Below are 60,948 nucleotides of genomic sequence, written 5' to 3' on the forward strand. Positions count from 1 at the left end.
AAGGTCAGGTAAAGGCACGGTGCTGCTTCATAATCACGTAAAGGTCAGGAAAAGGCACTGTGCTGCTTTATAACCACGTAAAGGTCAGGTAAAGGCACTGTGCTGCTTCATAACCACGTAAAGGTCAGGTAAAGGCACTGTGCTGCTTCATAATCACGTAAAGGTCAGGAAAAGGCACTGTGCTGCTTCCTAACCACGTAAAGGTCAGGTAAAGGCACTGTGCTGCTTCCTAACCACGTAAAGGTCAGGTAAAGGCACTGTACTGCTTCATAACCACGTAAAGGTCAGGTAAAGGCACTGTGCTGCTTCATAACCACGTAAAGGTCAGGTAAAGGCACTGTGCTGCTTCATAACCACGTAAAGGTCAGGAAAAGGCACTGTGCTGCTATATTATGGAGTAAGGGTACTATGCTGTTCTGTGTAATTATACACGACATTTTACATCGCCGTCTTGTGTAGCTGGATTTTATCATCAGTCGTTATTGTAGCTGGACTGTATCATCAGTCTTTATTGTAGCTGTACTGTATAATCAGTCTTTATTGTAGATGGATTGTATCATCATTCTTTATTGTAGCTGGACTGTCTCATCAGTCTTTTTTGTAGCTGGATTGTATCATCAGTCTTTATTGTAGCTGGATTGTATCATCAGTCTTGATTGTAGCTGGACTGTATCGTCAGGTTTCATTGTAGCTGGACTGTATTATCAGTCTTTATTGTAACTAGACTGTATCATCAGTCTTTATTGCAGCTGGATTGTATCATCAGTCTTGATTGTAGCTGGACTGTATCAGCAGTTTTCATTGTAGCTGGATTGTATCATCAGTCTTTATTGTAGCTAGACTGTATCATCCGTCTTTTTTGTAGCTGGCTTGTATCATCAGTTTTTATTGCAGCTGGAATGTATCATCAGTCTTTATTGCAACTGGACTGTATCATCAGTCTTTATAGTAGCTAGATTGTATCATCAGTCTTTTTTGTAACTAGGCTGTATCATCATTCTTTATTGTAGCTGGACTGTATCATCAGTCTTTTTTGTCGCTGGATTTTATCATCAGTCTTTATTATAGCTGTATTGTATCGTCAGTCTTTTTTGTAGCTGGGCTGTATCATCAGTCTTTTTTGTAGCTGGATTGTAACATCATTCTTTATTGTAGCTAGATTGTATCATCAGTCTTTATTGTAGCTGGACTGTATCATCAATCTTTATTGTAGCTGGACTGTATCATCAATTTTTATTGTAACTTGACTGTATCATCAGTCTTTATTATCTTTGTCAGCTATCATCGGGTTTCAGTTTTATCATATTCACAGTCGTCTCGTTGAAGTGTCAATCCTCCATACATGTAAGGCCGTACTCCTATCCCGTTATCTTGGTTTACCTGTACGACCTACAAATATCTCGGACGATTTTGTTCGGAGATTTAAACACATACCCATGTCTGCGTCAATATGGCCCACTTTATCATTGAGACATCCTAGGTACAGTTTTTCAACAACAGATGTAGTGAAAGAGGCAAATAAAGAACATAATATTTTTCGGATAATTCTTTAAAGGACACCCTATTACCAAGTTGTTGAGATTCGACGGACGATATAAAATATGAACGAATCTATTCTGGAAACGGATATGAATCTGGGTGAATTACTCGTAACTCGAATGAAGCAGTATGGAGACTCCATAGCCCTGGTATGTAGTATAAAGTGTGTGTGTGTGTGTGTGCACGTGCACGTGTGTACGTGCGTGCGTGCGTGTGGGAGAGAGTGAACAAAATGGATCAAAGGTTGTGTGCTATTCATTGAAACTTTAAACTATGTTGGTTGTTTGGTTGGTTTTTAACGGCACTTTCAGCCCTTTATATTGGCTTTATCTGACCGATAAATATGGAGCTATGTGCCTTTTTCCAAAGACACACCGAGGCGGTCGACCAGGATATCCTGGGCTGGTATCGAGCTACCGCGTCTCGAAACATGCCTATGTAAAATAAAAGTAAATGTATCTGTCCATTCAAAAGCAACCGTCTCCGCCCATTTCCATTCTCGTCATAATATAGTGTAGTTATTATCGACATTTCATTTGCTTCTAGACTGGAACAGTGTCTATTTGATATGTATGCAAACTGATCATCCAAAGTCAACTGAACCATATTTTAAATATACCACCGCTCCACTCCTTATTTCTAGGTTCTGATGTAAAATATATTTTTCCAAGTCTTTCTATGTTTGTAGCTGGTTTATATCATTTACATGAAACTAAGTGACTGAGTAGGTTCTGACCCAGTGGTGGTGGATAGAGTGAAGTAAACTTCTATATTTTAAAACATTGCGTCTGTGGCATTCCCTATCCCCACTACGAGATATGGATAAATTGCCTATTCCCACTGAGTAACATGGATAAATTTCTTATCCCCTCTGAGAAACATGGAAAACTTTCCTATCCCCACCACGGGAGATGGATAAATGTGCTGAAATGATTTTGTACAAGAAATGACTCTGATAATAAAGTAAAATTAAAGCAGACGTCAGATAAATGGAAGTCGGAGACTAGTCTATACTTTACAAAGTGATGAAAATATGTATCCACGCTTGGACAGATAGGATCCCATGTTTGGATTCCTTATTTGAACAAACACGCAGAGAACAATCCTTTGGGGGGATGTAATATTGTCTTTTTTGGTCGATTTATAAACACACACTATGAATAGCATAAATGCAACTTGTTCAAATAAAATGACGATCATGCAACGTGGATAAAACTTTTACAAACATTATCATATAACGTTCTATTCTACACCAGATCGAGGCAGAGACAGGCCGACGATATACGTACAAGGACATCATTGACCGTGCACAGAAGCTGGCGCATGGTTTGCGGGAATTAGGGATTCGGAAGGGAGATGTCGTGTGCACATGGCTTCCAAATCATATTGACTATGGAGTTATCTACATTGCGTGTTCCTTCTTGGGGTCACCAGTACAGACTATGAGTCCCCTAGAAACAGACGGTAACACTTCGCAAACTGTGTGAGACGTATTAAACATTCAAGGAAATGTATCCCCTATCCTTAGACGGTCAATATTGATGGTGTTAGTATGACCACTATACCCATTATACCCATGTAGTACTAGGATTCAGAAGATTGCTAGGTATAGCCTGTAAAGGGCATTATGACCCTTCAAAAACCGTAGACTACAACGCCACAGCAACGGAGGCTGGAAAAGTAGCATCTGTATCTTTCCGTTTGCTTCAGCAGGAGAGACAAAAATGAAAACGACCAGACCTAATTGTATATACCGTGTGATATATATATAGTTGTCGAGCACTTTAGTTACCCATAGAAGGCAAGGTCATTAATATCGAAAGCAAGGTCATGAATACCAATGTCAGGCCACATATGTACTACTCATCCTCATTCAAGCAAACTTTTTGTCTCAAAGAGCTTATCGACAAAAACGTAAAATATAATGATTTATATTTGGTTACATTTGTGGATGAACATTACGTTCCAGCGATAATTTGTTTTTGCTAGCTGTTGACATAGGCAGATAAATGATTCTCTGTCATTTTATTTGCGTGATTATTTTCTAACTGACATATTTGTCGGACAGCTAATTATTTAAGTTAAGCGGGAATTACTAGAAATGTATTGTTTGGGTTTTTTTTTTGTCGAATTGAGAGACAATGGCCGTTGCTGAGAAGCTAAAATAGAATATAGTAAGCCTCGTATTCTAATTGCAGACGAGATCTTCAGACGGTTCCGAGAATGCGGGACAAAGTATGTATTCACAGTGCCGACTCAGCTGCCACAGCTGTGGAGAATTAGACTGAAGCTAACTACACGTATAGTGAGTGTTTTGTTCTGTCATACTTAGGGCTATTTCTCAAATATACTTGTCACATAAAATACTATTAGAGTATAATCAGAAAAGTGAAATTTACATAAAAAATTTCTAAAACCAGATAGTTTGCACGTGATCGGAAATATATTTTTAAAAGATCTTTTACGTAGTTCGAATACAGTCTCAACACATTCCAAAACCTAGACATACATACAGAACGAATCAAACGCATGCAAAACATTAAAGAGATGAGACGATGTGGATTCTTGTGTTGATGCAAACATCAACAATTATTTAGATAATAATAACATATCATCAGTGAATCTCTCTCCCTCTCTCTCTCTCTCTCTCTCTCTCTCTCTCTCTCTCTCTCTCTCTCTCTCTTCTGCCGTTAAAGTCTCCTTCGACTCCAAGACCGAGACCCAAGCCTAATTCTTAGATTCACAAAAGAGGTACAAATTTTAATATCATCCTTCCTGGCAATAGGCTGACTTTCGTTGTAAGAAGCTGAGTCAAGACTGGAACTTCAGTCACGAATCCAACAATATATTTGTATGGAATGTTTGTCAGACTTGAGTTTGGTCAATTAGAATGTCTCCATTCTAGTTTCGAAGATTTGTTATTAGTCCAGATGATGCATGCTCTTTTTTCTTTAACTCTACAAAGCCAATTTACACCTTTACTTTCACTGTATATGATGGGTGTTGTATAATAATTTAACGATGAAATAGTGAAAATCTTGACTATCATAACTTTTGTTGTAGAAATTCATTGTTTACGGACAAGCCGACAATTTACGTAAACCTAGCTTTCATTGAAGAAACTTTATGTTTTCGGACAAGCTGACAATCTACACGAACCTACATTTATTGTAGAAACTTTTTGTTTTCAGGCAAGATGACAATCTACATAAACCTACATTCGTTGTAGAAAGTTACTGTTTTCGGACAAGCTGACAATCTTCATAAAATTACTTTCCTTGTAGAATATTATTGTATTCGGACAAGATGGCAATCTACATAAACCTACTTTCATTGTAGAAATTCATTGTTTACGGACAAACTGAAATACACATAATCCTACCTTTCATGGTCGGAAGTCATTGTTTTCAGACAAGATGACATACATAATCCTACCTTTCATTGTAGAAAGTCATTGTTTTCAAACAAGCTGACATTATACATAATCCTACCTTTCATTGTAGAAAGTCATTGTTTTCGGACAAGCTGACAATTGTGAGTCATATGAGAAGCTCTTACAAAATAAAGGGGAGCGAGTAACGTCTGGTGCTGACCTGGATCCAGAGAAAACTCCCGCCATTTTGCTATCCTCCAGTGGGACAACCGGACTGTCCAAGACTGTTCAGCTATCTCATTCAAATGTTGTGGTCAATATTCAACAAATAGCGTAAGCGCTTATAATTTAAGTCAAACAAGTTCCGTCAAGAGCACTTCAACAAAACAGAAAAATATTTGTAATTAACTAAATTTAAAAATAAATTCCTGCAATCTATATTCAAAATGCTAACGAACTTTCATTTTACAACTTAAAACGGGAGGAAGGGCGGGAAGGGGGAGCACAAATGTTGAAAAATAGTAGAGGTTGCACAGGAGGTTTTTGATCCTTACACTGTTCCAGACAAGTTTGACACCCCTATTTACAGATACATGCTTTGGTTTTTGAATACCTTTTGTCAATAATTTGTGAACTAAGCCGACAAGAACACCTAACAATAATAATAGAAAATGGTTGTTGTTACCATACTTGGGTTTTTCCTTTTATCTCATCTTTCATTTCCGACTTCAGTTTACGTGTGTACCTTTTGAAGAAAATAAATCCATCCTGCTGTTAATTTTTAGCCCCTGCCAGATACTGGAAAAGGAATCCCTATCAAAATTGTATGTTGCCAAGTGAAATATAACCCCTTTTAAGAAGGATCTTGAACCGAAAATACCAACTTGTCATACTACCATTCATATGGTGGGTTATACGAACACGTTTCAAAGGTTATATCTGGATGTAAGATGCATACAAATGCATCGATTTCTAGAATGTATGAAGATGCACTTCAAAAAGCTTCGAATAGGTTTCTAGTAAATGTTCTGGGACCAACTCAACGTTTCTTAATTATTAGATGAACAATATTTCATTTAATGTGTGTAGATTTGGAACCATGAACTTGATACGGTACTGTAAATATCACTCTACAATATGGAAGTTAATGGTTGACACATTTTTCTCTTGCAGACGAAAATTTATCACCACATGATGATTGTTAGGGTCACTTTTATCTACGTTAGTTTTATGTGTTTTCGTTATTTCAAAGTGATTTTGTTTTTCAACAGGAGCATTTACTGCCATAAGCCGGAGATGCGTTGTGTAGCTTTTTTACCCATGTACCACCACTACGGCGGTGTATGTGTTCTACTAACTGGACTTTATAATGGGTTACAAATAATAGTTATGTCTGAATTCAGATTCCAAACCTATCTCCAGCTATTACAGGACCACAAGGTAAAATTACCACTTCAAATACTTGTCAGTTCCCCCAATCATAAAATAGTTATTTCCCCTTATTTACTATTAGCGTAAATCATCTTTCACAATAAACATATTTGTCTTACTCATTTAAAAAAAAAAATCAGTAAACTGATTCTGTTTATTTTGTTTCAACTGCAATTTACCACTCTTAATTTAACTTTGTACACAAAGGAAACCTTTAATTTTCAAGTGCATGTAATTAGCCTTTTGTTTTCTTTATCGGAAATGACGTAATGCTGGCAAACATGTAAAGGGAGAAAACTCTTTAGTGGAGGATTTATCGTAAGGGTCGCATTGGTAATCTTTGTATGTCAATATATTATTCGAATTACTCGGCGTGGAGTATCCCTGTGATTCACGTCAGGTTTGTAACGATTATATGATGAACTCATTTTGTCTTAATTTTGTATTTATATTTACATTTAAGGGTTTCTTTGGAGGTTTTTTTACGTTTTAATATTTTAATTAAAAAAATGGTAAATAATGCATCCGATTCTTATCTTACCATACGGCAAACTACTAGTTTGCTCATGTCAAACCTTTCTTGGATAATAAAATAAGTCTTAAGTAATATACACTAGGAACAACACAATACATCATATGAATATAAATTGTTTTATGTTGTCCAGTAATAAGATTAGTGTCGACAACATCATACTTCTTGTTACAATTTCAAAGTAAGACACTGCTGATACCATTTACATTATATGATAATTTAACAATACTGAGATGGGTGTCATAATTATCACTCAATATCACCTTCACCACTTCTTCCATTATCATTATAGAGATAATAATGATCATAGTCATCATCATCATCGTCGCCGTCCTTTTCTTCTCGTTTATTTTTCTTCTTGCATTACGTTGTCGCCATGCAGTAGTCGACATCATCATCATCGTCATCGTTGTCATCATCACCATCGTCATCATCATCATCATCATCATCATCATCATCATCATAATCATCATCATCAACAACAACAATAACGACAGCTGAAACATTATTTTTCGTTATCTTCGACCGCGCCGCTCTCTCCGCCGTTGTCATCACCATTGTTATAATGCTTGTAAAACTTTACATATTTACCTTTTTCTAAGTGTGAAATCCTTCACGTGGTCACTCCCGTGGCCAACCTGCTGGTCAAGCAGGACATAGTAGACAGGTTTGACCTCACAAGTGTAAAAATCATCCACTGTGCAGCCGCGCCGCTTAGCCAGGAGGTAGAGAAAATTCTGATGAACAAATTTAGACATCGATTTATATCTCAGAGTAAGTGCAATTTTCTCATCGAGTGGTATAAACTTCAGTAGAATATAGGATTATTTTTTATTGCAAAGTACAATTTTCACATCGAGTTGTATAAACTTCAGTAGAATATAGGATTCATTTGTATTTCGAAGTAAGTAAAATGTTCTCATCTTTCTGCATAAAAACCAATAGAATATAGGATATATTTGTTGAGTATATAAATTAGGTGTATAATAGCTGGCATGCAGTTTGAAATAATTTTGTCTTTCCAACGTGATTATTATTTTTAACTTCGATTAGAAGATGAATGACCGAGAAAATAACAAAATATGAAACAGCCAACCTTTATCTCGTTAAATTAGTGATGATATTAAAATAGACAGAAATGTATTATTGACATTGGTAAAATCTCTAACATGAACGTAATGAGATTACATAGAGACCTTGAGTAAGACCGCCCGGGGGTGGAGGTGCGTCGGAATGGGTCAATTGACACTACCATAAGACAAAAGTAGGTGCACGAGTCTCGGTAAAGACCCCAATTTGCATTGCTGCTCACTATTATTTCAATATTGCCTATACAAGAAGACCCCAAATTTTCAACTTGGACCATTCCTTAAATGGGTTGCTGACTGGCAAGCATCAATTGACTTCGGGTTTTTAATTTTTAGTATAGATTTGGAAGTTTCGAGGAAAATTCATTACTGGAAATGTTGATTACATTGTATGACCAGGGGAGGTAAGCGCTGGTCGATTGCAGTTTCGTAAGGTTGCAATAGTGGGGCTTGCTCCGTGCCGACAGACATGGTCTTTATAACTGGTCAAGTCCATACGATACTTTGTTTCTAATACCGCCCACATAGTGCATAGTTATCCCACCCCTTCAGTACGACACTCCTAATGTCTTTCTTAAGTATTCACATTTCATGCCACTAATGCCAGTGATGAATGTATACTGTTCATGTGTTTATTATTAGTCTACATGATGCTTTTTGTTTACTCTTTCAGCATACGGGCTGTCAGAGACAGGAGTTGTTGCCGGAACATCCGACAACAAACACAAGTTTGGCTCCGCTGGCTGGATACCGGCAAGAACAGAAGTCAAGGTACGACAATTTTATCTCTATGTATCTTTACAAATATTTAAAAAGAGAAGTTCTTGTTTTTGGATTTAGCAAACACACACACACACACACACACACACACACACACACACACACATATATATATATATATATATATATATATATATATATATATATATATATATATATATATATATATATATATATATATATATATATATATATATATATATATATATATATATATATATATAGATAGATAGATAGATAGATAGATAGATAGATAGATAGATATAATCTATTAAGGCATTTCAATGTATATAGTAATCATCTATTACGGCATTCCAAGATTCAGAGCAGTCATTTTTAAAAGCATTTCACTGTATATATAATCATCTATTAATTCATTTCAATGTATATAGTAATCATCTATTAAGGCATTTCAATGTATATAGTAATCATCTATTAGGGCATTTCAATGTATATAGTAATCATCTATTAGGGCATTTCAATGTATATAGTAATCATATATTAAGGCATTTCAATGTTTATAGTAATAATTTATTAAGGCATTTCATTGTAAATAGTAATCATCTATTAAGGCATTTCTTTATATATAGTAATCATCTATTAGGGCATTTCATTGCATATAGTAATCATCTGCTATGGCATTTCAATGTATATAGTAATCATCTATTAAAGCATTTCAAGATTCAGAGTAATCATTTTTGAAGGCATTCAGAGATTTATACGTGTAATAATTAATTCGATTCCGAGAGTAACAGTAATCATATATTACGGCATCCCAAGACATACAGTAATAGTCTTTTACCACTTTAAATAGTTTTATAATTTCTAAAGAAATTCCAATATTTAGAGTAAGTCGTTAAAAGAATGATAATAATCATCTTTTTAAGGTATTCTGATATTTATAATAGTCATCTTTACAGACACTGTAAGATCTGCAGTAATTATCATTTGGGGCATTCCAGATTTACCGTAATAATTTCTTGAAATGCAGTCGAAAATTACGAGTACTCATGCTTTAAAGCATGTCAAGATTAGAGTAGTCATCTCTTAAGCTTTATAAGTAATCAGTATTTAAGACATTTCAGCATTTACAGGCGGTCTGCTCTTATAAAGCTGTAGCAGCCTGCAATGTCTAGAAATAAGAAACAAGACACTCATGTCTAATAATTTCAGTCTACCCCCAGAGATCACATATTTGCTTTAACCTTCATTTTAGACTTGCCTCGACTGCAAGAAACATTTTTTTTTGTATTTACTATAAAGAAATATCAAATAAATAAAACATTATGCGAACTGCACGTTCATACCCTTGCACACAAAAAGCCATGTAATTTGATCAGATTTGGAGGTTTGTTTCTTTTCAGATTTTGGACCCAGAGACGGGGAACGAGATGGATCCAGGCAAGAACGGCGAAGTTTGTGTTAGGGGACCGCAAGTTATGATGGGTTACATCAACAGGCAGGAAGAAAACACAAACGCTTTTACAAGTGACAGATATTTCAAAACAGGTAAAGAATTCTAAGATTTTGGTATTACAATTATATAGTTAAGAAGCGGCTCGTCTACTGGGTACTTTAAATTAAGAAGCGTCTCGTTTACTGGGGACTTTGAATAAAGAAGCGGCTTGTCTGCTGGGGTCTTTAAATAAAGAAACGTCTTGTCTACTGGGGACTTTGAGTTGAGAAGCGGCTTGTCTACCGTGGACTTTAAATTCGCAAGTGGCTTGTCTACTAGTGTTTTTTATGTTTGCAGTTACAATAGACAGATCAAAAAGTTCCGGAGCTAGTAAAAAAATATTACCATTTTACATTAAAAAATATAATGCTGTAATGAAGTAAGCCATTTCATTGAGAGAACTCGGACGAGGATGTCCTAACAAATAACAAGTGCATGTGTATATTCCATAGGAAATTTAATCTTGACGATCCAATGACGAGAGAGAGAGAGAGAGAGAGAGAGAGAGAGAGAGAGAGAGAGACAGAGAGAGAGAGAGAGAGAGAGAGAGAGAGAGAGAGAGAGAGAGAGATGGGGGGGGGGAGTAACTGTTAATTTCCGCTTTAATAGTTATTATTATTTGCAGCTAAAAGTGTTCCTTCTTCCAGTGAATACATTTTTCAAACTAGCAAAGCGTGCATAATTTTCTTTATTTATTTTTTTTAGGTGACGTTGGTTACATTGATTCAGAGGGATTCCTATTTATTGTTGATCGCATCAAGGATATAATTAAATGTAAAGGACATCAGGTAATAAACTTAGTTTTGAAATAAACTGTTCAGACAAATTAGCTTTGTCGTATGTAGCTGACACGACGATATACTCTAGGATGCATACCGGAAAAACTCTAACTAACATGTGTATAGAGGTGGTCTTGACACAAAAGTAACATATGCCATTGTTGTGATATATATATATATATATATATATATATATATATATATATATATATATATATATATATATATATACCTTTTGTGTAATTCGATTTGGTCTTTCTAACCTAGGATTTGTGCAGATACGTATAGATGTGACTTCCATATATAAGTGAGCGACAAATGAATTCCCAGATCCAAAATTCTATCCCAAAAATGTTTCGTAATACAAATAATAGTGCTGCTATGTTTAAGTCATTCCTTTATAAATGAAATGACACGAGATTACCATTTGAAGGGGATTTTGTAAAAAATGTGCTACTTTGCCAGATGGTGCTTTCATGGGAGATGCTTATAAAAGCGTGTTAGATAGGGTAGTCAAGTGAACTAAGGTAGACAAGTGAACATATCTGCATTTTTACTGCTAATTTGTAGCTTCAACAAGAAATCTGTAGGGGCCGATGTGTGAGAGTCTTATAGACAGATAAAGAAAATAAACGTCTATATGAAAATGGTTCCATTTGTAAGTCTATATCTGGAAGGTGCCCATCATGCAAAATATTGGCCGACGAAAGTTTGGCCGTGTTGCTCAGAAAGACAATGAAACCCGCTTATAACAAACATTTTTTGAATTCCATGATATATACAGGTACTGATTAAGATCAAACAGTATTTAGTTATTCAGGTATTTATTAGTAATTTGTATGCATTTCTGCCCATGGTTACATTTCCTACATTGAAAATGACTGCAAGTTAGAAATCGAATCTTCGATTTATCGAATCTTCGATTTATTTAAGTATTCACTTAAGTGGCTTTGTTCTTTTGGGAATAAATTCCTTAGAGTTGACTGTTCACTTATGTACAAAATTTGTGACAAGGTTTCTCCAGCACGTCTGGAAGATGTCCTATTGAAGCACCATGACGTGGAAGATGCTGCTGTGATTGGCATGGCAGATGCAGACAGTGGTGAAGTACCTCAAGCATTTGTTGTTCGACGACTGGGGTCTACAGTGACTAGTGAGATGCTCAACAAACATGTTGCTGGTAGGTTCTCATATATGGGACTCTTTGTTCCGTCAAGAACAGTTCAACGGTCAGTGGGTGCTTCTGTCGTGTACATTCAGTTTTATACAGAGTTTTCACTTTGAAGGGATGACAGATAAAACTCAGTTCATCTGAATTCCAAATTCTTTGCATTAAGTTCCGCAAATGTTAATATATAAAATTAGAAATCTAAATTTACAACATTGTAAACTTTGTCTATAATAAATATTAAATATAAAAAATGAACTTATTCATTTGATCCCTTTTGCAAACAAGTTATGCAGTAATGAAATGTTTGCGTTTAATTTGTTGTAAATTACAGTTTTCCCCATTAGCACATTTAAAAAAAAAACAATAAAAACAAACTATCGCATCAATTGCAATTTGAAATTAAGATGACAATGACAATTGTGCTATTTCACAATTAACATAAACGGAAAATAAGACGTGTGAGCGAGAAAATCGAAAGGCGGTAGAAATAATGACTGAATGGCAAATCATTAATGTAAATTTTAAAATTAAACAAATCATCTTAAAAATAAGCTAAACGTTAATTTTTATATCTCATTTTCTTAAAAAAATTATCTTTGTGCAATGGAGGGCTCTTATATCGGATATTTTAGAAACTACTACAACCTCACCCCATATGTCTCTACGTTTTCTATCGATGTTTCAGTCACAGAGTTTATGTGTCAATGAAGTCAATGTTGTTTTTAATTTCAGAAAATGTTCCGTCTTACATGAAGCTTCGAGGTGACGTTTTGTTTATCGACAGAATACCGCGAACCCCTTCTGGAAAAATTATGAGAAGGTCTTTGAAGCAGCCGAGCTCAAAATCCAAGTTGTGAGACAACTCTGGCGGGAATACACACACACACACACACACACACACACACACACATATATATATATATATATATATATATATATATATATATATATATATATATATATATATATATATATATATATATATATATATTACGATTGCAAAGGAAACATTGAAAAAATGTTAAGTAAATAAAAGTTAAACGTGTAGTTACTAGAATTTACTTGATGTTTGTATATAAGCTATCACTATTTAGACGTGTCATTGACGATCCATCAAACGCGACGGCGAGCAAAGATACAGTGAGATACATGTGGCAAACTGAGTATCTACTTCATATTGGTTGTCTGTCAAAGCTCTAGCAAAGGAAACCCTGACAATCATCGGAAGGCAATATTGTGTGTATTTGTCATTACAAGGAATGGGGATATTAAGCAAGATGTATACAAAAGAACCAATTCTTGGAGTATTTTATTTTCTTGTATGATTACAATGTATGCATTGAGAATCCAACATATCCTAAATACGCTTTATATCTTAAACTAAAACTGAATGAAACGAACAAGTAGTGACATTGATTTTTGTTTAGATTGTAAAGAATGTTTACACTTTTCTTCAATCTTGAGTACAAAAGCCACACCATTGTTTGTAAGAAGAAATCATTGATTTAATTTTGCGTTTAAACCAAATAAAAGACTTACATATTTTTGCATGTGTTGTCTTGAAATACGACATAGTTACGTTTCATTTCAACTCAGATGTTTATATTATTGGGATGAAAATCAACGTCTCAGAAAATTACACGTGTTGAAATCTGAGTCTCCGGACAACTCTTGGTTAGCACAAATCAAAGAAAAGGGCGATAAACCATTTAGCAAATATATCACACATACACATAATATAGCCTTAATGAACTTAGAGAAAATAAAAACATGCATAACGAGTGACGATTGCACATATGTACAAATAACGCATAAATTATATCTTTCATAAACGTAGACAAAATAAATGGAATGCAAGTGTGTGAATATATTTAGTCTTCACTGATAAAATAAACAAATACTACGAGTTTTCCATTTTTCTCTGGATGAGATTTGTTCGGCATTCTCTAACGAAGAATATATACATTCATGTTATATCCATAAATGATCAAATGTTCACTATATTTTCACGTGACAAGGTTTATTTGATGCATATCAAAAGGTTCCAACAAATTGCACGTGTTCGAAGCTTCTCATCCTTTTACACACATAATTAGATGTGTATTTGACGGTTTACAATGTCCTATTGCATATTAAACAATTCATTGATTTAATACAAAAACCTACAATTTATATTAATGTTCTGGTGCGCACTGTTAGGTCAGTTGAGTTTTATTCCTCCAGTGGGCGCATGAAAACCGCTTACAACTGAATAGCCTTCCTTTTGGGAATAATACGATCAAATTTGTTATTAACAGCACAAGAACACTGAAGGCATTTCCGTAATCTGAAATTTGCAGCCATGTATTTTTTTTTTTCCAAACAGTATCAGGAAAAATCCACGAGAGAGTCCCATTCACATCACAAAAGAGATCGTTGGCTTTTTAGTGTGTTGCTTAAACTATGGTTTAGAAGCAATCCTGTCTTCATGCCCCCAATTTGAGTACCTATAATAATAATAATAATAATAATAATAATAATGGAAAAGAAGCAGAAAAAGACGAAGAAGAAAAATTACACGAATGAACTGACATTCTGCTAGGTAAACATAATTCCCAGGAAACCACGATCAGTTGTTATCGTTCGTTTATTCTTATCATATGTGATATTTTTCAGAATCTCCAAATTGCCAAATTTACCAACAAACATATTTACCTACATGCTTGAGTTAAAGTGTCAATACAATACCTGTAAGTGTACTACACATTTCTTCGTTACGACTTTTAGCCTTGGACCGATTCTTATATAATGCCTAGATATAACTACATAATAACCTTTGTGAAATGTATCATTGATAGTGGTCTTGACAATAACAAGCAAAGAATTAAACTGGCAGCCTCGAATATATTTTTCAGATATATCCACATAATGGATTGGATAAGATTTATTCCATACCATTCTCGCGGTACAATACTAACAGCCCATTACAGTTTTAAGCGCGTGTTTACTTTTTTACCTTAAAATCAATGCCAAAACACATATTATCAACTCGTTTATTTGAATGCAGCTAAATGTAAAGTCTGGATTCAATTCATTTGTATACGTACAACCACTGTGTTCATAAGCTCCAGAAAGTAACAAAAATGCAAGCAAAGATATTTGACTTGACACAAGGATAATAGCCTGATTTTCAAACTCCTTCTCAAAAACAGTCTGTATCATAGTGACATATCGTAAGTTATGTTTTAGTGAAAACCCAAGTTAATGCCTCCATTCATGTAAGAATAGTGGTTATACCAAGCGTTTCAAAATGACCTTTATACTACCTTGCTGGAGGTCAAATAAAAGCACCATTTCATTCAGCAAACAGTGCTGTAATATTTTAGTAAACATGCTATGTTAGTTCAACTATCCATTCATTATAAATATCCATATAGCAGTTTTCAGAATAACCGTTGAAGCAATCACATCGAACGTCAAAACATCATCTTGTTATCTAGTACCAACAAGGCATTATAAGAAGTTGTTTAGTGAAATCTCCACGCCGAAACAAGCATCTATCCAAGAGGAGAAGCCACAGTAAGATTCCAATATGGCCGTTGTGTTCGTTGTCAGATGGACGCCATTTTACTTTAGGACCAACTAGACATGATACGAAATATTTTAGGGAAAACTCCATTTCGACACCACCATCAGTTTAGAGAGAAATTAGTACAGTAACATTTTGGAGATGATCGCCATGGCAGCCATACTTACTGTTCGAGGGGCACTATATTCATTTAGGATCAACTAAACATTGGGATATGTGTGTGTGTGAAGTTTTATGGTGGTCGTTATAGTAGTTCTGGAGGAGTAGCGATAACGACCATGTATTAACGGATGAACGAACGGATGCCAGACGAAGGATGACAAGCCATCGCATGAGTTTTTCTGGCCAGTAACTAGTCGAGCTAAATAATAATAATAATAATAATAATAATAATAATAATAATAACAATAATAATAATAATAAACTACTACTACTACTAAAATATAATAATAATGATAATAATAATAATAATAATATTGATAATAATAATAATAATAATAATAACATTATTTGTGAAGAGTTGATGATTGCAGTGATGCTACTGATTAGAAACTAATCATGACGATTAATAAATGTATAATAACTCCTTTAACAAAATAAATGTGACACGATTTTGTATTTGACTTCTCTGCCTGTTTTGCAGCCTCGTGATGTATCGATTCGTTCACCCAATCCATTATTAATTTGTTTGTTTTCTCGATCGATCGATCGATAAACATAAAATATTGCATACAAACCATGTAGGCGATAACTGTGCAATGCATTTTGGGCATAGTGAACTCCTGTGGTATTACTGTATTCACGAGTATTATAAACTCCCTGTACTATTGTATGTATGGGCATTGTGCACTTTTAGTACTGATATTATTGACACTATAAATGTGATGATGCACTGTGTGTATGGACATTACAAACTCCTGATAGTACTGCATTTATTGGTATTATTAACTCCTGGTAGTACTGTATTTATGGGCATTATATTGGTATTTATCGGGATTATTATCTCCTGGTAGTAATTTTATGTATTGGCATTATAAACTTGCTGTACTGTGGTACTGTATTTATGGGCATTATAAACTCCCTGTACTATTCCACTGTATTTATGGGCATTATATTTTCCCTGTACTATCGTACTATATTTTGGGGGTATTATAAGCTCATTGTACTGTAGTAGTGTATTTATGGGTATTATAAACTCCCTGAAGTACCGTATTTATGGACATTATAAACCCCCTGTACTGTACTACTGTATTTATGGGTACTAGAAACTCACTGCACGGTTGTGCCGTATTTATGGGGATTATTACCTCCCTGTACTGTAGTACTGTATTTATGGGCATTAGAAACTCACTGTACGGTCGTACTGTATTTATGCGCATTATAAATTCCCTGTACTGTGGTACTGTATTTATGGGTATTATAACCCTGTTCTTTGGTACTGTATTTATGGGCATTATAAACTCCTTGTACTGTGGTACTGTATTTATGGTATTATAAACTCCCTGTACTGTGGTACTGTATTTATGGGCATTATAATCTCCCTGTACTGTGGTACTGTATTTAGTGGCATTATAAACTCCCTATATTGTAGTACTGTATTTATTGGTATTATAAACTCACTGGACTGTAGTACTGTATTTAGGGGCATTATAAGCTCCCTGCACTGTAGTAATGTATTTATTGTCTATATAAAATCGATGTTTTACCGTATTTATGGACATTATAAACTCCCCGTAGTTCCGTATGTATGGGTATTATAAACTCCATGGAGCTCTGTATTTATGGCATTATAAACTCCATGTAGCACTGTATTTATGGGTATTATAAACTCCATGTAGCACTGTTTTTTTGTATGGGTATTATAGACTCCATGTAGTACTGTATTTATGGCATTATAAACTCCATGTAGCACTGTATTTATGGCATTATAAACTCCATGTAGTACTGTATTTATGGGTATTATAAACTCCATGAAGTACTGTATTTATGGCATTATACACTACATGTAGCACTGTTTGTATGGATATTATAAATTCCATGTAGCACTGTATTTATGGCATTATAAACTCCATGTAGCACTGTATTTATGGCATTATAAACTCCATGTAGCACTGTATTTATGGGTATTATAAACTCCATGTAGCACTGTTTTTTTGTATGGTATTTTAAACTCCATGTAGTACTATATTTATGGCATTATGAACTCCATGTAGCACTGTATTTATGGCATTATAAACTCCATTTAGTACTGTATTTATGGGTATTATAAACTCCATGTAGTACTGTTTTTATGGGTATTATAACCTCCATGAAATACCGTAATTTATGGGCATTATAAACTCGAGGTGGCACTGTATTTGTAGGTATTATAAGTTCTACGTATTACTGTATGTATTGGAATTATAGACTTCATTTAGTACTGTATTTATGGGCATTATAAACTCCATGTATGGGCATTATAAACTCCTTGTAGCACTGTATTTATGGGTATTATAAGCTCCATGTATCACTGTATTTATGACATTATAAACTCCATGTAGCACTGTATATATTGCCATTCTAAACTCAATGTAGCACTGTATGTATTGCCATTCTAAACTCAATGTAGCACTGTATGTATTGCCATTCTAAACTCAGTGTAGCACTGTATGTATTGCCATTCTAAACTCAATGTAGCACTGTATGTATTGCCATTCTAAACTCAGTGTAGCACGGTATGTATTGCCATTCTAAACTCAATGTAGCATGTATGTATTGACATTATGAACTCCATGTAGTACTGTATTTATGAGCATGATAAACTACATGTATCACGGTACTTAGACCATTATAAAGGCTATGTAGCAACCTATCTGAGGGTATTATAATTTCACTGTAGCACCATATCTAAAAGGCGTTATAAAGTCTCTGTACATGCCTGAGGCAAAATAAACTCCATGGTACTGTATTTATTGGCATGATAAACTCCATGTAGCACAGTACTTAAAGGCATTATAAAGCCTCTGTACTAGCCTATATGAGGGCATTATAAACTCAATGTAGCAACATACCTATAGGCGTTATAAAGCCTCTGTATAGGCCTAACTGAGGCATAATAAACTCCTTGTAGTTCGGTATTTAAGGCATTATATACGTGTAATAATGTATTTATTGGCTTCATAAGGCTTCGTGTTCTGCCGTATTTACGGACATTATAGTCACCTTGTAGAATTGTATTTACGGACAGTATAAACTCCCTTTAGTACTGTACTTAATATCCTCATACTCTCTTTGTAATACTGTGTTTGTGGGTACTTACGAGTTTCTCCAAAGGAGAGGATCCCGTCCTTGACGTAAGGCATCGCTACACCGAAAGGATAATAAAAATTAATTGTTTAGGGAATACATTTGACATTGTGTGAAAATCAATATATATATATTGCACAAAATTAGAAATATCTAATTTAATATCGATTGTAAAGAAACTGAGTGCAATATGTTTCTTAATCCTAAGCAAGGACATTGTGACGCAAATAAAATATAATAAATCAACACTAAATCTGCATGATTAACGATAGTTAACTTCAGCATTTTTCTTTGGTAGGGTCGAGGCAAACAAGGACTAGACATGTCCTTATATTCATGAATTCATTTTTTTTATGTTCGCAGCTTTTACTGTGTAACTTATTTTAGGCTGTTTACTTTTTATTGAAAATTAGTTGACCATTTGCTACAAAGTTCTATTGTTATACGCACGTGAATGAGAGGAACTTATTGGCAAGTTTTCAGCACATAGCTATGTGCAGGGAAACCTGCCTTAGTTAACAGCTCAACACAAACACCTTCATAACTGTACTTACTAATTATGCAGGACTATTGTAAATCATTGTTTAAACAAAACTGACTTTTCTACTATAAGGACAAACTTTGCCAGTCTTAATCTAATTTCAAATATCAGATATCTTTTTTTTTATATATATTATAGAATTACAGTGAAAAATGCTTTCTTTGTAAACGACGGCCTGCCATAGAATACGTCTATCTACGAAGGACAACATTTGGTGGTCTTATGAGTGATTTGTATGGATGGGTTTCACTGTTTCAAATATGCCTTCAGGTTAAATGAGGAGATGATCACGTGGGATATTAAACGGCATAATAACATCTATGTGAAGGATAAAATATAGAGAGGATAATGTTCACGTGGGATGATACACTGCATAATAACATCGATGTCAAGGATAAAATATAGAGAGAGGATGATCACGTGGGATGATAAACTGCATAAAAACATCTATGTGAAGGATAAAATATAGAGAGATGATCACGTGTTATGATAAACGGCATAATAACATCTATATCACAGAGGAAATATAGCGAGGAGATGATCACGTGGGACGATAAATTGCATAATAACGTCTATGTCACAGATGAAATATAGAGAGATGATTATCACGTGGGATGATAAACTGCATACTAACATCTATGTCAAGGATAAAATATGGAGATGAGATGATCACGTGGGATGATAAACTGCATAATAACATCTATGTCACAGATGAAATATAGAGAGGAGATGATCATATACCGATAAAGAAACGATGTGGTATGACATTAGCATGAACTTTAAGTATTTAAAATATACGGACCTATTAAATTCGTCAAGGTCAAGGTCGCCAGAAGTACTCCGACTCACCCACTCGCCAACATACCTATAACAGAAATGACGTTTAAATATTTGAATTCATACTAGCTACATTAAAATAAAGATGGGGACATTAAACGATCTTCAATGTTGACATAACTGAAGCATCCAAAATATAGTAATCGACAATAGAATTGGCTGCAATAGTCGATTTTGCTTTGAAATACCGTATTTAACAGCGTAAAACATCACGACGCTGCGACAAGATTAGAACAATGTCAGGTGATCACAACATTCGTCAACCTGGGTTTGAGTATGAGATTTTTTCTTGAGAACTCAAGAAGAACTTTATTTTTGAAACACTGTTTTTTACTTTCTGATTGAGAAACTGAAACCCGGTCTAAAAAATTTAATGATTTAAAGGCCAGGACTATCGTTACATGATGCACCGGAAACTAAATGAAGTATTAGTCGAGGAAAATATAAATGATGTTCAATTTATATTTTCGGAACGCACACCCAGGTCAGTACTATTTGTGTTTTCACTGACGTCTGCGTGTCCGTATTGTTCAAAGTATCTAATCAAGCTTTTCACAATTCCCGTTCGCTTTGAACTCCAGTGACACTGAATAACCAGACATATGGTGGAAAGCGTAATGGTTATGTAAGTGTTGCAAACCTCATTCGTGTTTTCTTCTCAGTCACGGGAAAGAACTCGTTTGGTACGGTGTATGAATACGCATCACCCTAACGGCTTCTACATATCCCCGCGCCAAATCTAAGTATGTTGTATTATAGACCCATTTATTTACATGAGTCATACAAATTTATTAGGTATTTTGTCATACAAATATCTGATGACTCCCTTTTTAATAACATGAGCAAGTCCAAGTATTAAACAGATGAAGGCAAACAAAACGCAAAAAAATAAAATTTCACTCATTCATAAATTACAATGTTGTATTATGAGCACTCTGCAGAAACTTACTTGATCTGTTTACTGTATAGACCTGCAACTAAGAAGTGCTGTGTAGTTCGACGCAAGCACATATGTCGGGTTAACAATATTATTTCCAGAACTGTCCATATTTTGTTTGCAACAATATTGACATTTGTGCATTACCCGTCTACATGCAGTACTATTTCTTTACACGTTATTATTAATAAAGATGTTGCGCATCCGCACTTAGATGTGTCCAAGGAGGGGGTGGAGATGGCAAGATATGGTACAGTTAGTCACCTTGGCATCAGAGACAGCAACGTGGAACTGTTTTATGTCAGTTTCAGGACACATATATCAGTATACAATCTGAAGACCCCGTTGATCAGCACTTGAACCAATCCACCTTATTATCCTGTATGTCATAATACAATTTGAATACTGGATGATTAACACTTGGACTAATCGATGTTTTTAAAAAGTGTGTCATCCTGCAGTCGAAATACTCTGTAGATCAGCACTTGGGTCAGTTCACCTTATCAACCTGTGTGTTATTATGCAATCAGAATATTTGTACGATTAGCACTTAGACCAACCATGTTATTAAAATGTGTCATCACTTACAGCTCATTACAGAGGAAAATGCTTCAGAATTAATCTATTTGATCGACAGAGAAAATCCAATAAATTGGATAAATATGATCTTTATAAATCTGATCGTTATGATCTTTATAAATATGCTCTTATAAATATGATGTTTATAATCTTTATAAATATGATCTTTATGACTTTATGATCTCTATAAATATAATCTTTATGATCTTTATAAAAATGATCATTATAAATATGATCGTTTTTTATATATGATCTTTATAAATATGGTCGTTATAAATATGATGTTATAAATATGATCTTTATAAATATGCTCTTGATGGTCTTTATAAAAATGATCGTTATAATACGATCTTGATAAATATGATCGTTATAAATATGATCTTTATAAATCTGATGTTTATGATCGTTATAAATATGATCTTTATAAATCTGATGTTTATGATCGCTATAAATATGATCTTTATGATCTTTATAAATATGATCTGTATGATCGTCATAAATATGATTATTTATGATCTGCATAAATATGATCAGGGGCCCCGAGTGACCGAGTGGTCTAAAGCGTTCGCCGTTACGGATCACTGCCATCTCACCTCTGTCTGCGCCGGTTCGAGTCTCAGATTCAGCCAATGTAGATATGTGAGAAAGCATGCCAGTAGCTTCTCGTGGGTCGGTGGTTCTTTCCGGGGTTTTCCCGGGTTCTTCCTCCACCATTAATACTGGCCGCCATATATAGCCTATCGTGTACTGAAAAATGGCGTTAAACCCCATAACAACAAATAACAATATAAATATGATCTGTATGATCTTTATAAATATGATTATTTATGATCTTTATAAATATGATCTGTATGATCTTTATAAATATGATCTGTATGATCTTTATAAATATGATGTTTATGATCTTTACAAATATGATCTTTACAAATATAATCTTTATAAATATGCGCTTTATATATATGATCTTTAAGATCTTTATAAATATGATCTTTATAAATCTGATCTTTATAAATATGATGGTTATAAAGGCTCATTGAGAGCATTATACGTTACAGTTCAACCTAATTCTTTCCAAAAAAAATCACTTCACTCACTTTTTACATCTTGTGTAGTTTTGAAAACTTGTTGAAACTTTGTCAGCTGTAGCGCCACTGATTCGGGCACAAAGTTAATGTAAGAAACATAGTTTTATGTCAGGACCTTTTATCTGTTTTAATCTCAGGATCCGGCATTTGTCTTAATGTCAGGATCCGGCATTTGTTTTTATATCAGGACCCGGCATTTGTCTTTATATCAGGACCCAGCATTTGTTTTTATATCAGGACCCGGCATTTGTCTTTATGTCAGGATCCGGCATTTGTCTTTATGTCAGGATCCGGCATTTGTTTTTATATCAGGACCCGGCATTTGTCTTTATGTCAGGATCCGGCATGTGTTTTTATATCAGGACCCGGCATTTGTCTTTATGTCAAGACCCGGCATTTGTTTTTATATCAGGACCCGGCATTTGTTTTTATATCAGGACCAGGCATTTGTCTTTATGTCAGAATCCGGCATTTGTCTTTATGTCAGGATCCGACATTTGTTTTTATATCAGGACCCGGCATTTGTCTTTATGTCAGGATCCGGAATTTGTCTCTATGTCAGGATCCGGCATTTGTTTTTATATCAGGACCCGGCATTTGTCTTTATGTCAGGATCTGGCATTTGTCTTTATGTCAGGACCCGGCATTTGTTTTTATATCAGGACCCGGCATTTGTCTTTATGGCAGGATCCGGCAGTTGCCTTTATAGCAGGACCCGGCATTTGTCTTTATGTCAAGACCCGGCATTTGGTTTTAGATTTGGTACCAACTGATTCTGACATTAGCGATTTTTGTCAAAACAAGGATGCAACATGATGCTAGTATAGATTATTTTGGATAAAATGATCGCACATGATATACATTATATTAAATAATCACGCATGTATAATATACGATTTATAGCATTATAATATACGATTTAGAGCATTATAATATACGATTTATAGCATAAATTAAATTGCAGTAGATATATTTCATAACACTAAACAGTGAGACAAATAATGGAAGCAGATGTAAATAAATATTTTGATTACATGCATGCTATTTGCATCATGTCATCTATACATTGCAATGATTTTGTGCTTTGTGTTTTAGAGACCTTCTCAGGTATAGGGGTTAGTTCAGTTTTGGGAGAAAATTGTGAATTTGAAATTAGCTTTATGTTTGGTCAACAAACAACTTACGGCTTTTTGGTAACACGACCTCCTGGTTCTGACAAGTACGGAATGTCATATATATCACGTGATCTAATAGGAACCATTCTTTCACTCGTGTGACTATAATCGCCGTAATCATTGGCTGGTATAGTCCTGAATTCTCTCGTCTTGTAAGCGACGGGGGTCTGGCTGTGTTCAAAGTAGTCCGGGTAGCGGTATCGATAGGGTGGTGGCTGGAATCGTGTAACGCTTGTAGTGTAGTCCTTGTGTATGTCACTCTCTACCCTGAAGAAAGACCAGCAACCGATGATGGGTAATGCAACATACTTTATTTGATGCCGATTTTACAGAAATCTTTTGTTAATTACATCGAGTTCATTGGAAGTAAGGGTAGTGCCTTAGACTGGAAGAAACTGTATAATCAAGCGGAAAGAACTAAACCGATTGCTTACCTTCATAAGTATTATTTTCTAGGATCAAACCCGTGTCCAAGGAGGTACAAAGCAATTTACTGACCACTGCATTATTCGGTTGGTGACATACGTTATTAATCCCAAACGGCGTTTGTACTTGCGAATCCTATTGGTTATGTTTCTAATCATAATTAACGTTGGTGTTTACGAAACTATAACAAAATAAAAATTTTGATGATTTAGCATCTTGCAATTAAGTACTTTCAAACAGATATATAAATGCACTAGTCTTATTTATTCAAAACCGAAAGTGATAGCTAGTCTTATTTAGCCAAAATCGAAAGTGATATCTAGTCATTAGTCACACTCAAACGTGATAGCTAGTCTTAATTTTTCACGCATGAAAGTGATAGCTAGTCAGTCACACTCAAAAGTTATAGCTAGTCATATATAGTCACACACGAAAGTGATAGTCGTTAGTCACACTCAAAAGTGATAGCAAGTCGTTACTAAGTCACATTCGAAAGTGATATCTCGAACTTACTTAAAGTCTTGATGCAATATAAATGCAGCTACTGACAATGGCTAATAAAAAGAAGAACAATACAGCTTTATGAATGAGTCTTGAGCCTGTAGCTCTTTGCAAAGAAAAATGAAATCTCAGATTCGCATATGTATGTTCTGTATCAAACTGCATTGGATAGGCCGCATTTCATTTTCTTGAATGACTGTAGCAGCAGAGGGGCTGTACAGACCGAAACTTTTTGCACAATAAACCCCTCCAGGAAACTATTCCTCGATAGAGGGCTTATTTCGACGAAATAAACCCTTCTATTCAGAATACAGGACAAAAAAAAATGTCCCCCGAAAACTCGAAGAGTTTCCAGGGACAAACTCGTTGAGTTTGCACTGACAACTTGGGTTACTTCAATAAATCTGAAACAGTTTCCGTGGCGGGGTCGTTATTGAAAAATCCATGGGTCGGGTCCATCCCCTCTGCTGCTCTGGGAAATGAGTTTCCAAGGAAAAACATTTTTATGTTAGCGGAATTAAATCATTGACAAATAAATAATGGCAAATATTGGAGAAGCACATACGACTAGATTAGCTCGAGAACGTCTCGAAGCAATTCAGAAATTTCTTCCTGTCCGTGATAGTGTCAGACAAAAATTACAACTAAGACAGCAAGCACGGGAAGGCTTTGCAGAGACTACGGAGGAATTATTTAAACCCGTGACCAAAGCTACTGAAAAATCCGCAGCTGTTACCAAAGAGGCTTTAATAGAGCAAAGGAAAATTTTACAGGATATTTCAGCTGGACTTAAACCCCCGCCTCCACCCGATGAAGTTGTTGTGTCAGTACCTGCTGGTAAGCGAGTAACAGGGAGAATTACTGACCCCGCCAAAAGATTTACGCCGGATTATATTGAACTTCTTAAAAATGTACCAGAAGAGAAATTACCTGAGACAATACTGTTAGGATTGATTAGAAGAGATGTGTCTTTAAACCCAGAACACGGTTCTATGACAGATGATAATTTTATCAAATATTCGTATCGTATACGTGAAAATAAAAAACAAATCAGCAGGGACGATACAAAATACGATAGACTTGTAGATGCTATACGTAAACTTGAAATTCCACCATCGCAACCTCAAGAAGAAAAATCACCGTTGCAACACACAGAACGACAACAATATCCTTCACGGCGAAGAGCAATAGATCCTGACCTAACTCCGTTAAGTGAATACGAGGCTGCATCTGAAGGAAGTCCGCGGGGCCAAAAATTCAAACAAACTAGGTCGCCGATAATTAGCTTAACAACATCTTCTGAAAGTTTGCCTCAAGACATTTTATCCCCAAGAATTGTACCATCAACAGGGGAGGGTTTAGGATCCGGTTTTATTGCCTGCCCTAATAATATCATCGATGATGTATCACGGTTGGAAGTTCTCATCGGAGGAAGACGTGCCGGAAACAATTCTCCGGAAATTATAAATGAAGCCGCAGATATCTGTCAGAGACTATTTCAGCGTGGCATCATGGATATCAGCATCTACCGGGGGCTCATTGATGAACTCGCAGACGGTTACCACAGCGACTAATAATTAAATTTGCTAGCAAATTCAGTTAGATAAACAATAATTAAATAAAATGATACTACACGATTCTTTTCGCAGACCAAGAAGTGTCAGAGTAGTAAACTCACGATTACCAGTATACGAGGTTGTTTACGGAGATGGAGTCGGTGATGTTGTTAGGGATTTAGTCACAAGAATCGCTCCGAAAGCTGGACCGTTAGCAAAACAATTCGCGATGAAAGCCGCTGATGTTGTCAAGGATAAAGCCATTGGCACTGTTGGTAGTCTTGCCGGGAAAGCATTTCAATCAATCAAGGATCGACTAGCACAGCTGATACGAAAAAAAAACCCAGTCGAGAGGTTGGTGCCAGTAAAACTACCATCCACTGAAGCTATGCCGGCAAATGTTAGTAGCGTAGTAAATAAGGCCGTAAATCAGAAATTAGCTGAGATCGCAACAGCAGGAATTACCTCCAAAGCGTTGCAAGATAGTGTAACTGCTAATTTGATAGCTGGTAGTGGTTTCCGGTGACGATAACATTTTAATTAGATCATCACAAATAATAATAATGTTTGCACGAAAATCCAATGACGCGTTTGATATGTCCAAACCAGTACTTAAAGATGATTCTGTACGTGATTTTCAATATTATTCTTATGAAGCACGTGATCCTAACCAACGCGGAAGAATTGAACTACAGGTCCAGGATACAAGTAGATACTTCTTGCCCGCTGAGGCCTTCATCGAAGTTGAAGGTAGGCTTTTAAAGAATGATAACACTAACTACGGAATCGGCGACCGAGTTGGATTTGTTAACAACGGCATCATGGCGTTATTTAAATCCGCTATTTACATGATAGATGGAAAAGAAATTGAAACAATTCATGATAACGTCGACGTTGCCACAACAATTCTCGGGTTGGCGAGATACTCGGATGATTACACCAGATCAGCCGGACCATCAATGATGTTTGCAAAGGATATAACCGACAGCCCCGAGAACAGGAATGTAACAATGAATAATGCCGGTGACGCAGTTGCATCGATGAACGAAAATTTTAATTTGGGTTTTGCAACACGTAGATCGATGTTAAGTGGAGATGAAGAGTTCTCAGGTGTGATTCCATTGTCTCACATCTTTGGATTCTGCAGAGATGTCCACAAGGTCATATTCGGTGCCAAACACACAGTTGTACTTGTGCGAAAACCTGATGATAATGACGCTATCTGGCGAGATGCTGCTGTTGCCCCTGGTCAGGTAATACTAACTAAACTGTGGTTGTGGATGCCAGTGTTGTCTCCGTCAATCACCGAAGAACAACGACTGTTGTCTTTCATGGACACGGGCGGTAAATCACTGCTATCCTGGAAAACAACAACCACAGACGTTATTCAGGGTGATAATGGTGGGTTGTTTACATGGCATATATCATCGCAACAAGGAGTATCAGCACCACGACATATTTTCATTGCATTTCAATACCGTGCTAGAACAGATAGCCAGGAAAGAAATCCAATGGTATTTGATACACTTGGAGTTTCTGAAGTTTCGTTGAGAATAAATGGGCATCAGGAGCCATCTGAGGATATATTAATAGATTTCGAACATCATCGTGTCGCACGCGCGTATCATCGTCTGATGTCATTTATGGGGCGCGACCTTAATGTAGACACTGGCCTGCAAATATCACAGCGAGACTTTATGAGTTTATATCCGATTTATTACTTTTCGCTGGAACATCTTGATCTGGTTAAACAATCTGTTGTCGACCTACATTTCCGAGCTCGTGTAGGTGTTCCTGCTGGTGGTTACAGAGCGATTGCTGTCATACTCTCCGATAAAGCAATGCTGCTTGAAGGTGTTGGCGGACGAATGAGGGTCATCGACGCTCCAATCGAGAATATGTAACGCAATTAAAATCAAACTTAGGATATAATGTCATACAGTCATGTTAATGTCACCTTGACTTCCGGTCAAACGAAGAAATTGCAATCAAAGAACGCAAGCACGTGCGGGACATCAATAACACTAAAACGAGATCAGATTACTGGTGGTCCAAACAAATTGTCGTTGACTAATACTCAGCTTAAACATTTTAATAAGGCACTAACAGCAAAAACCGGTGTCCGACTTGATTTCTCTGCTGCAGCTATCAAGGACATGACTAAAACCGGTGGAATATTTCCTCTTCTCGCAGCAATACCGGCGTTGATTGCCGCGGCAGCACCAGCCGTAGCAAAAGCCGCAGCACTCGGTGCAGTTGGAACTGCAGCTGGAATGGCACTAAAAAAGGCAACGGGAAAAGGATACAAGAAAAAAAAGGGACGCGGTCTAAGACTACCAGGAACTCCACCATCATGGTATCCAAAAAAATTCTAACGCCGTTGAGCAATTTTGATTTACTCGATGCTGTTAAAAAATTGCGTGTAAAACATTTCAGAGGCGTATTTATGCGAGATCAATTACCGCAACGACCGAATAATCCAGAAACTGGCATTATCAATCTCGACAACAAAGATGGTCCGGGAACTCACTGGGTTGCTTACGCGATCGATCCACGTGGAATTATCTATTTTGATTCGTACGGTTTAGCACCGCCAGTTGAGTTTCTCAAGTATGTCAGCAGATTTTCTAATGTTCCAGTGTGGCAGTCGACGTTACCAACACAAACATTAATTGATCCGCCCATTTGTGGGAGGGAGGTTTTAAATGTTCTTGATGCAATCTCAAGAAATCCAGCAACTCCTCCTCATAAAGTAGTGTATGAATATACCGCATCGAGAAATGCTAGCATTTGAAAAACAGCAATAAGAATAATGGTGGATATTTACGGAAGACCTTTCACACGAGGAGGTAAACCAAGCACAGCTGCTGATCTCTCAAAATATGCGACCAAAGATGAAGTCGATAATCTTTTGAATATAGCTGGAGTTGACCCAGATGAAGTTGCTATTTTCCAAGACAGGCAAGGAAAACTAAGAACGAGCAACATTAAGTGGAATGATATAATTCGCAGAGTTCTTGGAGCTACCAAGGATAACTTCGTTGCATTTAGTGATGGCGGCCGGATCAAGGACTCGAATATATCAATCGCAAGCATCAAAGACAGTATTGATAAAGGTGTTGATAAATGTGTGAAAAAAGCCGGTGACACGATGACAGGCGAACTCAGCATGAGCGGCAACAAAATAACCGCGTTAGCGAATCCCGAATCCGACCAGGATGCGTCAAACAAACAATACGTGGACATCGTCAACGGTAAACTAAATACGCTGCGTGCAGAGCATGATGTTCACGTGGGCGCGTTTACAAGATTTCGAAGAAACTTCGTAAAAACTGATGAGGTCGTGGATAAGTTCTTTGGGACTCCTCCAGTCGTCGATGTAAAACTCGCTGATGTAAAGACCGACATTAACACGATCAAACAAACACAGCAGGATATCGTATCGGGTATTCCTGATATCGTTAACAAAACCAGTTTGATTAAAGTTCCCACTGGAGTTACTCCGGGGCATATCACCAACATCGTATTCACGGTATCATCGGGATTCGCAACATGGTCACGACAAAATAACACTATCAAATATACAGCAACAGCCACCGGTGTTTACAGGTTGTCTGTGTTTTCAGCCGCTAAATTTGAAATCTTCACAACATATCCTTGGAGACATTCCACCGATAAGTATTCCGGGGTTTGCACTGTAATACTAAACAGCGGAACCGAGGAAACATTTATGCTTGAAGCCGAGGACGATAGTTTAACAGCAACATCTTACTGGTTTTGTTTGGAATTCGTCGCTGCAACGCCTCAATTGGTTACCGCGTAATTGAATAATGTCAACGACGCCAGATGCTCAACAATATCGATACAATCAAGTCCGTGAGTGGCAATCTGAGTTAAAAACTGTCATCGAAGTAACTAGTCAAAAAGTAAAAAAATACAAGCGCCGCATAACAGTGCTGGATATTATGGTTTATTCAGTATCTGCCGTTGTTGCATCTGCCGGAGCAATACTATCAGCGGTCACTCCGGTAACTGCAGCAGTCGCCGCCACGATCTGTGTTTCCGCGGCCACAACAACAGCTGGAGTTTTCGGCATCATAGCAAAAAAAATATCATCATGTGCTAACACAAAATTACACGATTACACGACAAAATTAAATACAGCCACGACCGCATATCAGAAATTATCATCGCTGATATCATCATCGTTAGACGTGCAAAGTAGCGACGCTACGATATCAGATTCTGAATTCAAACTAATGTCAGATGCGTACAATGACTATTTGAAAACTAAACAAATAAATAATGTCAATAGAACTGCTTCAACAAATAGTCACAAACACAACACCGGTAAGGACCACAATGATCTCAGTGTCCTCGACGACACCAGAATTCGGTATTAATTTTCGAACTCCAATTCCAGTGAGTGAAATCGCGTTAGCAAAGCTCAGTGTGTATCACAGCTGGCCCAATGTTAGGTCGGCATCATTTGGTGGTCTGCAGCCAAATAATTCATTCGTGTTCGGGAAAAGCAAAGCCGACTCCGGCGAACAGGGTGAACTTGACTGGAATACAATTACACTTCCCACTGGGAGTTATCAGATCGAAGAAATCAATAATGAGATACAACGCCAAATAAAACGAATCACCGGCAAGGAAGCCAAAATATCTATAACAGCTCATGAACCAACGCTGTCTGCGGTCATTGAAATCTCAACGCCAGGATACGCCGTGGATATTTATAACAGCTCAATCCGAACATTATTAGGATGGCCAAAGGCCCCCGAGGTTAAACCTCGTCCACCAAAACCTGAAAAATCGGATTTTATGACCTATAAAGAAGCACTACACGACCTCGAGTACAATTATTATTTACTCCTTGCAGATCAATTACTAGCAAGAAAAAGTACTTTAATGCCCGATACTTGGAGTATAGAAGCTCCACGTGTTAAGGGGGGGGGGGGGCAGGAGCTCCGTGTTTACCGTCTAGATGATATAGAATCTGAATTATTTATTCCGATCAATCTAGTACATAAACAACAGCTACAACTCCTGCGAGTATATTTCCAAGATTATATTTCTGATTTAACATGTCCGCGTGATAATATTATCACAACCATAGAAAAACTAAACAAACTCGCATCGGCCATGGAAACTATAAATCTAAGAATAATTCAGGCTTTACTGGATCTTAAAGACTATATCGATGATAATTATAGACAGATAGCCAGAGCAGATTTTGCAATTAAATATGGTATTCAAGTGAATGATATTTCAGATTTTAAATTTCCTGGATATAACGTGCCCGAGCTGAGAAAATCAGTCTCTGATCTCATCGATCAATCTTTCGAAGATATTCTTGCCGCGTACGAACGAATAAAACCACAACCTGTTATTCTCAAGCACGACAACAGTACAGCATCCGATGGCAGACACATCTCACCCGGGATCGTAAATATCACAGATGTTATTGCGGTCAATCTTGTATGTGACGTCATCGATGGCAGTTACAGCGCATCAGATACTACGACGGCACAACAGGGGTTTATCCTGTATACGTTCACACCAAGAGACCCCCCTGGTTTTCTGATTGTGTAAGAACCAATCAATCCGGTCTATCTACGGTGTCATAACCCGTGGTTGTCAACGATAAATTTCAAACTCACCGACCAGAGGGGGAATTTGTTGGACCTGCGTGACGAGACTGTTAGTATAAACTTACTGGTGAAGTCCTAAGTCAAGGGATCCATAATATTTATAATAGTTTTTTTTTCTGCACTGATCCATTTTCGTCATTTTATCGTGCAAATACCCTATCAAAACCAGCATAAGTTATCGTTGAAAGTGCTAGCACGCATTTAAAAAAAAACGGTTGTGTATAATGTATCAACCCGAGTACATTCATGCACGAGTTCATATTCATGATAAGCAAATTCTTTACGAGGCAATAAAAACCGCATTTCAAATACAGACATTCCCAGAACAGTATTTCCCCGTTAAAATAGTTATTGACGTGTATGGTGACGAAGACTTCTTGTTAACTCCGTCACAATTAACAGAGCTACAGCAAAATCATATGATCATAGTTTGGTGTCAACGAGAACAGATTATGAACTATTCTCATTCCTGTATTGATGTTGAAACGCTTAAGCAAATCCTGAAAATCTGAAAGCGCCCTTCACTTGAGAAACTCTTTGAGTTTCCAAGGGCAAAAAAAATAATACACTTTTTTTTTTACCCGTGGAAATGTGCTTTACACTCCAAGCGGGGGGGGGGGGGGGCGCTAGCGTTCTCAGGTTCTACTTTCACTTTGTGCTGTGAGTCACACGCTATGCGGTTTATACTTCCTTGTCGGCCTCGTAGTCAGAAACACTAGTATTTTTGTCAGAAATGCAAGGCATTTCCGTGTCTAGATTCTTTATATAACCTTTTAACCGTCTCACCCTGGTGCTAATTAATTTTCGAGTCTCATACTCTTGTGACAATCCAAGACGAATCTTCTCAACTGCACGGCACAGTGGAATAAATTCAGATACCTGATTTTCAGTTATCCCGGCAAGTGATCTGTAAACACGATCTTGCAAACCCTTAATGAACCTATAACGAGCAGGGAGATTGTTCTTCCCCAAGCGTGATAGCTCATTCAAGGATTCAAAATCTGACATAATTGTTTCAGTGTCTAGTAAAATATTAAAACCGCGCTGTTGTAATTCTTTAATTTCAACAAGTATGGTATTTATATTTTCGTGATTCATATTATTATATATTTTTATATTTTTAATAGAAACACTTTGCATGAGAAACGCTAGCTTTCCAAAACAAAACGAGACAGTCGGAAACATTTATCCCCTGCAAGGGCCTAGATCGTCAAATAACGTTCTAGAACCCCACGAGGACTGCTTCCGACATGACAATACAACATGTAACACGAAACACTTTATCCCCTGCAAGAGCCTCTAGATCGTCAAATAACGTTCTATAGGCTCAAGAGGACGTGTTTAGTGAATTGACAAGGACAAACATATAACACGTAACTTATCCTAAGGACGGACCCCTCTGACTGCCAAGTGACTCAGAGGCACATTTATTTACAAGACGAGACAGCCCTGGCTTCTAGGATCGAGTTCTCTAGCAGGCCCGGCAAACATTTATTTGACAACACAAACAACCTTTACCTCTGATTCGAGTATCACAGCAAGCAAAGGTACAATGAACATGTAATCTTATCCTAAGAGACGGTACAGAACAGACAACCTTTACCTCTGATTCGAGTATCACAGCAAGCAAAGGTACAATGAACATGTAATCTTATCCTAAGAGACGGTACAGAACAGACAACCTTTAACCTCTGATTCGAGTATGACAGCAAGTAAAGGCACAATGAACATGTAATCTTATCCTAACTTATCCTAAGACCTTATCCTATGACGACACAAACATACACAGGTGGGTCATTTTCTACGGTCAGCAGCAGAGCAAAACCATCCATTGAATCGACCATTGGATGGTGCACAAAAGACACCCGCCATTGGCGGATTAAATTTATGGTTTTGCTTGCGCGTGCTGACTTTCGATCGACCCAAAGGTCTTAGGGAGCGATTTCGTATATAACCCAACTGTTACTTGCGAGTTGGAAATTCGCTCTAGCAGTGGGCGGGACTTGTTTAAAATATTTTAATTGTATGTTTTCTTAAGCGCGGTCATATAACAAGCACAGAAGAGCAAAACAGTCGGATATATTCAGTAAAACGAGGATATTGTTTGTAAAAAAATATATATTCTACGGTAAATAAATGATTACATGTTATGAACTCGATAAAATATTTTATCAAGGTGGCTTTCTTAGGGGGAGCAAATCCTCTGACCAGCAACGACAACTCTGCAAAGCGTTACACACTCTCGGAGGAGTTATCGTCGTTTGTGTCAACGATAAGAGTTATATAACAGAATGAAATCTTCTGTTTGAGCTTCTTTGAAAATGCTGTTTTGTAGATCCCATCTGCGACATGCTGTACAGAAGGTGGACAAATACCGAAATACCTACCGGCTGCGCTCATTGATTGAAATATTATTTCTTCACGAGTCTCAACATTCACAGATTTCACTGCTCTTCTTATAGCTGTTTTACATTTAACTCTTCCTCGTATGGTATTCTTGCTCTGAGTGATCGCTTGAAGGTTTTCAATACTGTTATCAAGTCTGTTCCCGTTAATATGATCAATGACAAGGCCTTTAGGGATCTCTCCGTTAAAAACCTCATAGACGAAACGATGACATAAATACCTCCCTTTCCTAACAGTAAATCTTAAATAATCAGCATTATCAACTGTACCAACTTGTTTCCTCAGCCTGTAGTTTCTCACTATGCCATCTCGGTTTGCCTCATAATTTGGAATAGTTGGATGTCGGACGAATTCTTGATTCATTATACTATAAGCAAATCATTGTCTAATTCATAATTTGTCTGAAAACTTATTTATGTAATCACGCTCGCATTTGAGAGCGTTATCACAGTCTGGATTTTTTTTATCATAATACCGTTTTAGTTCTCGATAGCGTTTTCCACCACACGCTGAACATAATTGCGTTTTTCCTCGTACTCCAATGCCGCATCTGATACACGGTATCGGTCCTAGACTCCCACCGCGGACCTGTTGAGCATGTTGTCCACAGTATTCGCCTCTGCAGGGTTTGCTACACGGCGCTGATGAATTTAGTTTGATCCACTTGCATTGGTTCATCATATAATATATTTGTCTATTTAAATATTTGTCTTAATTATAATAATGGGTTTTGAAAGACTATCCAGAATAAAACCCATATCAGGTTCTAGATTCGATCTTGACCGGTTAACCGCTGATCCACGACGAAGAGAGTTAGCAGAGGTAATTGGTGTTATCAAGAATGCCAAAGAAGAGTTTCGTCGTGATGGTGCCGCACACACGTGGTCTTCGTATAAAATTATCCTCGGAAACGCGAGCGTTTCTCGGGAAATGCAAAGCATTTCTCGTGACCGTATCATTGATGCTACCATGAACGATACAATCGCGCGTAACATAATTGGGTATCTCGACGATAGAAGATATTTCGTACAGATAAAATTTATTGTTGGAGTCGGCGAGGGAACGTGGATTATCAGAGACAAACTAGACCCTGTTCTTGATGCCAGAGGCGTTCGTGGAAAAACCGTTCTGTTAAGTAAAGACTCAAAACCGGGAGTACTTGTTGGGATTGATATACCATATTATGCCAGAGCGTATCCTGTGACCGCAGTTGTTTATGGAATTTATCCGATGAAGAAACCACGCGTTGATAAACTCAAACCGATGAAGGTGTCGGTGTTGAATTGTGTAGCTGAGCGAGTAATGGAACATTTTAAAAATGCAATGCGAGGAAACGGCCTAACACCGCTAAGACAAACTAAAATAACAGCGTGGGCGACACGAGTAGCGGATAAAGGAGCGTCAATAAATGATGTTGCTGAGCTAGAGCGATTACTAAAATTTCCTATAACGGTTTCATCGTTAACCGGTGAGGTATTGTATGAGTGTAAATACAATTCCCGTGGAACACCAATAACTATTATCGATCATAACAGTCACGCCTGGACTGACTCGGTTAGGATATTTCCGCAAGACCGTGTTGTGAAGTATTATCCGGAATTGCAAAGCAATTCTGGGAGCATGTTTGATTTTATTTATCAGATAAGTAAAACCGATCCAGTGTCTGTGTGGTTATTCAGAAGTAGCGAAGATGGAGAATATGATCAGTTTGTGAGACCCAACGGGGAAATATACAGAACAATGGCGTTACAGCAGGAAATGAAAAAACTCGCAGAAAAATATCATGCTGGCAACACTGATACGTTACTGACACACTGTTTTACTGTCCCGGGTGTTGTCGCGCATGTAGCCCGGGAACGAAATTCATGGAGACCAACTCCGAAAAGTTTTCTTGCTGATATCCAGCAGAGCTGTGTCGAATACGGACACGGCGGTTTGTGGAATACTCAGTATGATCACCGCGGTATGATATCCGTGGACATGACGGCGTGTTATCCAGGAAGTTTCCTTGGGCGTGGAGAATGCAGCGAATATTTTAAACGGTTTGGCCACGCTGGCAATACCATGACAAGAGTAGCTGTCAACGGTGTTTTACCCGATTTTGACTTGACCGGATTTGCTTGTGTGTCGTCGTTTAAATTCGCTAAGGATTTACATCCTGTGTGTTATGTTTGGTTTGGCAGACATTTCGTTGAGAAGCGATGGGCACCGATAGTGTTATTGCGATACATGCTTGACAGTCGAATACTGTTGTCGCTGACGGTCAGCGAAGCGATTATATGTTATTGTCGTCAAACCGAAGTTTGGTTGCCAACTCCAACGCCGGTTACGTTAGAAGAAGTCATCGAAGATTGGTCACGAGAATATCCAGAAACTTCTATCGACGCTATCATCAAGAAAGCTCCTGAAGTACTTAAAAGCAAACTCAGAAATGATGAAAGCACAGCAAAAGATCTAGAACGAAGAATAATAGGGAAATTCACTCAAGGTGGAGCGTATGATCATAAACAACATCACAGTCGATTAATCATGGACAAGACTGAATTGGATCTTATTGTCGCTGATGCAGCCACGAACAACATGTTCTGTAACCGCAAAGATGTGTTTCTGTCAAACGGGGAAAAACTAGGGACTGTTTTTAGTTATATTGACGGAGAATCATCTCAGTACATACATTTGAGATCTTCGATGCTGGCTTATGTATCCATAAATTTGTTGTCGATGATCAATAGATTCCCTGTTGCCGCAGTGAGAGTTGCAACGGATTCATTTTATATTGATAAAAAACACTCAGCGCTGTTGGATAATGTTATATCGGATGATCCATCGTGGGGCTCGTGGAGAATAAAGAATGAAATGTTACACGGATATTGTAAATCGGCTGATGTTGAAATCGAGGATGAGTATCGCAGCGCAGAAATATCTTCGATGGTTTCGTCGGGGGCAACTTCGTTGTTGCCGCCGGTGCACGATCCTGTTACAAGACACAAAACAGTTTATCTGAACGGTCCTGGTGGTTCTGGTAAAACAACTCGAGCGATTGAATTATTTAGAAACTCTGACATGATTGTGCTAACACCCACACACAGACTTGCCAGGGAGATGAGACAACGGGATGTTAACGCGTGCACGTATCACAGTTTTTTCAAATATAGCGGCGGCACGTGGACACCTGAACGAATGGGAACGAAATATATTCCCGAGAAAATCATCTGGGATGAGATAGACACTGTGCCGTTGGATACATTAAAACAGTTTCTGGATTGGCTGCTAAAGAAAAATACCGCAGTGGTGATGTGCGGCGATCATGGTCAACCACCCCCATTTACAGGTGAATCTCCACACGAGTGGCTGAAAACTTTTGTAGATTATTATGAGGAAATAACTAACGATGTTAGAGCACTCGATGAAACGCTGAAAGAGTTTAAGGCACTGATCAGGCTACAAACCAATAAAGTCCAGTGTGAGATAATGCGTGAAATAATTCCAGAGACTTCGCTGAGCGACTTTTGGGAAACGTGGAAACCAGGTGATTTAATTGTGGCAAGTAGAAAGATAGTCAGGGACACACTTCAGCAGCGGTTATTTCAGTTACATCAGAAGAAATTTCCCATGTTGCCAGTGCCGTTGTGTTATAGACCAGCTGATACGCGATTGCAGAATATTGATGTTGATATTCCAGGGCGCCTGACTGCGTCGGGTCCGGAGAAACAGAATTTAGTATTAAATGATATTGTCACAGTTGATGTTGATGCTGTTGAACAGGCACTGAAAATGAGCAAATCCCCGTGGACGCTAGGATACGCTATGACCATCCACAGTTCGCAGGGACTAACTATTTCAGATACAACAGTTTGGATTGTTGATGATCGCATCGAGTGGTCAAATTTAGTTTATTTAGCCGTGTCAAGAGTAAGAAGGATAGGTCAGTTACGAAGAATTGTATTAGATGATGTTGTCAACGACAGCTCAATCGCTGATGACACAATAAGAAAGAAATTAGCCGGTTACAAACAGAGCGACAAAAAAAATGGTAGAGAGTTTGATCCCAAACAAAGTTTGGATGTTGAATTTGTAATACAATTACAACAACAGCAGAATAATCACTGTGCGAGTTGTAATTGTTTATTGCTGTGGCAGTATTCGAAAAACGACCCAAGGCAATTCACCGTAGATAGAATAGATAGCAGTCGCGGTCATACACGTGAAAATGTGATGTTGACCTGTCTTGAGTGTAACCGACGCAGAGGTGTTGCTGCAGTTATTTAAATGATTGAATCACTTCAGTGCGGATCACTTTAGTGATCGGGGTGGTAATTGTGTATCCTCGGGAATCACCTGAAGTTGCTCGCGTTTAAATCCGCGTTGAGGAGCAGTCGAATCTAATCTGTAGATTGCGTTTCTCCCAGTTGATCTGGTTATGCTGGATATCTTATGTGTAGTAACACTCCATGTGGGATCGGTTGCTCTTTTTTTTCCTCCTTCTAGTTCGCCTGGTTCGTATAAATACCTAACGGTGACATTACCCAGCAGTGGGGACGCTAGCGTCCCTGGCTGCGTTGAAACATTTTGTTGCTGTTGTCCGCGTTCACTGACGCGGGGTATATATTTTTTTGTGATTGCATTTACAGGTCTCATGTTTGTTGTTCTGGTAATTTCATTATTCAGTGCGGCTATCACGTTTGGCAGTCTTGCAACCCATTCACGAGATCTCGTATCGTAAATGAATTCCCTCGCGTACTGGTATCCGAATAATCTCTCAGCGAGTGTTCTATTAAATCGCTCAACAATTGCCTGATCCCGATGAATTTCAGTATGTCCTCGTCGTATGGTAACGTTATGCTGCTTTGTCAGTGATGACACCGCGCCCTGAAATTCCTTGCCAGGATCAACTTGTAATAATCGTGGCCAGTTTAGAGGTCCTCGTTGATAAATTCGTTTAAACGCAGAGGCGACTTCGGACGCTGTTTTAGTCGCTAACGGTTCTGCTTCTTTGTATCTACTGGCAACATCAACTACTGTTAGCGCGTATTTGTATATTTTTCTACGGACAGTATCATGAGGCAGGAATAGTATGTCAGCCTGATGAACTTCATTGGGCACACTAACATCAAAATGTGCAAAGTTGATTTGTCGAGGTGGTGGTAAGTAGATTTGCCATATTGCTTGTTTTGATAGCCAATTTTTGGCAACCTCGCGTGTTACTGATGCCGCGTTGGCGAGTTTATTAATTGCTGAGTTACCTCTCCAGTATCCGATTGGGGAATAATAAATCGCTTGCATTTTTATTTAATTATCCAGCGCCTAATACTAATTTAGATTTCATCGCTGATCTTACTAACCAATTAGCGAGTGACTCCTTAAATGATTTATTTTTTATGGCGCTTAGTGCATGAATTAATTTCACATCCGCGATATGCCTGTCTTGTAGATCTTTACTTCGATAAGCAACATCATGTATGTGACACGCTGCGTCGATAGCGTTTATCGGATACTCTCCCGGTTTTGGTTTAGATTGTTCATCAAGTCTGATATCTAGTCGGGTCCCTGGACCGCAGTAATTGTATCCTGGGAGATGTTTTTCTCCGGGATACTTTGCCCAGGGAGTTCCGGGGAGCTTTCCAAGTTTGGCTGCAATGTCACCTCCGCTAAATTCTCGCTTTTTTTTTGAAATCTAAATTTTTTTGTGCCACATCGCGTACACTTACCAGAAAGTGCTTGTCTGTTATTTTTTGTTGTAATGGTTGTTAGATCATTCGTAGGGGTTCGTGCCTTACACTTCACACAATATAGATCCATAATTATTATTCTTTATATACAAATGGAAATTACAGATTTTTCTGCGACAAAAAAGAAAGAGCCAGTTAAGCATAATTCAGTGCTACCAAACTCTATCCGCGCGATTATAATTGGGCCATCCGGTTCAGGTAAAACACAGCTGTTGCTGAACTTGATAATGAAGTGGATGAAATGGGATAAACTGTATTTGATAGCTCCATCTGTAGATGATCAACGATGCTATAACGTTATAAAAGATTTTAATGAGAGTGCAAGCGCGCTGAGTAAAGACGGTGAGGATGTTGTTGAATTTATCACTGATATCGAAGAAGCCCCCAGCGTCGAGGATCTTGATGAATCAATTAACAACCTAGTAGTGTATGATGATGTTATGTTGGACAAGCAAAAAAATCCCGCAAGAATATTTTCCCGGGGACGTCACAAAAACACTGATGTGATTTATGTTACTCAGCGTTATACACAAATTCCTAAAGTAATCAGGGATAATTGTAATCTTCTTGCGATATTCAATGGAGTTGATACACATACACTGAGAAATATTCATCAAACCTGGTGTGGTGGCGATATGGATTTAAATAAATTTAAAAATTTCTTCAGTCATGCTCAAAGAAAACCTCACGGATTTGTGACAATAAATTTACACGATCCCAGAACAAGATACCGTATTGGACTTGATACACTATTTGCAACATAAAAATGTTTTTCCTTGGAAACTCATTTCCCAGAGCAGCAGAGGGGATGGACCCGACCCATGGATTTTTCAATAACGACCCCGCCACGGAAACTGTTTCAGATTTATTGAAGTAACCCAAGTTGTCAGTGCAAACTCAACGAGTTTGTCCCTGGAAACTCTTCGAGTTTTCGGGGGACATTTTTTTTTGTCCTGTATTCTGAATAGAAGGGTTTATTTCGTCGAAATAAGCCCTCTATCGAGGAATAGTTTCCTGGAGGGGTTTATTGTGCAAAAAGTTTCGGTCTGTACAGCCCCTCTGCTGCTACTGTACAATCGAGGTTAGTACAACTTTCAAATGTTTTCATTACATTCACTTTAAGTCAACAAAGTTTTATGCATACAGGATTTAACCCAGATGTAATCGGAATATGTAGTCATTTTTTAAGACATATTTACATCTTACACATAAAATGAGAAGTTATATTCATCTACAGTTTCATATGGATTCGTATTTATACCGTCGGTATTTATCGTGTTTAATATGGATTCGTATTTATACCGTCAGTATTTATCGTGTTTAATATTGGATTCGTATTTATACCGTCGGTATTTATCGTGTTTAATATGGATTCGTATTTATACCGTCGGTATTTATCGTGTTTGTTAGATATTACCAGTAAAATAAAGCATTCTTTACGTAATACCTTTTTGTCTCATAAAATTAAAGTAAACATGTTTCATTCGGACATTATTATTATTATTATTATTATTATTATTATTATTATTCAACAACGATAAAGGTTAAAATATGACACGACAAATATTTGGACAAATAATATCACTTTATATCTATATTTTACAAAAATCCAAGACTTGTATGACTATGTCGATTGTGTTTCAATGATATTATTCGCTAAAATATTGCGTCATCTATCTTCCATTCCATTTAAAAACATTATTTTATGGTACTTGGGAAATACACTATTGTATATCACAACGAAAACCTATTCTTACTTACTGATGTCTCTGTATTTAAGCCAGTTATTTAATTCGGATTGTTTGTTAGTTTTTTTTTAATAAATTTTTTATATTTCATTATATGATTCTGTAATGTAACATTATTTTCTACTTGACCTGAATTATTGATTTTGTTGTTGTTGATTCTTTTGGTTTTATTCTGTAAACAACAAATACACGGCTAAAATATTATATATGTGTATGGGTTATTATCATGATCTTTATTAATAGAAAGAAATATGAGTATTTGGGTCTGGATCTAGGTTAATGTGATTCCGCTACAATTTACCTGGTGTACCTGATATTTTCTAGGTTGTATATTATAATTTTAGTAAGAGAGTGCTAATTATAGCTAACATTTGTTTTGTGTAAATATTAAGAACTTTCTATAAGCTTTTTTCTATTAGGTAATGTTTTTTTATAGAAAATGTTAATTGTGACCTGAGATCAAGTCGAATACAATAAAGTCTTGTTACTGGAAAAATATTCGTTCATGCTTAAGATCTAGCAGAATCAATCTTTTATATTTGCTAAGACATTTCACGGCTGGAATGTATTTCTCTGAATTATTCAAATCAAGCGATTATTTCTCTGGAAATATAGAGTGCTCATAAAAATAATAGTCTTGGACAGAAGAACTCACTGAGATTTATAGTGAATTCAAACAAGGCATTATATTACTGTGTTTCAACGAAAGACTGTTGGCAGAATTATTCAGGTTATGACAGGCACATCAACACTTCAGCGTTGGACTTAATTTGGATTTCTACTGAAGTTTATTCAGAACTTTAATTATTAGGATTTGTGTCAGCAATTCTTGGATTATTTTCGGATTCGCAATATTTTAAGTTCCTTTTTCATTTTCACTTTATATTCTAGGGAAATAAATTATTTGTTGAATTCTTTCTAAAGCGTTAGCTAAAGTGTTATTAAATCCAGAAGAAAAAAAAATGAAGTTCATTCGAGAGAATTCCGAGACAAACGAAAATATAGTGCACATAAAATGTAGTTTGTGTCCACAAAAGGTGTAACTTTGTATACGTAAATTATACATTTTGTACACGCATGAGCGTGAATGTATGTATGCGTTCAAATTTTAGTCTGTTATACAATGCAGTGTTTAAACTGGAATTTGATAAATCTTATTACATGAATTCAAACAAGGAAACGATGTTAAGTTTACCCAGTTATTTATTTGAAACAAGCTTCATATTTGTAGAGCTTTGTCATAAACCTGTGCGTTAAGTTTTCTTTGTTTATTAAAATTAGACAACACAAATCATGCATGTGAGACATATGATTTCTCGTCATCATGTTTAATTTTAATAAATGAATACTCAGGATTGCATTCCAGATAATACATTTGTAAATGTTGTCTATTTCGCAATATTTTCGTTACGGGTTGTGGTATTTTTACTTACACGTATGGCCTTGATTCGTACTCCCTCTGTGAGTAATTTGACAATGGTACAGGATCTTCTTTGCGAGGCTGGATTCTAAATAATAATAATAATAATAATAATAATAATAATAAATAATAATAATTTATATGTAAATAAATAATAATGAAGAATTACATTAATTATACATCAGAATTATTTTCAATTAATCTTACGTTATGAGATAAAATCGACTTTTATATTTTCTAGAGTCATTGATACGTTTAACTCATACACATATTTGCCTTAAACAAAATCAACTTTCGTATTTCCTGGAATCCGTGATAACATTCAGTGCACATATGTTTGCCATGAACGCAGAAATGGTCATCTGAACGATCAATATTGAGAGAAACAATTTCAAAAACAATCTTGGTAGAAAATGGATTTTCCATATCTTTATTGAAATATAAATGCGTAAAATGATTCAGGCTGACACATATAATGTAACAAATGCGTAAAATGATTCTAGTTTACACACAGAATGTAATAAATGCGTAAAATGCTTCAAGTTTACATGTAAGATTAGTCCGAGCTTCCTCTGACCCTTGCCACCCCATTTTTAATATTTGGACATTTATGTTGGGGTGTAGGGTCAGAGTCTATTCCCTATCGAAAAGTTGGAATTTGCTGGCACCATTTTGTGTCGGCATGGGGTAGCCGCTTACTAGCCGGCCTAGCTAATTTGAACGACCTTTCATACAATAAAGACGAAATCAATCCAAATAAAAGAGTTTCCTTTTCTTTCATGCTTATACATAATACACATGTAAAGACGTGTGCTAAGAATTATGTAGGTGCTGTGACTAGCCGACTACAAAATCCAAAAACTATCTTTAGCGAGTTCAGCGAAAGAAGTAGGTCATTGCGACAATTATGTACTTTTTAGATGCTAACTTAAGTGATCGAGATGAATAGATATATAACGTTTTTATTACCATACATACAAAAGTATATAGGAAATTGAGCTACATAAAAATATAAAGAATGATCAGTTCATGGATCATAAAATGTATGTTATATCTAATTTTATATCTAATTTCATGACTTGTGTAAACACATACGTCTGAGTTCAGTTAATGTTACTTACTTTTGCTAAATGTAGTACACTCTAAAGAGAAGGTACTATTCAGCGATAATGCAATGACTTTTGCAAGTGGTCACTTGAAATTTCATGCATGTGATGCATTGCCGGCCAGTGGATCTACGCGTCTAACTGTTTCTTGTGTTCTTTGCAAAATTATGATTGGTGCACATATCGAAAATCGATTTTGCTGACATTGCTAGCCTTGATTTTAGCTACTAACACTCATAATGAATATTGTTACAAATAAGGTCAATAACCCCACCCCTTGCTGGTCCGTTTTCCGAAGAATCTGCACAGGCACTATCAAACCCGTGTCTGTTTTAAGAATTACGTCCAAGGAGCAAAACAGAATTTTTTAAATAAATAAATTAAAGCTAATTAGTAGTTTCGTTTTACGCATTTGAAAACTAATCTCTGAATGATCAGCAAATCCACCCAAACCACATATCCCCGCCAGCGGAAGGGTTATAGGATATCAACCAAACTATTCTCTTAATTGAAGTGGGTAAACAACGTCATTACACGCAGATAACGTGTGACCCCTTTGTCACTAAAAGTGCAAGAGCTAATTACTCGAGGTTTTACAAATGCCGTGTTTTCCGTTACTTTTTGCAAATCCCATTGAAATATATGTTGTAAGGGAAGAGAATGTGTTATGCAAAAACGTGACAGATATCAACGTGTGGTACAGAGACGTTGCGAATGGAGCAAGGGGAGCTCTCGTTCTTTTCCAAACCCGAGGATCAGCTTGGCTATTATCTTTAAAAGCAGGCTAGTGTCGTGTACATTGTTTGCTTTACATCTTACGGATTCACCATTCTTTTATTACAGTAGAGTCGATTTTCTTTTGTGTGAAACTGAGAACCACAGTCTAATATTGTCGGACATATTGTTATCTTTACATTGAACGTGTTGGGTACGCCATTCTCATATTATAGTCGAGCGGTCTTGCATTTAGTCGCGAAAGAGAATCCAATAAGGAAATAGTTTCGCTTCTGGAAATAAAACCAGCTCCAAAATACCCGTGTCAATTCTAATAAAGACTGGTGTCCTCTGTAAAACCTATCTACTCGGGTAGAAGGTAACCCTGGACGCGGTGTTACAGATGGCGTAACAAGAACCAAGATGTTCCGAATAGCTATTATGCCAACCAAAATAGCCCAAAATTTGAATCGCCTTCATACAGCAGAGGTGAGGACGTCAGAGTGAAGTCAAGACACATCTAATACCTTTGTGAATATTCTTGCCTAATTATCATAAGGAAGACTCTATTGCCTACTTATAAGTTATCTCAGATAGTAAGAAGCCTAACTCATCAGCTAAGAAAGCTATCTCTCCTAGTAAGAGAGCTGTCTCACCTAGTAAGGAGGCTAGCAAGAAAGTCGTCACACCGCGTTAGAAAGCTATCCCAGCTACTAAAATGCTATCTCACCAAGAAGGCCATTTCGCCAACTAAAATTGTTATCTCAGCAAGTAATAATGCTCTCTCACCGAGTATGAAAGCAATCTCAACCATTACATAAATATCTCACCTAGCAAGAAAGCTGTCTCACCGACTAAGGAAGCTATCTCGCCTACTAAAAAAGCTGTCTCACCTAGTAAGAAAGCTGCCTTAACTAGCAAGAAGGCTATCACACATTGTAATAAATATTCTATAATTGATATTTCTATATTAGAATTCCTTATGCACTAAATCGATAAGAGATATGTATATATATATATACCTGTCCTTGTCTCCATCACTCCGTTTTGCTCGACATACACACACTATAAGTATGATGAGAATAATGATGACAATGGCGGATACAGGGACGACAACCCCAATCAAAACCTTGCTCTCGTTGCTCAGATCATTACTTCCCGGGGCTGGTGTTGATTGTTGTACTAAAAAAGCAGTGTAACACATCCAAAGATAATACGGTCAGTAACACGGGAATGAAATTGATTATTCTTATATTCTTGTAGTTTGTCAAACAATTAAACACATAACCACACACATAAATGTATGCATATATGCATATACAGTTACAACACACTAACCTGTAAAATGCACTTAAGAGACTCCCAAAATCCTGATATTAAGTTCAAACACATAGATAATAATGCAGCTGTTATTAGTTGTTTACATAAAATGAAATAAAAAAAATAAAAAATCAGTCACATCAAGCAGAAATGAACTCAGTTTCAGACATGGTCAAGTCAAGTATAAATTATTACATTATCACGTAATGAAATTTTAAAAAAATTAAGCAAACAAACAAAGCAGTTAAATGAAATATACATTACACTTCCGCTCATTAAGAAAAAGAAAGATTTGTGCAGTAAAGTTTCTCTTTTACTATAGCTCAAGTATACATATGGTAAAAAACATGATAAGATGAAATCTTATGGATGACACAAAGATGATATATATCTATGCACGTGAAAGTCTGCCATTACATTGTATTTCCTCTTGATGTGCCTGATGTCAATATTATAATGCTGCAGTAACAAAGTTTACCTTAATAGTCTCTAATTTTTGTTTTTATCTTGCCGATGAAAGTAAGGGGGTTGTGATCACTAAACAAAATAATCGGAGAAGGAGCTAAATTAATGTAGAATTAAAAGTTATGTAGTGTCAATATCAAAGCAAAACATTCCTTCTCGATCGTGGAAACATTTCTCTGGTGCTTATTTAATTTCTTAGAAACGTAGCATACTAGATGATCTACATCATTTTTGTCTTCTTGAATCAATGCTGCTCCAACCCCAACATCGCTAGCAGCAACAGACAGTTTCAATGATTGACTGAAATTTGAAGCTGTAAGAACTGGTGCACTCTTAAGCATGGCCTTTAGCTTGTCAAAAGCCTCCTAACATATTTCAGACTAATGAAACTTGGTTTTCTTGCTCAATACATTTGTCAAGGGTTCAGCAATTATAGAAAAATTGGAACAGAATTTCCGATAGTATCCAGCCATACCTAAAAATAGCATCAGTTTCTTTTTACAGATAGGCACAGGGAATACTAAGATAGACTTATGTTATCATCGATAGATTTAATTTGCCCATGTCCCACGATACATCCTAGAAATGTTACTAAAGCACGACAAAACTCACATTTATATAAATTAACTGCCAAACGTGCATCAGTGAGTCTGTCAAAGAATTCCGAACGGTCGCTAAATGATCTTTCCAGATGTCATTGTAGATGGTGACATCATCGATGTAAGCATCACAATTATCTAGACTAGAGGTAATCATATTCATTAGACACTGAAAAGTACATGGCGATCCTTTCATCCCAAACAGCATCACTTTATATTGATAAAGTCCATCTGGAGTCGCGAATGCCGAAATTTCCTTTTCTCTTTCCGTCAGTGGAATTTGCCAAAATGCTTTCAGGTCAGATTTGGTGACATACTTTGCATTTCCAATTTTATCAGTGCAGTCATGGATTCGTGGTAATGGAAATGAATCTGTTTTTATTTTTTTGTCACACTGTTCACCTTCTATAATCAGTATACATGTGGAAAGTATTATCTGGTGTCGGAACAAGTGCATGGCGAACTCTAGTCACCTTTACTCGGCTCTGTGAAAAATATCTCCAGCAAATACTGAATTTCTTTTTTCAAACATTCCTGTTTGAGAGGGTTCATCCTGTACGGGTGTTTCACAGGCTGGTATGTACAATTTCACCGTCATGGTAGATTTTATTTGTTCTTGTAGGAACATCTAGAAATAAGTGCTCATATTCAAATAATAACTACGTTAGGTCATTCTTTTCTTGTCGCTACAGATGTAAAAATTTCTGGTCCAGATTATTCATAATTTCTGAAATTCGAAGATTCGTTACTCCAAAATCGACAAAGTCCGATTGCATTGCATCGCTTAAATTCTAAGTGTGCGGAACAGGTACAACTAAATTAATTGCATGATTGACCTGGCTATCTCTCTCAAAATACTGGTACTCCTTTAAATAACGTATATCACAGGAATATTATTATTCTAATTTAACTGATTTATTTTCTTCTTAACTTTGTAAGGGCCGTAATACCTAATCTAAAGAAAATTTTGAAGAATGAGCAAGAGGGACAGAACTCCATCACTAGACCCAAATGTTCTCTCTATCGCATTTCTGTCGAACTATAATTTCACTTTTGACTTGAATTGCTGGATGCCAAATTGATCAGACTGGACAGACTTGGGAAGGCCAAACTGAGTAAAAAAAAACTTTATCAAAGCTTTTACTATTGTTTGAGCTTTAATATTCCTCAAAAGAATTGCCTCTGGGAATCTTGTTGACGCACACATTATGGTCAACAATTATCGGTTACTTGGCTTGGTCTTAGGTAGAGGACCGTCACAGTCTACAATGATTCTGCTAAATGGATCTTCAAATGCAAGAATAGGTTGCGGATGAGCCTTAGGTATCTTCTGATTGGGCTTTCCTACCATTTGACAATTGTGACAAGACATGTAGTATTTACACACATCACTTTTAATTTTCGGCCAATAGAAGTGATTCCAGATTTTGTGAAAAGTCTTATTAATCCCTAAATGACCAGCCAAATGAGTTTCATGGGACGGGCATAAAAAGTTCTTGTCTGTACGATTTTGGAACTGCAAATTGATAGTTTACTGACCACTCTTCAACAGTTGGTACCTCAGGTGGATTCCGTTTTCTGATAAAAATCCCATATTTAGCGAAATAACAAACAAATTCTTCTGTGGCTCCAGTTTCGCTAATGGCCCTTTGAACAAACATGAAATCTCAGGATCTTTTTCCTGTTCGACAACAAGTGATTGTCGTTTTTGACCCTGATTAGAATAAAGATAATGAATAGTTAAAAGAGACTTACTGTGATCATTACACTTTGATTGATCCAAATAAAGAGTAAAAGTGACCTAATCAAAATCCTGACCAATACACGTGTAACCTAACGGAATGCTTTCCTGATCAATATCATTTTCAAGAGTTTTCTTTGGCATTGCTCTTGCAACTTCACACGCTGGGTATAAACCAGGGAATTCGTTTTTAATGGGATCGACTTTCTGATCCAAACAAGGCTTGTCAGTTACAAGTTGATTAACCACAACATTATCGCCAGCTAGGTTATTGCTTAGTAATAAATAAACGCCATCCATGGGTAAAGAAAACATTGTTCCGACTGTCACGTGTCCTGAGACTAATTCTGATAACAAGTTTACAAAATGGAGAGGAACATTAACAAAGCCGCACTCTACTCCCTGAATAAGAACACTCTCATTAGAAGAAGACTTTTCAGAAAAAGGCAAAGTACTTAATAATTAAAGACTCTTAGAAGCTCCCGTTTCCCTTAAAATGTTAATAGGGATAGGACTGGCTGAATCACATATGAGTAATATAGAACCCTTTGACATGACTGGTTCATAATTCTCCATGATAAACTCTGACAGGTTTATTAAACACAACAAATGTATTGCTTGCAATACATGACCATGACCTTGACCTCTTAGAAATAAGAGCATTTGGAATAAGTCTGTCTCGATTCTAATACCTATTTTTCAATTTGTAGCAATCAGAAATAGCATATAACATGTCCTTTCTTCTTGCAATAAGTACACGTAGGAAGAGATAAGGACGTCTGATCAATCTTATCAGAAACTTGATTTCTAAAAGATGTACCAGATTGAGATTTGGAAGGCTTGTAGTAGGCTGAAATACTGTTTTAACAGAAGACTGCTGAGTCGAAGACTTGCTTTCAAAAGGAACGTTATGAGCTAAGGAATACTCGTCAGCAGTACGAGCAGCATTTTCTAAAGGTTTGACATTATGCTCATCAAGATAAGTCTTAACGTCATTATGGACAGCTCTTGAGCTCTTCAATTAATGGGAGTTTTCTTAGATTTTCGTAATCTTGATCAACATTCTTGGCTAAACATCCCCTATCAAATAACTGCTATTTTTCTCTTGCAAATTGGACATGAGTTTGTCCAGCTCATTGTTTTATAGTTCCTGAACTTTTGTCGATAACCCTTTTATATGCATTCCTTAACCAGATCATTATCAGTACTTTGCTGTACTGACGGGATACATAGATGTCTCGGGCTTTGCCAAAAGGTGCACTCTGTAATAGCAGAGTAAAATGTTCTCTTGGCCATTTCGAATTTTCAGCAATTTTTTCAAAATGAGGAAAATATTTATCTACTCCTTTTTTCTCTAGAAGGGACACTAACCTAATATTCTTAGTAACATCAAAACTTGAATTTGTATGCAAAGTGGGTGTGTGTTTTTCACTTGCAAGCTCTAATTCTTTTAATCTAAACTGATATTCCCTTTCTTCCTTATCTCTTTCTAACTCTCTGCAATTCTCTGTATTCCTTTTCTTTTTGCATTTGCATGTGTCTCTCGTCCTCTTTGTCCAAATGCATTTGGTTTTCTTCTTTCTGTAACTGCACTTGTCTCTTTCTTATATATATATATATATATATATATATATATATATATATATATATATATATATATATATATATATATATATATATATATATATATATATATATATATATGAGGGTAGAGTTTTGGCCTACCAGATTGTTATCACACTTTTAAGATATTTACTAAAAACTGACTTTTCACGTTAAACCTTGTTAACGAATTTGGTAAGTTCTGGAAGCAATCTTTTTTTACAACATTTTAGACTTTTCCGTACATGTTTAAAACTTTTTTCTCTCCAGAAAATGCTATTGCGACAAAGGCCAATTCGAAATGCATTTAAAGAAGGATAAGTAAACAAAGTTTTCATTCTTCTTTTAAAATCAGCCTTTGGGAATCTGTAATCAGAGCTTAAAGTTATGTTCATTTATAAGTTGAGAATAATTATATACTTAAATTATTCGTTGGAATTACAAAGTCCTCTTTCACTTTTTGGACTAAATTACATCTTTTGGAGTATTGAGGATTCATTCCAGGACATTCTCGATTATATAATTCTGATCACAACCCTTTTTTTCATCCACAAAAAGAAAAACTGAAATTAGAGATCATTGTGGTGGAGTTTGATGTTGCAAGAATATACCATCGACATTGGGAACATCAACGGAAGCTAAATGTTGTGTACGTGTGTCGGTTCTATTTTAATATATTAAGAGTGACGAGATTGCGTAGGTTCTATAAATAGCTATGATCACATTACTGATAATATTACCAGTAGTAAAGATGTTGACAAGTTTGTGGTTGTCTCTCATTGGACAGATAGGTCAGTTGGGTTCTTAAAAGAATTAAGTAAATTACCACCGGATGGGTTAGGTTATGCGGTGTGGAATATTTGAGAATTTTCACGTAGGAGAAGTAACAAAATGCGTTTACACGCATTATGTTTGTATATAAATACGTGGATCTAGAGAATTTTGGTAAGTCTCATTTCTTATCTGCTTGCTAAGTTGTTGTAACATCAGTCTTTAGACGTATTCAATGTTGTGTTTAGATATTATCTGAGATGAACCATTTGTTTTGAATAGTCATTTGAACTACGAGACTCATCGCACTAAACAATTATTCTGGGACCATTGTGAATTATACACAGGGGTTCGACATCTACATCCGGACTAGTGCATTCGATTATCTGAAATTCATTCGAGACATTTGATTCTGTTGGATTTGAATAGAACGTTTTAGAATTATTTTGGATTCAATTTATAATACTTAAGTTCAACTTATATTTTCATTTTATAACTTAATTAATAATAATAATTAAATTATTTACGTTTTACAAAACTTGTTGGTTTTGTTTCTTTCAGTTACTTAATATATGACCATACATTCGAAACACAGGTGTATATTTCTAGTGTAACACTTTTGTTTGAAATCTGAGAGAAAAAGGCTACTGGCAAAATTAGTTCAAGAAGCCCGAAATATTACTCGTCCAACCTGGGCCACCGAAATTCTATTAGAAGGGTACATATCTATTACTCGTCCTCCCTAGACCACTGAAGTTCTGTTAGAAGAGTACAGATTTATTACTCGTCCACTGGGGACCACTGGAATTCTGTTAGAAGAGTACAGATTTATTCGATAAATATCATGAAGCACAACACAACTGTCTTCACATCTTAATGTTTGCACATTTGAAATAAGTAATTAATCACAATTGCGAAGATAATTTTAGTCGTATGAAAAAGTTTCTAAGTTACTAACAAATAAACTTGTATCCCACTTCCGAGCTGTTCATGCTTTGTGTTGTTGGTGTTAGTGGTACATGTAAGACATTCGTGGCTATATCACGATGAGAAAATGATAGCGTATTCCCAAGGACACATAGAGGCAGCGGACCTGGGATGGCCTTGGCGGGTATCGAACCCGCAACCATTTGATTACGAGTCTGAAGATCTACCAAATGAGCAACCGCAGATCCTTTGCATTTATTCAAAAGTACGTAGATATTTTGGTGCATTTACGGACTGTCGTTATCCGATCAGCGAAGTAAGTTAAGTTCTATTAGGCTGTGACCATTTTGCAATGATGGCAGTATTTGTTCTAAACAAACTAGGTCAATGGCACTTCATATCCGAGTACGTTTTAAACAGTTATTGCTGGAAAAAATGTGCCAAAATGTATTTGAGCATTTTCTAGTGTTATTTAAATTTATAGAATATAGATTCTATACTAACGTTGGCATTTGGGTGCAGAACGGTAACTCCACTGTCCATTGCCCTGGCAGGTAAAGGTGTTATCTCCTGTCAGGTAATACCCCAGGTTTGTCGAGCAAGATACGTTCACAGTAGTTCCAACGGTACGATTGTATGTCGACACAGAAAGATCGCTGAGTGTACTTGCAGTTATAATGTCAGCAGTTCGGTTAGTTAACTTTGGGCACTCTGAAATTAAAACCAGTGCAGACGAAGTTAATAAAATAGATGTATTGGTCGTGATTATGTACATACTTAAGAAGAGACAGAATTTTTTTTAAAAGCAGTTAAATGTGAAGAAGAGTATTCAAGAACAGCAGACAAGAAGAGCAGACAAAAAGAGTAGACAAGAAGAGCAGACAAGAAGAGCAGACAAGAAGAGTAGACAAGAAGAGTAGACAAGAAGAACAGACAAGAGGAGCAGACAAGAAGAGTAGACAAGAAGAGCAGACAAGAAGAGTAGACAAGAAGAGCAGACAAGAAGAGTAGACAAGAAGAGCAGACAAGAAGAGCAGACAAGAAGAGTAGAAGAGCAGACAAGAAGAGCAGACAAGAAGAGTAGACAAGAAGAGTAGAAGAGCAGACAAGAAGAGCAGACAAGAAGAGTAGACAAGAAGAGTAGAAGAGCAGACAAGAAGAGCAGCAGAGAAACATATTGATACTGACGTATGATAGAGTTTAAGGAATGGATAGATCGACTGGATTGGATAAATAGGAAACTAGCGTGGATAACACATACTTAAAAAGAGACAGATTTTTTTTAAAAGCAGTTAAATGTGAAGAAGAGTAGACAAGAAGAGCAGACAAGAAGAACAGACAAGAAGAGTAGACAAGAGGATTAGGCAAGAAGAGTAGATAAGGAGAGCAGACAAGAAGAGCAGAAGAGCAGACAAGAAGAGTAGAAGAGCAGACAAGAAGAGCAGACAAGAAGAGTAGACAAGAAGAGTAGAAGAGCAGACAAGAAGAGCAGACAAGAAGAGTAGACAAGAAGAGTAGAAGAGCAGACAAGAAGAGCAGCAGAGAAACATATTGATACTGACGTATGATAGAGTTTAAGGAATGGATAGATCGACTGGATTGGATAAATAGGAAACTAGCGTGGATAACACATACTTAAAAAGAGACAGATTTTTTTTAAAAGCAGTTAAATGTGAAGAAGAGTAGACAAGAAGAGCAGACAAGAAGAACAGACAAGAAGAGTAGACAAGAGGATTAGGCAAGAAGAGTAGATAAGGAGAGCAGACAAGAAGAGCAGAAGAGCAGACAAGAAGAGTAGACAAGAAGAGTAGACAAGAAGAGTAGACAAGGAGAGTAGACAAGAAGAGCAGACAAGAAGAGTAGACAAGAAGAGTAGACAAGAAGAGCAGACAAGAAGAATAGACAAGAAGAGTAGAAGAGCAGACAAGAAGAGCAGACAAGAAGAGTAGACAAGAAGAGCAGACAAGAAGAGTAGACAAGAAGAGTAGAAGAGCAGACAAGAAGAACAGACAAGAAGAGTAAACAAAAAGAGTAGACAAGAAGAGCAGACAAGAAGAGTAGACAAGAAGAGCAGACAAGAAAAGCAGACAAGAAGAGTAGACAAGAAGAGCAGATAAGAAGAGTAGACAAGAAGAGTAGACAAGAAGAGCAGACGAGAAAAGCAGACAAGAAGAGTAGACAAGAAGAGTAGACAAGAAGAGCAGACAAGAAGAGTAGAAGAGCAGACAAGAAGAGCAGCAGAGAAACATATTGATACTGACGTACGATAGAGTTTAAGGAATGGATAGATCGACTCGATTGGATGAATAGGAAACTAGCGTGGATAACACACTGTTATGGATAACACACTTGTATGGATAGCAAATTGGTATGGATAACACAATGGTATGGATAGCACACTGGTATGGATAACACACTGGCACGGATAACACACTGGTATGGATAGAACATTGACGTGGATGACACCAACTGAATATTCACAGTAGAATTCATAACTAAACACACGCCATGTCAACGGTGAATAGACAATCGACTTCTGTGCAATAAAAGATGAAGGTCTTATTTGTGTTCAGTCGTATGTCATATCATTAGTGAGCAGAATGGCTACATCTGTACAATAAAAGGCACACATCTTTCATATACCATATCATCTGTGAATAGAATGGCTACATTTGTGCAATTAAAGGCACACATCTTTTATATACCATATGATCTGTGAATAGAATGGCTACATCTGTACAATTAAAGGCACACATCTTTAATATACCATATCATCTGTGAATAGAATGGCTACATCTGTACAATAAAAGGCACATATCTTTTATATACCATATCATCTGTGAATAGAACGGCTACATCTGTACAATAAAAGGCACACATATTTTATATACCATATGATCTGTGAATAGAATGGCTACATCTATAAAATAAAAGGCATATATCTTTCATATACCATATAATCTGTGAATAGAATGGCTACATCTGTACAATAAAGGGCACACATATTTCATATACCGTATCATCTGTGAATAGAATGGCTACATCTGTACAATAAAAGGCACACATCGTTTATATACCGTATCATCTGTGAATAGAATGGCTACATCTGTACAATAAAAGGCACACATATCTCATATACCATATCATATGTGAATAGAATGGTTACTTCTATGCAAGAAAACAATGCAATCTTATTCCTGTCCAGTTCTATACCATATCATCTGTGAATAGAATGGCTAATTCTATATAATAAAGGCACACATCTTTCATATTTCATATCATCTGCGAATAGAACGTAATCTTCTGTACAATAAAAGGGACATATCTTATAAATAACTTTTATTTCAAGGGTAAAGAATAGCTATTTTTCCTTTTGGACGTGAGATAAAAATTTATGTTTGTAAGACAAACTAAAACAAGAATGGTTTCACCATCCCAAGAGCAGAATTTGTTCTACACGTAAGTTTAAAAAGAATTATTTTTTTTCACTGTCCCGGTAATGAAAGGCTTAACACAAAATTTAATTACGCGTGTTGTTGCAGACACATGAGTACAGCAGTTCCGTTTTCAAGGACTAGTTCAATTTATCTTCATTAATAATAATAATAATAATAATAATAATAATAATAATAATAATTACAATAACAACATCAACAACAACAACAACAACAACATACATATTAAAGCTATTTATATTTTAATTGTACATGCCTGAAAAGCCGATGTTGTTAAGTTACATTGATAATGCAGCGGAAATGACATCATTTGAACAAAGAACTCGCTATGGTCGACTTTATAGTGTAGTTTGCAATGGGTTAGGAAGCGAACTGGAATCCTGTAGAAATGTAAGAAATATTCAGCGGCTATTGCAACACGTACCGTCAATATGGTCATAGACAGATCGAGAGTGTGGGGGGACATATCTAGGGGTAGAGAAAAAACCTGAAAACGAATGATGACAAAGCGGGGGGGGGGGGGGCGACAAAAACGAGAGATAAAATACATCAGATCCCTATTTTTAAAACCTTCGACATTAATTCTTCATTAAACTTTACTAAATAAACATCCGTTATTTGGTCTTTTGTAAATGGAATATTTGGAACCACTCCCCCTTAAAATGTAACAATTTATCGCCTAACATGATCCGCCTTGTTCTATATGGTATTTACTGCTAGTATTTCTTTATCATAAATATATCAAGTAAAGTCTAGTGAAGATATGTGTTTGCATTTGAAATTTCTGTGTCTTTGAAATGGGAATTAGACGGCTTATTTTTCATCTCTCTCTCTCTCTCTCTCTCTCTCATCGGTCTAAATATTGTAGGGAGTTGGGGTATTATAACATTTCGAAAGATTGGTGATGATTACATCGCTTGTAACGTCCTTGGGAGGAAAGTAGTGAATGACAGTCGGGTCCTTCCGGATCGCTCTTCATAATACTTCCGGCTTTACACTATTCCTCATTTAGAACATTTTAAAATAAGGAAAAACATAAGCCTCATTTTCATTATCACAGTTTGTGCTCGTTTACTGAGAAAAATAAATCAGTCATATTAAGTTCCAATGACCTTGCAATAAATACACTTCAACATCATTGGCTGGTCGGCGTGTTCAAGGATGACGAAATATGCTATTGCAGTCCTTTATGGTGAACAGTCTCGCTCTTCATTCATTTCAACGGCATATTTCAGGGGTTCGTTTGGACCAAACTTTACCGGAGAACGAGCATTTAACAATCACATAGTCTGCAAAAAGCTTGAAAACCTTTCATTGAAGATTTTCTCCATAATTGACCTTTAGACAGAAATCAGCGATAATGGACACAAGCCACTACATACATTGTGACAAAGTCATTTCAAAAAGCTTCCGAGAAATACTATATCTCGTCTTTTTCGGCTACTAACTAAAATCCTTTCTGTATTTTACTATAAGTAGTTTCTCTTATTGTGTTAAGTACTTTTTAGGGTTGGGCTACTAACAGTTTCTAGGTTACGAACCAGAGACAAGTTCCCTCGAGGAGGGAAGAAAACCAATGGTCAGTGATGGTTATATGTGGCCAATCTTATTCAAATCAGATCTATACTAACCTTCAGCCAGGACTGAAACATCTGATTTTAATCAGGCTGATAAGCGGCAATCTAAATGAATGCCATTATATGATCGGGAGAATTGATGGTCTCAAACTTAATTGTCTACTTGTGTAATATTCCAGAGATCCTAAAATGCATCATAGTAAATGAAAGCTGGTTTTCTATCAAAACAATGTATATATTAGTGGGTCATTGCTAAAAATAAACTTCCATTAAAAAAAAAAAAATCTGAAAAGGGGAGACAACAATGTGATATTTTTATGGACCATAAAAAGTGCAGTTATATCATATTCATTCGTGTATTTGTGTGTTTTCTTGAAGGTCAACAATTGGGGTGGGGGTGGGGGTGAATAACCTTATTTTGATCGTAAACGAAAGCAAAAGACAACAAAATGACGCCAATATGATACAAAGTAAAACATACCAGCCATTCTGACTCCAGAGTGTGGATCTTTTCTTCTTTAAGAATGAATCCTAAAATAACCTGAAATAATTAAAAAAATACATACAGCTCATCAAATTACAAGCGCTAATCTAGTTTGTGTGATTGCGAAGAACACAAAACACATCAAATAAATATTTGATGATATCAAAGGCCAAATCAGAAATTACAGAGAGAGAGAGAGAGAGAGAGAGAGAGACAGAGAGTGAATCATCATTTGATTGATTTTTGTTAATGATTTATTGATATGTAGCTTTACGATCAAACCAATTTTTTATCGTAATGCAAACGTTATATCGATTTTTATCTATCATCATACCCGCTTTCCTATTTTTGTTTTCTTTCTATCGATTTATGCATCGATCCATTTGTCTGCTTGATTATCGTACGTATAAAACTGCCTTACTGCCTTACGTAGAACAAACCAACATACCTACCTACACAAAGGTCTCTCACAAGGATTCATACCTACTCAGACTGTATGATACTGTTACAGTTCTTGTTGAATCCAGCGCTGTTCACGACGCCATGATACTGTTATCAATGCTGGTGGATGCCAATTTTGTGAAACCGGTATTGACGTTTAGCTCATCCGTGTTGTCTGCATCAGTGGGCGCTACCGACGCAGAACAGGGTATATCACACTCATAAACAGGTACCTTATTAAAATGGGTAACCTTCGTGCGATCTGCCGAATATTTCTACTTAGTTTGATCTGTGATACGCCAAATAAACGATCTAGTGGTAACTCAAATTAAAATCAACATGCTATTAAAGACGTAGGTATACGATGATTACTGGCTTGTACGGATATGAAAAGAGTGTTGTAGTTGGACAGTCATGCGAGAAGAGCGATTGTAATAACTTACACTGTTTGTGGTCGATGTTCGTTTCGCAAAGGATGTTTTTATTCTTAATGGCGCCTAAATGTGAAGCTAGATCGAATCCTTTCGTCTTTAATATATCGTGTGCTCGCCACCATAGTAAGTGGAGGAAAAGCCAAGGTAAATATATAAAAAATGAGGGGGTAGTTCAATATGAGGAAGGTGTGTGCGTGTGTGTGTGTGTGTGTGTGTGTGTGTGATTTGAATTGTTAGCGTAGTTTTTAACAACAATGCAGTCATATAGCTAAGATGTATGCAGTGTGAGATGTCTAGAACTGGGGCATCATGCCGCAGACATAGCATCATGTCCCACCCAGTGACATTATCCTGACACCAGGCCGACCAGTCCTAACACTAACCTTTTAATGCTGAGCGCCGAGCGAGGCATCTGCTAGTACCATTTTTATAAGTCTTTGATATGAATCGGCCGGGGTTCGAACCCGTAACCTCCCGCATCCGAGGCAGACGTTCTAACCACTAGGCCACCTGAGCGGTCCATGAGGGATGTAGTTCAGATCAGTATTTTATTTGGTTCACGTGAAGATTGTATACTGAGAACGAAACGCCAAAGAAAACAAAATGGCGAGTATTTCATCAGTATTATGACATTTTGAAAGTGATTAAGAACAATTTGCACAAAATCAGCAAAATACAAGATTCTCGTGAACCGACCGATCAAGTTTTTCTAAAGAAGGAGGAAAGGTCTAATTTTGTTTCGAACCAGGACATTTTCTCCCCTTATCTAAAGGTGACTTGTTGTTTTTCAGTTTTTAGAAGACCGGAACGTTTTGTGCAAATAAAGAGGTCCCGCCCCCTCCCCGGACATTAAATGGTATGTCCCTAAATGATACGTACACTGTCTCTTTGATACACCCATGCATTATGCATCTAAGCTCAAAGTTCGATTCAACTTAATTAATAACCCGTGTGAAAAACTTCCCTTGTACGCAAGTAAGGTAGGGTGTTAACATCAGTAGCATGACCGTCATTTTAAATTGAAAGGAACCAGTCATGCATTCAACGCAAATACTAAAGCAGGAACGCATTTTGTATAAAAGGTCTGCGTTGCTATTATATACATCTATTATAAATAGGGGTGTAAACCAAGTTTGGAGAAGCTATTAAGGACAACATGGGTTCATGAACGCTAGTATACGTTGAAGCGCTATGTAGGGAAATAGATGGGAAACCCTCGACAACAAAACAACAAAGCAACAGCAACACAAACATTACCTATGTTACAGAATGTCAGATTATTTAAATCCTTCCTGTTTCATTGGTATGATTCCAGCAGCTTTCGGTACATGCATATGAGAATAAGCTACTAAGTTGAACTTAGTTAATTAGTTTTTTATAACCTACCTTACTAGAATTCCTTTCAAACAGTGCATGGTACAACTTGTCTTTATCTCAATTCATTTATTTCTTCTGCCGTTCGAAGCAGGTAGCTACAGTTGATGAAATTCGTCAAAACCCACTCCATTGACAACTTTAAGAAAATTCTGAATAATAATAATGAATAAGTTTAACACCGTACCGAAATTGATTGAAATAAAACTAGATTTCACTAATGTTGCTGTATGCGTCCCCATTTTATGGTTAATTATAAAAATAGTAACATGCTTTTGATTCGTTCCACTAGAAAGCAGTATCATGCATTCCAAAAACGAAAAAGTAGTATCGTGCTCG

The 60,948-nt window shown here is 36.6% G+C and overlaps 2 protein-coding genes across 4 annotated transcripts; one reads left to right on the top strand and one right to left on the bottom strand.

Moving 5' to 3' along the window:
* The first annotated feature begins 1,389 nt into the window (after nt 1-1,389).
* On the top strand, nt 1,390-13,695 carry LOC149794532 (uncharacterized). Its single transcript, XM_089968780.1, has 11 exons — nt 1,390-1,688; nt 2,796-3,003; nt 3,738-3,844; nt 5,043-5,245; nt 6,184-6,352; nt 7,478-7,649; nt 8,637-8,734; nt 10,108-10,252; nt 10,905-10,987; nt 11,993-12,158; nt 12,882-13,695. Exons 1-11 carry the CDS (start codon nt 1,602-1,604, stop codon nt 13,004-13,006), a joined length of 1,563 nt encoding a protein of 520 aa, XP_089824906.1. The 5' UTR covers nt 1,390-1,601; the 3' UTR covers nt 13,007-13,695.
* On the bottom strand, nt 13,443-59,152 carry LOC149794533 (uncharacterized). Of its 3 annotated transcripts, none has more exons than XM_089968783.1 (9): nt 58,848-59,152; nt 58,358-58,417; nt 53,349-53,555; nt 46,442-46,601; nt 43,613-43,687; nt 24,166-24,423; nt 20,346-20,408; nt 19,016-19,060; nt 13,443-14,635 (listed from the first exon to the last, which is right to left on the bottom strand). In XM_089968783.1, the coding sequence occupies exons 2-9, from the start codon at nt 58,362-58,364 to the stop codon at nt 14,590-14,592; spliced, it is 861 nt and encodes a 286-aa protein (XP_089824909.1). In that variant the 5' UTR covers nt 58,365-58,417; nt 58,848-59,152; the 3' UTR covers nt 13,443-14,589. The 3 variants fall into 3 exon arrangements, with proteins under 3 accessions (XP_089824909.1, XP_089824908.1, XP_089824907.1); XM_089968782.1 differs by having other exon boundaries at nt 58,813-59,152; XM_089968781.1 differs by having other exon boundaries at nt 58,844-59,151.
* Nucleotides 59,153-60,948: the final 1,796 nt, after the last annotated feature.

The sequence above is a fragment of the Sinohyriopsis cumingii genome, chromosome 8, assembly GCF_028554795.1.
Source record: "Sinohyriopsis cumingii isolate HCF-2022 chromosome 8, ASM2855479v2, whole genome shotgun sequence".
Taxonomy (NCBI): Eukaryota; Metazoa; Mollusca; class Bivalvia; order Unionida; family Unionidae; genus Sinohyriopsis; species Sinohyriopsis cumingii.

What these genes read in the sequence shown, in the direction of transcription:
- LOC149794532 (XM_089968780.1), top strand. Translation starts at nt 1,602, where the DNA reads ATGAACGAATCTATTCTGGAAACGGATATGAATCTGGGTGAATTACTC. An exon ending in TGAAGCTAACTACACGTATA is followed by an intron (nt 3,845 to 5,042) that starts GTGAGTGTTTTG and finishes CTTTCATTGTAG; the next exon opens with AAAGTCATTGTTTTCGGACA. An exon ending in ACATCGATTTATATCTCAGA is followed by an intron (nt 7,650 to 8,636) that starts GTAAGTGCAATT and finishes TTACTCTTTCAG; the next exon opens with CATACGGGCTGTCAGAGACA.
- LOC149794533 (XM_089968783.1), bottom strand. An exon ending in AGTGATGGAGACAAGGACAG is followed by an intron (nt 43,688 to 46,441) that starts GTATATATATAT and finishes ATTATTATTTAG; the next exon opens with AATCCAGCCTCGCAAAGAAG. An exon ending in TACGAATCAAGGCCATACGT is followed by an intron (nt 24,424 to 43,612) that starts GTAAGTAAAAAT and finishes GTCTTTCTTCAG; the next exon opens with GGTAGAGAGTGACATACACA.